We start from the raw sequence: 68039 nt of genomic DNA on the forward strand, positions 1-68039 counted from the left end.
TGTCATGCTCTTCCTTTTCAAACTGCCCCCTGATGCATTTTTCGGGAGATATTATTTGATATTTTTCGGTTCTCTAAAGTCGACCTGTACTCCAGTCTTAATGAAAAGCTACATCAATGGACTTGGCGAGATAATGGGTAATTGAAAGGCTGAAGTGCTTACCTTGGACAAAATGCTGTAAATTCCCTTCAGTGCTTAACAACAGTCCAACGCATTTAATTATAATGTTTCGCTTGGGGGGCTGGTGGGGGGATCAGCCAACCTGAACTCTAATCCTCAATAGGAATGAGCTCAGGTTTGGACTGAACCCGGTTTGAAGCTAAGCTCCCCCGAACCCAGAAGTACCATGGGCCACCCACCTATTTAGATGCGGTTCGTTGAGATGCTTGTGCTGACGTCATTGGCCGTATATGGCCATATTAGGTAAATGCCATTGACCAAATATAGCCATATACGACCAATGATATCACAGCATCCCTCCCCTTTGCTAACTTTTTGCTGCGGGTGGGGAATTCCCCAGCTGCAGCTGATTGGGTGACAGCGGAAGGAGTTTCCTTATGTGTTTTGAGGAGCTCTAGTTCAGACCGAGTCCTGAGCCCATCCCTAATCCTCTAATGTTCCCTGGGACAGGGAGTGAGGGAGGGTTACTCTGCCCAGAAGGGACACCAGTAAAAACTTGGCGGAGGTTCTTATCCTTACCTCTTTTATCCAAAAGATGAAAAACAAGTTTTGGCTTTGGATTTCCTTTAAATTACTTTTTAACTTTAGCTGCTGATACTGTCTGAAGTTTGGCTTACATATGAATTGGTTAAATGACAAGAAACTCAGGAGTTAAAAGAGAACTATGGGGTAAGTGTTTTTCCCCATAGTTCTCTTAAGGGTCACGGGAGGGCATATACTAGCGTCCTCCCGTGACCCAAAGCTCAGTATATCGCGAGCTACAACTCACGGTATACTGAGACCGCCGCAGCCGGGACGAATCCCGACAATACTGCGAAGATCCCCCCAGCTGCGTGAGTGACAGCGGGCTCTGTCTATCTAGAGCCAGAGCCAGCTGTACCTGCCCCCTCCCCATCTGTTCCTCCAGTCAGCGCTGGAGGATCGGAGCGGGGATCCTTGCAGGGAGCCGTGAGTGACAGTCACTGCTCTCTGAAGGGAGATGATCGAGAAGTGACCGAGCGACGTTATGTATTGGCTCACTTCCTGATCTATTGAGCTGACCTGTGACAGTTTAATTGTCACATGTTGGCTCGAACTATGAGGTTGAGTGATTTTCACTTACCTCATCGTTCTCCTTTAAATCTTAAAAATACAGTCAAGTACCTTACCTATTAACAACAATGTATGTTATTTGTGTATCACTCAGCTGTAGATCCTCCAATCATCTTTGAATTGGTGCTGACACTGTCCTGGAGGGGGGCTACTTTTGTTCCCCATGGTCCCTGCGTGTGTTCTAATGTAGTCACCGATTCAAGCTCGGTCCCGTGCTCAATATAAATGAGTAAACTAAACATGAGATTGTAGTCCATCCCGGGAGGGAGCTTGGAGGGGTGACTACTTTACAACACACACAGGGACCATGGGGGACAAAAGTAGACAAATAAGATACATTGTTGTTCATAGTTAAGGTTCTTGAATGTATTTTTAAGATTTAACTCCTGAGTTTTGTGTCACTTTAAATATCTAAAAAAAAAAAAAAAAATGATCTCCAACGCTGAATTGTGAAAGGAGGATTGTGTCCGTTCAGAGTGCGTCGGCAGGTTACTAATTGTAACAACTGAAACAAAACATGTATCTATGCAACCCTTCAAACCGTCACCACCTCTCATGGATATATATTGTATCATATTTCCATCACTATCCAAATATTATCCAGGTTCATAGATAAGACAAAACCTGTTTTTTATGACTATTACTCTTTATTACTCTTTTTTTTTTTATTACTGCTGTTTAAAACCAACCAATAAAACAATTTAATAAATGACTGTTAAAAGCAATGATAACCTCCATTCTGTGCACTTCATGGTCATAGACCTTTTGAAACTTGTTTACATGTGGATCCAAGGGGAAGAGATCATGACATGGCCTTATTGAGATTAGAAAGTAAATGGAAGTATATCGTCAGGATTAAAAACTGGATTTAGTATTTTTCTGTAAGTAGATATACAAAGGGATAGTTATTTCTAAACTTCCGTCATCCATGTGTGAACTGGTGTCCTCCTTTTATCTTTAGCGATATAAGCTTACCTGTGTTAACTTTGCTGCCTGGACCCCAACTTTTTGGCTTCTTTCTATCTTTCACCTCCTCAGGGGTGGTGCAGTCCTTGGGGGTGGGTCTTCTTTTCCCCTGCAGAGCAGCCAATGCCCCTTTTTTTACCCCCATCCCCATGATGTGCCCAACATCAGCATGCTAACTTCTCAGAATGCCTGTGCTGTTCAGAGGCTACAGAGACAAGTTCTACATCCAATCAAGGGTCTACAACAACAGGCTTTGTTTGTGTCTAATAGTTAAATGGGTTAATACTGTCATTTACCTTCCTCAGTCCGGCACCACCAGGCTTTCTCTCTCCCTTAGCCCATGGCAATTCTGGCTTTCCCAGCAGTGGACGTGACCATTGATGCCATCACTCCATGCCTCTTAAAGGGGTAAAGGCTTATCTGTCCCACCATCTGCCCCTGAGCAACATTCTTTCATCTGTGACTTTGCTTCTGACCCACTTTTCTTTCTGGACTGGCTTCTCGTGTGCCAACATAGCTTTCTCTTCCTGGATTGTCTGCCACCTGCTCTAACCTTCAGCCTGTCTTTACCACTACTTCCTATACACTTCTACCTTCTCTTTCTTCTGTGGGTAGTCTCCACCTTTAAGCAGGGGGAACTTGGGAGTTGCAATCTTGGGCCAGTACAAATTTCTGTGAGTGGCAGAACAGTGGCTGGCCAATAAACTCCTAGCACACGTGCCCACTTGTGAGCTCACAGCCTTTGGCCCCCTGACAACTATTTCAATACAACTAGCCTGCCTCCCTACTGGATGCAGTGCATCCAGGCTGGTGTAGGCACTAGCCTATATGTCGGAGGTTCCCAACCTTTTATTAGTCATGGCACTCTTTAGAAGTATGCAAAATCTCGACATAAAATGCAATAGATTTTAAGGGGGGGGGGGCACAACACTCTAAAAAGTAGGGTTCCTTTCACATGAAAGTCCCCTTTTAAATCCGGGGCATCTCCTTCTCTTTAGAGCCCCCCATTGTCCTATGGCAAGCGCCACAATTCACATCAGGAGCCCTCTCAACATCAGAAGCCCCCTTCACATCAGGATTCCCCTTTCACATGACAAGCCCCATCCTTCACATCAAAAGCCCCTGTTCACATCAGGATTCCCCCTTACACCGGAAGCCCCCTTCACAGCAGAAGCCCCCTCCACCTGACAAGCCCCACCCTTCACATCAGAATCCTCAGTCCTACCATCACAGAATTTTGAGGCACCCCTGTGGACACCAGGAGGCATCCCAGGGTGCAATGGTTGAGAAAGGCTGCTATACATTTCCTGTGCTGCCATGGCAGATGGGTTGGATAACGCTGCCAACCAACACGGAGTTCCAGTAAAAGTAGCAATTGAATTTCCTGCAATAAATGTGTCCATTTTCTTTGTCTTGTAACCTTCACGCTTAAACAGGACGAGTAAAACACACTCAGGGAAAAAGGAAGCCCGCTATAAAAGATTCATAGTGAAACGCTGCTTTCTCAATAATTCATGTTTTAGTGCTTAAAAGTATTCTTTCAATGTAAACTAAACTGCAAGTCATAAAACTCGACCAATTAGTATTGTTACTTTGTTGTCAGGACAAAAAAAAAAATCTGCTTTATGGGTTCATTTTTCATTATGCACCATTTTTATCTTTTTAAAAGGGATACTTTCTATATTTCCGGTAGGGATCGGTTTTTCGGTATCGAGTACCAATATTTTTTTTTTCCGGTACTCGCCGATACCGAATACCAATACTATAAGTCCCATTAAGGAAGCCGGGCGGAGTGTTATGACTTGCTGCCCGGCTTCCTGATTAGCCAGAAAGCTGGCTCCATGCTCCCCCGTCACCAGGTGAGGAGGAAGCATGGCGCCGGCTTTCTGGCCAATCAGGAAGCCGGGGGCCGGTAATGACTCGCCGCCCGACTTCCTGATTGCCCAGCTACCCGACCAATCTGGAAGCCGGGCGGCGAGTCATTACACACCGCCCGGCTTCCTGATTTACTGGGAAGCCGGCTCCACTCCTTCCTCACCAAGTGAGGAGGGAGCATGAAGCCGGCTTACCGGCCAATCAGGAAGCCGGGAGGTGAATCATTACCTGCCCCCGGCTTCTTGATTGGTTGGGAAGCAAGCTCCATGCTCCCTGTAATGACGTGCCTCCCGACTTCCTGATACCGGAAGTTCCAGTATCGGGATAGGCATCAGGAGCATTTGGGCTAGTGCGATTACTCTAATTTCCGGAATTCACATGTTTGGAGTTATTGTCGGAATGTTTACCGGAAACACATTTAGTATCTGCACCCTCTTTCCATCATTATATTACATATTCAGATTTATAGACTCTTTCTCTGGTGGGTATCTTTATTTCACCACAATCATCGTCATACCTGTTATACCAGTCATACCTGTTATAAACCAAATACTGCTGCCGAACAGCATTTCCAGGTCCTGTATTTCCACTCTCAATAGGTTTTTTTATTAGGTCATTTTCAGTAACAATAATAAAGTTACAGAAGTTCATACTGATGAAGGTATAACATGTAGCGGTATTACAGTCATACAATAATAACGTTAGCCATGGTGACAATAGCAGTGGGCATGGAAGGTGTGCTAACCCATGAAGTAATAGGTAATATCTATCTACTTATTCATGGGTTAGCTAACCGTCCACGCCCATTGCTATTGTCACCATGACTGGGTGATCTAAGCCAGCAAGATGGGATGTGGAAAGGAACTAATGGAGAACACTGCACTTCCTTCTCCAAACTATCATAATCCAGCACATCGTTTAGTTCGAGAGGTATGCATTTCGATGCTGGGGTTTGATTAAGGCTTATACATATATATATCAAAGACATGCTGGTAGGTTAATTGGCTCCTCTCTAAGTTGGCCCTCTATGTATGCATGTGAGATAGGGACCTTAGATTGTAAGCTCCTTGAGGGTAGGGACTGATGTGAATGTGCAACTATGTATATAGTGCTGCGTAAATTGTTGGTGCTATATAAATACCTGTAAGAAATAAATAAATATACCAGAGGAGACGGAAAAAAGTGTCCTACTTGAGAGAATTTCGGCAAAGAGTAGGAAAGAAGGCAAAGAAGGCAAAAGCAGGTCCTGCATTCCCTAAGACCTCCTTGCAGGCTTGACCATAGCGAACAATACAGACATCTGTGACTGGACAATGGAGGAGCAGTGGCACACTGTTGAGATGATCATTCTGCTCCCGTCTCCTGTCCGGAAGCCCCCAGTGTTAGATGGACAGCACATGTACAGTGCAGTGGATCATGACTGGTTTCATGTATTTTGGGTATCTAAAACAAAGAATATATAGGAAAAGAGTTCTAAGAGTAACCACCTCAGCAAAAACAGAGCATCTGTATCTGGTTTCCTTCCCCTTGTATGGTGGCTGTTACGCATTTCCATGTAAAGCAGCTGATAGGCTTGTAGTACAAAGCTTTAGATCGTTCCTTAAGGCAGAGCAGCTTCTTGATACAAACAGAAACAAAGAATCCTGGACGATGCCCCCAAAGGGTGATTATGACATCAGCAGATATACTTCAGAACACTTTATTGGGAAACGTTTCGCAACATTCTCCGCCTTCATCAGGGAAACTGTTACAATTCAGATGCTGTTGTTGTGACTCTTTTCCTGGTTTCTGGGGGCGACATCTTCTTCCTGCTATTGTTATCTTTGACTTCCTGTACTTTGAAGTCATTTTCTTTTTTTGTGCCATTTTTAGAACGTCGACGATTTGTTGAGTCTAAAAACGGACATTCTGCCAAAGCGCCGCGCGTGTGTTTATGAAATATGGGACGGGAAAAATAAACCTGATTAAGGAATCTCGCGTAGTTTATATTTCAGCGCCTCGGCTAAAAGGGCCGTTATGTAAACTGTTACTTCATTAATCTTCTTGTGATCCTTCTGGATTAATATGGAATGGAGGAAATATTAAAGGGAACCTGTCATTCATTTTAAAAGTTTAACCACTTGCTGCCCGGAGCAATTTCTTACATTTGCACACACATGATAAAATCTGCATTTTTGGCTAGAAAACAGCTTCAGAGCCCCCAAACAATGATATATTTTCTGAAAGCAGAGGCCCTGTAGAATAAAAAGATGCTAGTTGAAATTTTTTATGTCGCGCGGTAATTGCGCAAATGTTAGTCAAACAAGTAATTTTAGGATAAAATACACCAAAATGAAATTTAGTGCACAGAAACAGAATATAATACCCAATTGTTTGGTAAAATATAAAAGACAGGGTCACGCCGGGTATATAGATACCAAACATTTCAAGCCTTAAAATTGTGTGCATCCGTGAAACCGCAAAAAAACGACAATAAACAAAATTTCCCATATGCGACGCTTTAAATGCTTTTACTGCTCATTAGTTTAGTGCTAACAGTGATTGATGGCCCTAGAATTATTGCTCTCACTGCGACGCTCGCAACAATATGTAACATGTGTTGTGCAATTTTCGTTTTTGCACGTAGACGTATCCGACGCGTTTTTGCATTGTATGTGCCTGCACGTAGGGGGCGGGGGACTTTAAAAAAAAATTTGCATTTTTTTTTTTTATCTGTTACTTTGATTTTTACAAAAAAATGTTTTAACACTCAACTTTATTGCTATCACATAGAGGGCTAACAAGCCCTCTATGTAATAGCAAATATAATGTGACAGGTCCTCTTTATGGAGACATCATGGGTCTTTCAGACCCCTAATGTCATCTAGGGACCCCAAAGAAGCTGATGAAGCAGAGATCTGCTTCACCAGCTTCTTCTTCTGGCTGCAGGCGCAGGAGAATGTGCCCAGTGACACCGGAAGTGATGTAATACACATCACTCCCGGGTCTAGTGATCGGAGGAGAGGTCAGCGGCTGGAAGCCTGCTGATCTCCCTCTGATCCCTCATGGGAGACCCACCACGCTGGTTCCGGGCTGGTGCATGGGGGGCAGCAGACCCTGGGAAGCCAACGACGACACCAGTGGCGGCGGAGGGGGGGATGGAGACACGGCACGCCACTGTACAAGCGATCTGGCACCTGTATAGACGCCGGATCGCTTGTATTTAAACAGCAATCGCCGGCCGTTTAAAACGGTACCAAGAACACGGCTGCAGCAGCATCTGTGTTCTTGGTATAACCAATTCCAGCGGATGACGTGTATTTACGTGAGCCCGCTGGGAGTGGTTTAAGGAGTTGTAAAGTCCCAGCATATCCTCTCCTGTTATGACATCAGCATTGTAATAGGAATACATAGTAGAGTTGTTTGTGATAATACAATCAAAGCTTACTTGAAAAAAAATCTCCTTTCCCTGCAACTCATCCAGCTGGCTCCTGGTGCTGTTTCTTCCTCCTCCAGTCTGGGCTCTGCTGTACAGAGACTGATACCAGTACAGAGACTGACACCTTACACAGCTTGCTTTAAAACAATACATTTATTGATGTATTAATAATTACAGGGCTGCATTGATTTGTGTCTTTTGTGGTTCATCTTTAATTTTAGCACAGTAAAGTTTATTTTAAAGCCGTACGGATGTTTTTTTTTAGCCGCATTTCCCCCGCTGGTGAACAGGTAATAGGGGCGAGCCGTGTTATGGCACCTCGGTGAATCATCGGACGCCTTGTGCGTCGAGTTTAGTGTTTGGTGAAATGTTTTTGTATTTGTTGTCACGGGAGCTCTCACATGTCTCCGGTGTCACACAGAGAAGGTTATATGGGACCAGTGACACAGCAGGTCCGCCCTCCCCTCCCCTGTGACTATTTATATCTCAGCTTTGGCTTGACTTCCATATCAGCAACCAGCGGAGAGTGACCGATCCACTCCGGCCCCCCAAAAAGACGCCCTCTTCCCATGGTGACACAACAGGTAGATCCAGCTCAGCCTCTGCACATACATACAGCAAAACAATGCACACCTTACAGAAAGGCATGTACCGGCCAGACCGGGGGAACCGCTTAATAACCTGACACTAGAGCTATGACATAAGCAGGTTAATTTGGCATTCTGTGTCACCGCATTAAGTTTCACGCTGCATTTAATTAAGTGACTACTTGAAGTTTAATCTGCTTATATATTGCCTTACCTGGTTCCTCCCTTCCCACTTCATCAACATGCTAATGAGATAATTAAATAAAATATGTTTTCATTAACATTGGATCAGGTGATGTCATCACTGGGTCTTTATGCTACTCTATGCAATGCAGACAAGTCGTGGCTGGTGGGAGGGGATGGCAGGGTGCTCAGTACTCCTCTCAAGAGTCCTCAGCATTGATGCAAGCTGTGGGCTGACTCTTGGGAGGAGTTATGCAAATGTAAAAATGTCTTGATGGGTGGGTGTCAGTCTGGAGGAGTGGGTGTTCCTAGGCAGACAATATTTACATACAGACCATTCTAGGTAACGCCCACATGTAATGCTGAACTCCATGAGAACACAGAAGGAGCTCCTCTGAACAGCGAAGGAAACTCTTTCCACTGCTCTGCGCAATCATCTGGGGAATTTCCCACTTGCAGTAGCATTTAAGCACAGGGGTGAGATGCAGTTACATCAGTGACCTTATATGGCTACATGGCTATTTTTGGTCAACCACATTTAAATAATATGACTATGTGGCCATATACAGACAACAGCACAAGCATTCTGGCCTTTTGTTTATGTTTTGCTGCATCCACCTCACCACCCCCATGGCCCCATTGCACTTGCGGGTTTGGAGGAGCTAAGGTTCGGACCAGGTTCTGAAAAGCTCAGGTTTATACTGTGGTCATAGGAGCTCAGGTTCGGACAGAGTTTGGAGGACCTCAGGTTTGGAAAAGCTAAGGTTTAGACTGAGTACGAAGGAGCTCACGTTTGGAAGAGCTCAGGTTCAGACTGGGTTCAGAGGAGCGTAGGTTCAGACTAGGTTTGGAGGAGCTCAAGTTTGGAAGAGCTCACATTCATACCAGGTTTGGAGAAGCCCAGGTTGGGACTAGGTTTGGAGGAGCTCAGTTTAAGAAATGGTGTGGGAGAGCTCAGGTTCAGATTGGGTTTGGAGGAGTTCAGATTCAGATGGGGTTTGGAAGAGCTCAGGTTCAAACGGGCTTGGAGAAGCTCAGGTTTGGATTGGTTTTGGAGGAGCCCAGCTTCAGATCAGGTTCAGAAAAGCTCATGTTTGGACCATGTTAAGAGGAGCTTAGGTTTGGATCGGGTTCAGAGAAGCTCAGATTCAGATGGGGTTTGGAGGAGCTCAGGTTCAGACCTGGTTTGGAGGAGCTCAAGTTCGGACTGGGTTTGTAAGAGCTCAGAATCAGCCCGGGTTTGGAAGAACTCAGGTTCAGACAAGGCTTTGGGGGAGCTCAGGTTACAAATGGGTTCAGGGGAGCTCAAGTTTGGAGGAGCTCAGGTTTAGACCAGGTTTGCAGGAACTCAGGTTCAGACTAAGTTTAGAGGAGCTCAGGTTTGGACTAGGTTTGGAGGAGTTCAGGCTCGGATGAGGTTTGGAAGAGCTCAGGTTCAAACGGACTTGGAGAAGCTCAGGTTTGAATGGGCTTTGGAGGAGCTCAGGTTCAGAGGAGGTCAAGTTTAGACCAGGTTGAGAGAAGCTCAGGTTTGGACCGGGTTCAGAGGAGCTCAGATTCAGGCAGGGTTTGGAGGAGTTCAGGTTCAGACTGGGTTTGGACGAGCACAGGTTCGGACTTGGTTTGTAGGAGCTCAGAATCAGCACAGGTTTGGAAGAACTCAGGTTCAGACTAGGATTTGGAGCAGCTGAGATTCGGACCAGGTTTAGAAGAGCTCAAGTTCGGAGCTCAGGTTCAGACCAGGTTTGCAGGAGTTCAGGTTCAGACTGGGTTAGAAGGAGTTTAGGTTCAGACTAAGTTTAAAGGAGCTCGGGTTCAGACTGGGTTTGAAAAAGCTCAGGTTTGGACTCGTTTGAAAGGAGCTCAAGTTTGGACTGCGTTTGGAGGAGCTCAGGTTCAGACGAGTTTAGGATTGGACTGTGTTTGGAGGCTCTCAGAATTGGACCAGGTTTAGAGGAGCTCAGGATCGGACTGGGTTTGGAAGATTTCAGGACCGGTCCAAGTTTGAAGCAGCGCAGGTTTGCACTTGGTTTAATCTGAACCTGAGCTCATCCCTAATGGGTGATATAAAAAAGAATCATTGCAAAGCTTACTACAAAAGTTTCAATCCCAACTTGTTCACTGTGCCTCTCAGGGAGGATTTGTCATAAATTCCTCCCAACTCCAGCCAAAACTTTTTGTTCTTCACCTTCTCTAACATAATACAAAAAAAAAGTATGACTCCCAATGAAGTCCTGTAAATGAGATGAAATGTCCCCAACAGGCTTTTCATTGCAGACATCACTTAGTGAGACTTCGCTTGAAGAGACTGTATTTAATTGGCCTGCAATTAGAACTCGACTTGAGCTCCGGAACATAATTAGAGATGTAGTTATGGTGATTTAAGCATTGCACCGGGGGCACAGCCCTATCATATTTTATTAACTAATCTCTGTTATTTCAATTACAAAGAGACAAAGTGAAATGACTTCCCAGCCCGAAAAGTGCTGAGAGCTCGCCAATTCATGAGAGATTGTTAGAGATGTGCCAACTGAGCAGTCCTTCCTTACGCCCCCCGGGCACGGTAAATGTCGGCGTGACTGCTGTACAAAGAAGAATAATCAGGGCAAGAATTAAATCAAGCACCCGCGGGCCAGTGCCTAGGCCGGCAGGGCAAGAGGGGTCGCCGTGCCTCAACATATAGAAACTGTGATAACTTTTTCCTTATTTTATTTGGCTTGTTGAGGGAACCCATGCAGATAACATCCAGGCAAAACCTAGATTTGAACCTGGGGTCTCAGTGCTGCAAGGGTGATCTAATGGATAACGGAAAAAGCAAAATGCATCAACATAGTGTAGAAGCTTCTTTAATTATAAAATAAAAGTATTGCACTCACAATAAAAACTGCATATAGCTGGTGTAGAGGAAGAGTACCTGTACCCCTGTATGTTATGGTCTCTTAGTTCCACAATTAAACCACTCTGACTGAGAAGAAGCCCCTACGCCCTTTGTGATTAAATCTTGCCCATCACTCCGCATTGCTGCAGAAACTTTTATCCAGGGGAGGGCAGGAAGGCCCAGAGGGTTCATTAAACCGAACTTATGAGACGTACAATCGGCATTATAAGCGCTGATGACATGAAAGAAGAGAGAAAAACATTTTCTGCAGGATCCGCCCGGATGCACTTTAGAAAAGCAGAAACAAGAGGAGAAAATAATCAAGACTCCTGGGACTTAGTTAAGAGTTGAAAATTGTGTAAAAAAAAAAAAGAAGAAAACTGGTTATTAGCCTGTTTCCATATTAACGTTCTGGCAGCTTTTACTGAAAATGGGGAAAAGTAGTTCTTACTTGTAACCTGCAGGAGCTAAAATCTGGTTGAAACTGAAAACTGGATCTGTAGCCCTTAAAGTGGATATTTCATTAACTTCACAATTTTGTAAAAAAAAAAAAGAAAAGAATCCTGACATTCCAGAATACGCAGCAACAGTATCAATTTTCAGAGAAGCTTCACCATTTGTCAATCAAAAGCCATCCTTGAGGTCCAGTCCAGTGACTATGCCAAGGCTAAATGAAGTCATCAGTCTGCTGTAGGCAGGAGGAAGCTTTCCTCAGTCTCCCCTCCCCCAGTGATCAGACTGCAACATTGTAACTTTGTAGCAAGTCACAAGGTCAGAGGCCATAGCAGGGGCTGATGTGTGTCAGACTATTTTGATCACAGCCAAGAACTCCACACACACTAGAATTTACATGATTGTTTCATCTCTGAGCTGGCATCTCTGTCCAGGAAGTAGACACTTTACTTGTACATGTACTTGGCATCAGTAAATCTGATGGTAGGCCCACTTTAAATGGGATCTGATACTTTGCTCCAAATAGGCAAAGTCCTCTTTACATTGGATAATTGTGGGTAGGAGGCAATGGATCAAAAGCTTCTTCTGGTTTCAACATAAAGGGCTAGGCCTTACATTGCAAAGTACAGTGGCTTTGGCTAGGTGACTCAGATCCAAAAGGGTCCTCAGGTTGCATCCAGGAGATGTAGAAAATCATGACCACCATACCGATGGTTTTTCAAATAGGTAAAGTAACAGATCCGTTTCACACTGAAATATTGTGGGTAGGATAGTTTGTGGATCAAAAGCTTCTTCTGGATTCGATATGCAGAGTGAGGCCTTACATTTCAGAGTACAATGGCTTTTGTTAGGCGTCTCTCAGTCCCAAAAGGGCCTTACAGCCACATCAGAGGAGATCCAGGAGATATAGGAAACCTGGAGCACCACACCGATAATTCTTTGAATAGGCAAAGTGACAGATCCTCTTTAAATTGCATAATTGTGGGTAGGGGGTATTGGTTAAAATTCACCTTCTGGTTTTGACATTCAAAGTGAGGCCTTACATTGCAGAGTGCAATAGCCATAGGCGGCTCTCAGTACTTAAATGCCTTTACAGCCTCTGTAGGAAAACAGGAGCACCACACAGATGGCTCTCTGAATTGGCAAAGTGGTAGAACCTCTTGGATAATTGTGCGTAGAAGGCATTGGATCAAAAGCATCTTCTGGCTTCAACATGCAGAGTGAGGTCTTAGGTTTGGCAGCTCTAAGGCCTGAAAGACCCTTAGCCCTCGTTCACACCTGACCGTTTTGTAGCGCGTTCTACGCTCTGCGAACGCTCTACAAAACGGTCAAAAATATAAATTGCATTGTATTCAATGGCCTCGTTCCCACCTTGCCGTATTTCCGCCCGTCCCTAATGCGCTACAAAACGGCCCACGCCTGAAAAGGTCCAGGTACTACTTTGGGCTGTTTTGTAGGGCGTTTTCCATTGGGATACAGCCAAGTAGCCTTCGGAATCGCGCGACGGTCGCGCGGCTTTTCTACCGCGAACAGCGGTAAAAAAACCGCGCGACAGACGCGCATATTACAATACGCCTAGGTGTGAATGGGGCCTTACATGGACCTCGGATGGGATCCAGGAGATGTTGAAAAACAGGAGCACCACACTGAAGGTTCTCCAAATAGGCAAAGTGACAGATCCTCTTTAAATTGGGTAATTGTGGGTAGGAGGCACTGGTTCAAAAGCTTCTTCTAGCTTTTAAATGCAGAGTGAGGTCTTACATTGCAGAGCACAATAGCTATGGTTAGGCAGCTTCTAGGCCCGAAAGGGTGGGATCCAGGAGATGTAGGGAAACCTAGAGCACCACACCGATGGTTTCACCGTAAAAATCCATGTTAACAAGCCAACATATTTTGGGGGCTATAAAGTCTCCACAATAACCATATTTTACTTATCAGAATGCTGAGATGACAAAAGTGGTCTAGTAAGTAGATCAGTGAACTAGCTTCTTGTTAGGAGCCAAGCTACATAAGCTGGGTATAGAAGGCACTTTATAGCCCCTGAAATGTGTTGACTTGTTATCTTTAATTTTGGGGTGAAATAAATATCTGCAGTGAGGGGGGGGGGGGGGAGGGAGGAATAAAAGAAAAAGATATGGAATATTTGTTAAAAAAATAATGTATGTGCTTTTTTCCAGCTTGTTTCCAGGTCTTCCAATATTCGTGGGTCTGAAAAGTTACCTTTGGAAAGGTTCTAATATAGTGGAGGTGAGAAAAGCATCTCCAGCTCCCTATCATGGAGTCAGACTTGAACAATAGCAGGAAGCATCAACATGGCAGTAACCTTCTGGAACATATCAACAGGATGCGTGAGTCCTCTGAGCTCATTGACATTGTGCTGGTAGCAGAGGGACACAGATTTCCATGCCATCGGGTCGTGTTGGCTTCCTTCAGCCCTTATTTCAGGGTGATGTTCACCTGCGGCTTGGTGGAATGTAACCAGACAGAGGTCACCCTCCATGATGTCACTGCTGGCAGTGTCTCCATTATCTTAGAATACATGTATACCTCCCAACTCTACATAAACAATCTTACCGTCCAAGGGGTGGCCACTGCCGCCTACTTCATGCAGATGGATGACATTTTCAGAATGTGTCAGAACTACATGATGGACCACATGGATGCCTCAAACTGCATTGGGATTTATTACTTTGCTAAGCAGATAGCTGCGGATGACTTGGAGGCAAGGTCCAAGAAATATTTGTACCAGCACTTCAGTGAAGTAGGCCTACACGATGAGATTCTAGAGGTTGACTTTCATCAGCTGATGACCATGATCGCGTCCGATGACCTCAACGTTTCTAGGGAGGAGAGCATCTTGGATCTTGTTCTGCGATGGGTGAACCACGACAAAAACCTGCGATCTGAGCACCTTATAGATCTCCTGAAACAAGTTCGAATGCTTCTGGTCAACCCGTCTTTTCTCCGAGAAGCCCGAAAGAGGAACACCGTGCTCCTATGCAATGCTCAGTGCTACGACATGGTTGAACAAGCCTTAGAAACTATCGAAAAATCTACCCAGGTTTCACTGAGTCTTCGCTATGGAATGGAGACTACAAGCCTCCTTCTTTGTCTGGGCAACAATGGCACGGGCATCAGGTCAAAATATGGAAACTACGGGGAAGCCAGCTTCTGTTTTGCTCCAACGACAGGGAAAATCTGTTACATTTCTTCGCCGAAACAAGGAGAAGCTTTGGGCTTGGTCTCCGCTGGAGTGGTCACCGAAAACAATGATATCATTTTGGCCGGGGAAGCGACAGTTATTAGATTGGCCAGACAAAAGGAAAGGCGTGTTGAGCTTTGCAGGTCAGTCAGTTTTTGATCAGTTATAATAATATCAGAATACATAAAGGGTATCTAAAGCCAAATCCTTTTTTTGTTTTTGGATAGAGAAAGGAATAGTTAAAATCCCTATTCGATTTTTTGTTGTTGCTCTCTTTGTTCCATTGGGGATATTTTCTTCTGCCTTTCTGTCTCCAAAGAGTCACCAATTCAAGCAAGAGGAGATCTCTCCAAAGTGAGGGGAAATCTCAATGAACTTTCCCGTCACCTTCTGTTATGGTGACAATTGTAAAATGTTAGATTTCCTGTGACATGTTGCCCCCAATAGTCACCAATAGAGAAATAGGTAAAGTGACTCTGACAGTACAAAGGTTCCGACTCCCACAGCAATACAAACATTTGAAAGGTTTCCGACCCTCCTCCTCTCCATCGACTGAGCAGAAGTGACAGTCGATGCGGGTCGAACGGCCAGCCGAAGGTCGGCCGTTCACCCTGCAAATGACAGGTGGGTGGAGTGGCTGGCTCCACCCTGTTGTAATGACAGGTCAGCGTCCCCAAATGACCTGCGGATGCTGATCTATCATTAAACAATAACAACTGGGCGGAGCCGGCCGTGATGTCACGGCCGGCTCCGCCCCATTGTTATTCATTGACCGGGATCTGCTAGAAGACTCTAGCAGGTGACGGCCAATAGGAAACAGTTGGGGCGGAGCTAGCTGTCACTGCTAGCTCCGCCCAATTATTATTCTTTTTTCTATTTATTTATTTATTTTTTCATTTTACCATTTGTTTACATTTTAAAAATATTTTTTCAACCTTTTTTTTTATACTCCTTTTCCACTCCTTTTCTATTCTGCTCGGTACCACGGAGGTAGCGAGCAGAATAGCCGAGCCGAATGCCGCTATTCACTCACTGACATTTGGCCCCTATAAGAAGAGGGGCGAACAGCAGCGAGTGAGCTGCAGGAGCTTCGGCTCAGCCGATCCAGATGTTGGATCGGCTGAGACAATTTCCCTCTGCACTTCGGCTCAGCCGAACATGCAGAGCATATTCGGCTGACTGAAGGCAGCCGATGTACGGCTGATTTCAGCCGATGTACGGCTGTAATCAGCCGTACTGAGCCGGAGTGAATAGCTGAATGTCATTCACTCGGCTGCCTACGGTAAATTAATTGGTATCAAGGTGTGGCGATATTCCTTGACAGAAAATGGAATAGGAATTTTAATTGCTTTATCAGATTTCCACGTGTATGGCCAGCTATAGACCCGTATGAGGTGAGAAGTAGTACTGTAAAGAGAAGTAGTTCTTTATACATGAGGCCAATTTTCTTCCCATTGTACATATTGTAAACATCTGGATTGTCTAGTTATGTCTGGAATCCACCAACTTGAATTTTCCCGTTTGAGGTGACTTATTACATGGAAGATAATTCAAATAAGACATAAAACAGGTTCAAATATCAAGCTAAGAAGTTAAACTTCTCCCTGGTTGAAAATAATAAAGAGAATGGTTCTGTGTACTCTATGTAATATGTCGGCATTATATAAATACAGGGAATACATTATCTCTTAATTTAATTATATTTCTCTTCATTTCTTATCGCAAACATTACAGTTTTCATTTTTTTTTTTAAATGAATTGAGAATTCGGTCTAATATTTATTTAGCGATGAGTAAAGAGCCGTGGCACGCGGTAAACCAAACCAATTAAACCAGCTTTAGATTGAGTGTAACTTAATAAAGAAGATGAAGATCACCATCGCACCTACAGTATATCAGGAGAGGTACGCTTATCTTAGAATGTGGGCTGCACCGTCTCCGTCATGACCGGCAATTTTCAACATGTTTATCATTCATCTTCTAAAGCTGAACTCAGGGCACGAAAACTTGTATTCAGATATATTTCTCAATAACCACAAAGGATATAAATCTTTTTGTATAATATTTCTTTATTGTTTCTATATATAACAATACAGACATATAAGCATGTAAACATCCTGTTAAAAGACTCTCCCCAGGAGAAATCCAATCAAAAACAGAAGAGAAAGATATTCATAACTTCTTCCTAAAACAGCCACCATAAATTTCCCTTCCAATTGGTATTAAAAAAAAAAAGCAAGGAAAACGACAACCCAAAATCCTTCCCATTACTAAACCACCCAAAAAAAACCCAAGACAAATCGGAAAGAAGAAAAAAAAGGAAAGAAAAAAATCACAGTCTCATCTCCTCCTTCCCTCCTTCCTCTCCCCGCCCCCTTCTACGGCCATGCAAAGGAGCCTAACATTCCTGGTAAGCACAAGGTAGTGATGTCAGACTCTATCCATGGTTTCCATGTCACCATAAATTGTGGGTTCCTGTCCCGGGATCGTGCTACTAACTCTTCAACCCTTCTTAAAAAATTAATTTCTTTGACCCAATCTTTAATTTGCGGGCTATCTTGAGACCTCCAATATCTGGCTATTACAGTTCTAGCAGCAAATAAAAAAAATCTAAATACGCCTTTCTTAACTTCCTCAATTGGTCCTGGTATAATAGTCAATATCACGACCTCATGTGTAAACATTCCCTGGACCTTAATAAAATGTGCTCCTATTTTATAGACTATTTCCCAAAAAGGTTGAATCTCTTGACAGGACCACCATACATGTAGCATAGTACCCTTCTCTACTCCACATGTCCAGCATTGATCGGATATGTTTAGGAAGATCCTATGTAATAAAGTGGGGTATCTATACCATCTTGTCAATATCTTAAAGTTCCGTTCCTGGATATAGTTTGAAATACTCAATTTAAATGTTAACACAAAAGATTGTTTCCAATCATCTTGGGATAGTCTATAGCCCAATTCTGTTTCCCATCCCCTCACATAAAACGGTCTATCAGAGAAGGCTTGGATTGAGAGAATGTGGTATATCTCTGATAGTTTATGTTTGCTTTCCACAAGTCCTCAAAGGGGGTCATATGTCGCCTAAGATGTTTAAATCTCAAAAGAGCAGTAATGAAATGTTTAAGCTGAAAGTATGCATACCACTGTGTGGAACCACCTTCTGGGGTCAGAAGAGATAAAGGATATATACCATGATCTGAAAATGGCTTGAATAATAGGGGCTGGTTCCATACAAAGGATTTAAATCTACTTTGTGCTCAAGTAATATTTGTAATTGGTTAACAGTGATTTCAGGTCTGTGAGCTTAAACCCAAGTTAAAGTGACATTAAACCCTCAGATATTTTAACATGAACCAATACTGTAATGTGTACCTTACTGTAATCCATGGTTGTTTCCCTTCTCTTTGCTGCTCTTCCTTTTAAATCCTCATGTCTTCTCATGCTGGGGGAGAACTTCCCTTTGCAGCTGAGTGCCTCTTCCTGTAGTGCTGTCTCAGGTTGTGAACCTGCACACAGACACCATGTATCCATTTCAGAGACAAGGCAGTCTGCTGCAAAACAGAACTTCTGCCCAGCATGAGAACAGATACAGATTTAAAAGGAAGAGCAGCAAAGAGAATGGAAACTACCATGGATTACAGTAAGGCACACATTACAGTATTGTTTTATGTTAAAAAATCTGAGGGTTTAATGTCACTTTAAGTCTCCTGCCGCAGGCTTTTAAAGAAATGTCTGAGAAAATTAAACTGTCTCTGCCCCTGAGGAGCATACAGCCCCTGCCACGGCCATACACAACAGATACGCAGATATAATGCAAAAGGATAAAAGTCTCCTCTGCTACCAGGTTTGAGCTTAATGTTATATACCTGTATATACAAATATATCCATTCATGACCTGTTTATCATTGCTCAGATATCACAACCGAGGCAGCTACTGCTGGGAGAAGTTGTGCAGTGCGGAGTACAGAGAGCTGTATGCCCTGGGCAGCGTTCACAACGACCTCTATTTGATCGGAGGGCAAATGAAGCATAAAAAACGATACGTTGTCACGAACTGCGTGGACAAGTACTTGGCGGAGAATGAGAGCTGGAGGAGCGTGTCGCCGTTGCCTCTTCCTTTGGCGTGCCACGCCGTGGTGACCCTCAACAACAAGCTCTATGTCATGGGTGGCTGGACTCCACAGGTTGGTAGGAGGCAAACTCTTAGATAAATTAAATGTTTAATAGGTTTAAAGTGTGTTCTTTTTTAAAATGTTGATCAATATCACCCCCTCCCCCACTGCATGGGTTCATTTTTGTCTAGGGGGACTGCAATCAGTACACATAGCATCAAAATGTGCACTAAAAGCATGGATAACCTGCCTTTAGCACAATGTTTGAACCAGCCCTTAGAGTAATTGACCTGAGCCACTGAGAACTCCCTCTACTTAAAGTGCAAATCCTCTCTGGGTGATCAGTGTACACTGTAATAATGTCACCAAACTTTGTGTCCGAGTCTGACCTTTTCCTGTTCTGTAGAAAAAAGCTGTTTATCTAACCTGTGTCCTTTCCAGACTGATCCTTGAATAGGAGGGTTTGATTCCCGAATGGGAGCGTCTGATTGCTGAATGGGAGCGTCTGATTCCTGAATGGGAGGGTCTAATTCCTGAATGGGATGGTCTGATTATTGAATGGGAGTGTCTGATTTCTGAATGGGAGGGTTGGGTTCCTCAATAGAAGGGTCTGGTTCCTCAATGGGAGGGTCTGATACCTCAATGGGAGGGTCAACCAACTAATCGATTTTGAGAATAGTTGCCAGCTATTCTCATAATCGATTATTATCGATTTAGTCGATTAGTTGTTGCAGCTCTAGTCTGATTCCTGAATGGGAGGGTCTAATTCCATAATGGGAGGGACTGATTCCTGAATGGGCGGGTCAGGTTCATTATAAACACCTGGTGCACTTTCAGTGTTCTAATGAGGAAACTTGCAGTGTCAGCATTCCTTTAGTTATAATTCATCCTTAGAGAGTGTCCCACCATAAAGGACATTCCTAATGAAGGCAGATTCCGGAGTTTTCCTGTTCTGTAGGGAAAAAAAAGCTGTTTACCTCACCTGTGTCCTTTCTAGACTGATTCCTGAATTGGAGGGTCTGATTCCTAAATTGAAGGATTGGGTTCCAAAATGGGAGGGTCTGATTCCTGAATGGGAGGGTCTGATTCCTGAATGGGAAGGTCTGATTCCTGAATGGGAGGGTCTGATTCCTGAATGGGAGGGTCTGATTCCTGAATGGGAGGTTTGGGATCATTATAACCATCTGGCACACTTTCAGTGTTCTAATGAGGAAAGTTGCAGTGTCGGCATTCCTTTAGTAGTAAGTAACCCTCAGGGAGTATCCCACCATAAAGGAAACCCCTACTGAAGGAGATGCCTAAAATTTTACTTGTGTCTCCGTGCAGACTTCTGGAGAAATCTGTGAGCCAATCACAGAAGCAGGAAATTACATTTCTGGGGTTGTTCCGCCCACCAACATTGTACAGGACGCCTCCAGGTTTCCACATTGTGTCAAACTTTTTAAACAGTTTGACAAAATTGTATCAGCTGCAGACTGAAATGGAAATAAAACGTTTAATGACATTAAATTACAAAGTGGCTCCTGTTGCAGTTTTATTTGCTATATTATCTTTTTAACGAAAGTGGAGATTTCCTTTAACTTCAAGTTTCAAATGGCGTCCGGGCTCTTTTTAATGTTCTTCCTTCAGGGTTAGGGTTGTTCGCCTTGTCACAGTTACAGCATTGTGTTTATAGGGCAGTGCTGTGTTATACAACGGTAATGCTCAGGGTATGACCTCATCACATACCGCTTTTTGTTTTATATTTAGCATTCCGGTTTTACCTGTCCTGATTTACGGCAACAAGTTTGCGTATTTATCATAAATATTTTGTTTAACTTGAAGACGTTGTACCCGGCCGGTTCCATCTATACAGAGCCGTGTGAAACAGCTGCACCCTCTTTGTCGGGTGCACGTCGGCGACAGAGCCTATAAATGAAGCAGGTGTTGTATCAAAGTTTTTGACTGCGTTAGAATGTGTGAGCGGTGACGTGGTCACACATTTTAACCTAATCCCGCCCAGTTTTTCGGCAGTGGAATGTGTGACCGGTCACATGGTCACACATTTTAATGTAATCACGCCCACTTTTTCTGAGGTAAAATATGTGATCGCCAAAAGATGAAGAATTCCACCTCAACCTAACCACCCAACCATCACGTTCGCAAACAATTCATCCCCACACAGCTACCTCCTCATGTATCACTTGCCCCTTCTTTTTAGATTGTAAGCCCTCAGGGGCAGGGCCCTTCTTACCATCTTGTCTTGAATTGTATTGTGATTGTAATGTCCTCCTTATATTGTAAAGCGCTGAGCTAACTGTTGGCGCTATATAAATCCTGTATTATAATAATAATAATAGTATAGATAGTATAGGAATTCCTGGACATTATAGGAATTCCTATACTCATCAGTGCCATCTAGGGACGCTAGTGCCATGGGAATTGCATCCACATAGCATATAACTTTTATAAATGAACCCCTTGGAATCTAAGCCAAGACCACTTTATCAGAACATAGAGATTAGCAATGAGAGGGGAACAGGAGGATTCCAGTGAATATTTGTGTTCAGCAGCCATGCTGTATAAGTTCCGAGTTTGACCTGGCCCTGTACTAAGTGGAGGAAGGGGCAGCACCAGGGGCCAATCAGGTGCCCTGCATGCAAACATGCTGACAAGGAACACACTGGGAGGATAAGAGAACAGAGTGACAGAAGGATGAGCCGCTTCTGCATATATGACTGTCCAATCACAGACTGGGGGCGGGGAGGTGACCAGGCTTTATCGCTTAACTGTAGGGGAGAAAAGTCAGGTCACTGCCTTGGCAGAGCCAGGTAAAAGAGCTCCCACGCATGTATCTCAGCTGCGTTTTTTATTTGTTCGCCTGGAAATTGTTACTTTTTTATCATTCTCAAACAAAATACAGTTTTACTTTCTATTTTCGATATTTCACAATCCGTTTTTTTTTTTTCTCACACGTTCGCTGCGAAATTGCCGGCTCCGTTCCCTCTGCTGTCACGAGAGCGGCACTTAGCCGCTATTACCACAGTCATTTCTGTTTACCCCGATCTACGGCAAACAGCGAAAGGAGAAATAAGTTGCCCATTTCAGGCTCGGCTTTCCCTGGCAGTCGCTGATTCTGTGTTTTTGTTGCTTTCCTGAATCGTATCTCATAAAGAAGAGGATGTGGGAGGACGGGGATGAGACGGAATCGCTGAGCAGGCACACAGCTAATTACCTGCATGCCCCAGCCACTTGAGCGCAAGGCAATCCGCGCCACTCGGGGAACCTTCCTTCCAGGGCCGACACGGTTAAGGATTTATGATACCATGACAAGCCGTCAAGAAATGGATGGAGTTATTTATAGAGTGCCGAGGCTAGAAAATGACAAACACCACTCACTCTGTATGCTGAAGGGATGGGGGGAGCAGAAAACCAGCCATTTGGAGTGGCCCCGGGGTGGCAAACGGCCATCTGCCTGAGCGTGAATAGCGAGGGTAAAGGGAAATCCCTAAATGCTGCAAGATACCCATCCTTGGCAAATAAAAGCTGCCCGCCCGTATTATTAGGAGGACAGTTAAAGGAACCGTTCAAGAGCAGCGTGCATGTGCAGATGCAACCTCAGTCGTCACATATTTCAGCTGCCTTTTATTGGCCGTTCTCTACATATAATTGGCATCGGAGTGGGTAAGGCCACAAGTGCCGGTTTCTCAGGCTGATCAATGGCACCCAGAACCCAAAAGTAGACTGGAACACGTCAATACTTGCTGATGCATTTGACTAGGGATGCACCGATACTAGTATTGGTGCCGATACCGAGTATTTGGGCGAGTACTCGTACTTGCCGAAATGCTCCAATACCTTCCGGAACTTCCCCTACGGCACTTCTGACTGGCAGTGCCGTAGGGGAACATGGAGCCAGCTTCCCGTGCGATCAGGAAGCTGGGCAGCGAGTACTGACTAGTCTCCCGGCTTCCTGATTGTCAGGGAAGCCAGCTCCATGCTGATTGGCTGGGATGTCGGCTTCTCGGCCAATCAGCATTGAGCCGCCCGAACAGCAGTTTTTCCGCCCAAGCACAATCAAGCCGGCCAGACAACATGGAGCCAGCTTCTTGGGCAATCAGATTGCCCGGGAAGCCGGCTCCATGTCAGCAGAAGCGCAGCTATCGGTAGTCGGTATCGACGAGTACTGAAAGCAAAGTATCGGGACAAAAAATCGGTATCGGTGCATACCTACATTGGTCCTTTAAAAAAATTCTCCCTGTGCATAGGCATCCTTCAGTACCTTTCAGGACAATTCAAGTCTCACTTTTTACCTCCCGTACCCCCACATGTTACATATTGCATATTACAGAATCGATTTGCTCCACCAGCAACCGTAGCACTACAGCCGGCGGGATAGGCAGCTGGAAACGGCGAACATTTTAGCCAATCGGCGGGCAGGGTTCCTCCTCTGAGTCAGATTAAATGCAAACATTTTAATGCGTGACTCTCATGAACCTTTAATGCATGTTAGCGCTGCGGCGACATAATTACGAGACGCTTCCAAGGATTCCTCAGATCTCCAGTAAGTGGGCGTTTATTGATGAGCCGCGGCTGGCATTAGCAGGAGACATTTTGCATTTGTCAGCCAGAACTCCAAACAGGCGGCAAGCAGGAAAGAGATAGCTCCAGCGAGCGGGCATCGTCCTCCAGCGGCGGACTCCTGCGTCAGATCGTGTTTTGTTTGGAAGGCGGCGGGATGATTTGCGTTGTGCACATATGACAATTTTCTGTCGATCCCTCGCAAAAAGGTAACTGACAAATGCAAATCAGAATAACAATGAGAGCTGGCAGATGCAAACGCGTGGGCCTGGCTGGGGGGGGATCCTAACATTTGAGGAGCGTGAACATTTAAAAGGGCCGCAAAACCTTTACCGTGCGTCGGGTTTCAGTCTGATAAAAGGCGAGCTCCGAGCAGCGGTTTAATCCAGCGCTGTGTTCATTGAAGTCGACCCGATCACTCAAAATCTCTTTAACACGTTAATGGAACTTCAAAAGTCATTTGATATATCCTTAAATCTGCAGCTTTCTTTAAATAATACCCGGTGATCCTGCCATGAAGGGTCTTGTTCCTGTTATGCGGTGACAACACCCCTGTCGCTGTCCAAATTGTGCTCCTGCGTTATCACCCTGTCACATGATGAATAAAGGTGGTAATTTACAGGCACGTAACTACAGATCATAATGGGCCCCAAAGCAAAAACGTGATGGGGGTCCCTCTGATGACATCTCTCTGAGCTGCACAAGCTCCTTTTGTGCATCTGAAGTCGTCTCTACACTGTAGACTTTAGAGTTGTCATAAACTGCAACCATTAATGATACAGGACTGTATTATCTTCTGTTCTATGTTGAATTTGCCTCAACAACCAAATGGGGCCAACTTCCACTCCCAGGCCCATAGACCCGTCTGGACTGCTATGACTGTAGTTACCCCACTGTGTACAGCAGTTGTGAAGCACGGTTGACCCTACTTCTACTGGTGTCTATGTTTAATTTGCCTCAGCAACCTAATGGGGCCCTCTTCCACTCCCAGGCCCCATAGCACCCGCCTGGACTGCTATGACTGTAGTCCGAGGAGGTAATGTCGACTGAGCTCTCTTCTTCCTTTCTGGGCCCTCCAAAGTGGTGGAACTTCATGGTCTGGTCGCACATGCAACCGCTGTGCCCCTGGTAGTTTTGTCAGCGTTGAAATGGCATTGTTCAGCTGCAGAAAAATGCAAGTCACTGCTAATGGTGTGAATGAGCTCTGAGCACTGGCAGAACTACCAGGGTGTAGGGTTGCCACCTTTTCTTCCAGCGAAACCTGAACACTCTAGCGGCTCACGGAATTTTTTTGGGCGAATGAGTTGCGGCTTATTCATATGTAAATATCACAGTCGAGACTATTTTCAGTGGTGGGCCAGTAGCCCCTGTAGAATGTGCTCTGATTTGGGGGTGCCTTAAATTACGGATGAACAACTGAATCTTAAATAAATGTTGGGTTTATTTACAAATAGGGATATACATGCATTCTAAATACAATTAAGGGACTTTGAAAGGGGAATTGGGGATAGGAATTGAGGTTAAGGATCCTACAGCTAGCTACACCATTCTCTCTCTCTCTCATTCACACAAGCCATGGGTTTTTCTCTGTTCTCCGGACACGCCTCTCCAGCAGGTCTCAGCGAATCACATTCTTGATTGCAGAGTTCAGAAAGACTTGTCTTGTCCAAAGGTCTTGCTGGTCAGCTAGATTAGTGTCACACAGGAAGAAGGTTCCATCATATGCCCCTGCCCCCATCCCAGCATATATGCCTTGCTGACACAGGTGTGGGCAGTAAATACCAGCAGGGGGTCGGGCTTGCCCCAGGACATGACCGTCTTGGCAGATCTTCATTCCTCAGTGTCCAGCCCCAAGAACCCTTTGATGGTCCTCATTTACATATCAGCCACCTGCTGATTCCATTCAAGATATCAAGGAACCTTCCATCAAAGCTGTATCATAGATGTCAATGTTACCGATTCCAACAGACCCTATCTTAATTTTGGTTCCCCTGTCTGCCTGACATCATGTGTCTGGGTTTCAGCTGCCATGAAACACGGACACAGCATGCAAAACCCGGACTGTCCAGGTGAATCCTGGACAGGTGGCAGCCCTACCAGGGTCGTAGCGGCTGCATGCACGACCGGGTCCTTGAGTTCTGCCACCTGGAGGGGCCCGGAAAGGAAGAAGAGGGCCCAGCTGACATTGCCCCCTGGGACTACAGCTCTCAGCATGCAGCAGACTATTGCTCCGCAGCTCCCTCCCACAGTGGTGGTGGTGGGGGGCCGTTCATGGTTTCTTGCATCAGAGCCCGGAGGTTTCTAGTTACTCCTCTGGCTCTGGGGGCCCATTCACACCACAGCGTTCCACTAAAGGCACAAGAACCATGAGTTTAGCGCATGCCATCACACAGCGCAGCTAGGGCTGCCACTTGTCCCGGATTCACCTGAACAGTGCGGATTTTGAGTCCTGCATGTGCTGTGTCTGGGTTTCAGCTGGCCTGAAACCTGGAAACAGCACATACAGGACTCAAAACCCAGAATGCCCAGGTGAATCCAGGACAGGTGGCAACCCTAAACGTAGCGCACTGCATGCATTCTGAATGGGACCCCAGTGCAGATCCTGGGGGGGGGGCGCACATTGCGCAGTGTTTCAACGCACGGTACTGCAATAGCCTGTGTTGCGGTGCAGTAGTGCGCTGCTTTGCAATGCGCAATAGCGAGTGCTCAACGCATGAATACAGTGACCATGCTGTGATTGGGCCCCTAATACTCTGAACACCTTTTTTTTCCCTGAATGCACCTGGAATGTATTTTCCTAATTTAACCTAAAAACAGTTGGGATTTAATTACAAATCTTTTGGCAGGTAACAGAATTCGCATATATTATTCCAACTCCGTGTTTAGCCGTTTCCCTGGAGTCTGGTTTTAAAATAAAAGGTTGAAAATTAAAATGAAAGGGATCGGAGATCCCGTTTAGGTTTCGGTATCTATAAGTGCTAGCGGCTTAAATTCCATGTCATGCGTGGCCCGGAGGCGAAACAGTCAATCGCCTCTCCTCTTCAATGCCGGCTGACAAAGCAATATATCAGACGAGGATTTGCAGCCTAGGTGCCAATGACTGCAGCATCAATTGTTCTCCCAGCCTCGTCCCCACTCAGCCGGCCCGACGCTTTTCACAATGTGCACAGTCAGGACGGGCGGCGTTCACTGAAATGTAAGATAGCGGCGCTGCCAATCTTTATCTCTTCCATAATTGCGCTCGTCAGTAACTTCTTCTGTCTATTTGACAGTATTGTCCCAGCTACCCGTCCTGGGTGCCCGTGTTCTGTCGAAAGCTCCAACTCCTCGAGATCTCCAACTGCCTGACTTCCGGTTTAGTTAGAAGTAAGAGGTTTGGTGGAAAAAGCTGTACTGCACGTGCGCCACCCGCGGCAATTTCCTACACACATACTACACAGCAATAAAGTATTATAATGAACTAGGATCACATTAATTAGCATGTCTGAGCGGACGTCTAGAGACGCCCGCTCAGATCTAGAGAGCTCCTGGCCGGCCGTTTTTTTACTATGGCCGGCCCGGAGGCAGTTAATCTGAGTTGCCACACTCAATATGGCCGCCTCTTGCCGCCCTATTGAGTGGGGTCACTCAGATTAATAACGTGCTGGATTAGTCTGACCCTAGTTCATTATAATACTTTATTGCTGTGTGTAGGGAAATTCCGTGGGTGGCGCACGTGCAGTACAGCCTTCTCGGCCAAAACTCTTACTTCTAACTAAACCGGAAGTGAAGTCGTTGGAGATCTCGATGAGTTGGAACTTTCGATAGAACACCGGCAGCTGTTTCAATGGGGTGCATCTAAAAGCCGCATAGCACCGGCTCGGAATGGGATCTGTTAGGGGGCGTGGTGAAAGCACTGACTTCTGAGCAGAAAGTCAGCATTTGCATGTTGAGCGGAGACTGGGTGACACCCCGCAGTGACGTCATCGCGCACGGGTTGACATCTAAATGACACCTGCCGTCGGTTATCTTGGTGATGGACGCCGGCAGAGAGAGGAGGGGACGTTCACCCGGTGGGATGGGGTCCCCTCCCCTCTCCTGACACTGTCAGCCCTCGATCCGTGACCGAGTGCCCGACTTTTTAGAGGGGGTGACAACAAAATGGCTGTGTAATTTTGGTGTCCCCCCTCAAATGTTAAAACAGTAGAAAGGCATCATGGCACACTCACAAACCAGCATGTAAAACAACTTGTCTCACCACTAATGGTGTCACCCGTGTGCGGGCTGCACCCCCCTTGTGACGCCACTGCCAAATATGTTTATTACAAGCCTTGATGAAGGGGATGCCGAAATGTGTGGCCTCCCCCTAGACCTTCAATAAAACATTTCAATTTGATAAAGATTATCGTAGTACTTTTTTGGGGGAGGGGGAATTTTCGTCTCGCTTTAGTTGGAGGGAATGGTGCCAACAAGGCCACTCAGCAGGTTGAAATGCGAGCGAGCGATGGAATGGACCCGGATGGGTATTGATCCCTTCCTTAATCGTTTTGCTGTGTTGTTGTGCCTTAATATTAAATCTTCATACCCGGTGTAGTAATCTCCTGTTTATAAATTTCTGTTTCCAATCATATAGACTGACAACGCGTACGATGAGCCCGATCGTTTGAGCAATCGGCTTTTGCAGTATGACCCCACCGGTGATAAGTGGACTCAGTTGGCCTCCATGAAGTATTCGAAATATCGCTTCAGTGCGGCTGTCGTGAATGGGGAGATTTTCGTATTAGGTGAGTGTAGAAGAAAGAGAGTTATGTAAAGCTGGCAGTACAATGCTCCAATTTCGGGCGATTCTTGTTGAATTGACTGGAATGCGAGCTGTGGGTGGCCCTATTAGCACCACCCGCCTCAACAAAATTTCCCAATTGGCTTTTGTCAAAGGAGCCGGACAAAGGTGACTGCAACCAATTAGATACATGATCTGTTCGGGTATTCTGACAGCTGTGGGCGCTGGCTGCTGATTGCAATAGCTCTACTATGTGGGCTCTTCAAGGGGCATAACTAGAAATCACAGGGCCCCATACAAAATTTTGCCATGGGGCCCTGTGATTTCTAGTTACACCCCTGGCTCCAGTCCAGTGACTTCCCTAGATTGAGATGACATCATTAATCTGGCAGGTGGAAGCATTTTCTTTAGTCTCCCCTCCCCGGTGATCAGTCTGCTAAAGGCAAGAGGAAGCATTTCCTCAGTCTCCCCTCCCCCATTGATCCGTCTGCTGCAGGCAGGAGGAAGCATTTCCTGAGTCTCCACTCCCCCAGTGATCAGTCTGCTGCCAGCAGGAGGAAGCATTTCCTCAGTCTCCCCTCCCCCAGTGATCAGTCTGCTGCAGGCAGGAGGAAGCATTTCCTCAGTCTCCCCTCCCCCAGTGATCAATCTGCTGCAGGCAGGAGGAAGCATTTTCTCAGTCTCCCCTCCCCCAGTGATCAGACTGCTCCAGGCAGGAGGAAGCATTTCCTCAGTCTCCCCTTCCGCCGGTGATCAGACTGTTGCAGGAAGGAGAAAGCATTTTCTTAGTGTCCCCTCCTTCTGTGATCAGTCTGCTGCAGGCAGGAGGAAACATTTTCTCAGTCTCCCCTCCCACAGTGATCAGACTGTTGCAGGAAGGAGAAAGCATTTTCTTAGTCTCTCCTCCTCCTGTGATCAATCCGCTGCTGGCAGGAGGAAGCATTTCCTCAGTCTCCCCTCCCCCAGTGATCAGACTGAAACACTGTAACTTCGTAGGAAGTAACAAGATGAGAGTCTGTAGCAGGGGCTAATCTGTGTCAGCCATTTGTGCTCAGACACCAGGATATACATGATTGTGTCACCTCTGTGCCAGCATCTCAGTCCAGGGAGTATATGGTGACCTTGGATGATGCCTGAACAAAGATGGCTCCGTCATCTTTGTTTGAGTCAGGGGGAGTACTGTGATCTCTGTGAGAGGTAATAAATATCATGCGCCATGTCTGATGAAGGGATCATGAGTGGCCCCAAAACATTTCTATGTGACAAGATGTGCGCGCATCAATAAAATGATCACTTTCTGAAGATTTGACCATGGTGTGCTGGTGATATACTTTACTACTTGAATCTGAAGCGGCGCCATCCGCAGTCACCCACAGCACCCGCCGCAAGGGACATACCAGTGAGGAGTGCGGTAGGATTCTTCTACATTAGGTAATAAATACCCAACACAATACATAGTATGCATGCACCTGACAGTAATAAAAGCCTGCATCTCAGCCCAGTTAGAAGGAAGAAATACAGTGGTGTCACCTCCCCGTCCCCAGCCTCTTGGTTGTGCCTTTTTTATCTGCTGGAGTTAAAGTGACATTAAACCCTCAGATTTTTTAACATAAAACAATACTGTAATGTGCGCCTTACTGTAATCCATGGTAGTTTCCCTTCTCTTTGCTGCTCTTCCTTTTAAATTTGTATCTGTTCTCATGCTGGGCAGAACTTCTGTTTTGCAGCAGACTGCCTTGTCTCAGGAATGGATATACGGTGTCTGTGTGTACGTTTGTATAGGCTTGAAACCTGAGCCAGCACTACAGGAAGAGGCACTCAGCTGAAAAGGGAAGTTCTTCCCAAGCATGAGAAGACATGAGGATTTAAAAGGAAGAGCAGCAAAGAGAATGGAAACAACCATGGATTACAGTAAGGCGCACATTACAGTATTGGTTCATGTTAAAAAATCTGAGGGTTTAATGTCACTTTAAGCTTTAACATTGCAGAGTTTTGGTGGATCTGCTTTGGGTTCCAATCACACCACCTGAATCAGCCTACACAGTATAGAACATACGAAGAACCCCCCGACGATGCAGGCTTTTGCCATACACCAAAACGAACGGCGGCCTGTCCACCAAATAGTCCGGACGCAGATAATTCGCTATTCCTACATCTTATTATTATTTACTCCGTGATTACATGGCAGTTATCCTTTAAATTATTTACAAAAACCCAATTTGTGTCCGGCCCCCAGCAGCCGCTCCTCTAATTATGCGCTCTGCACCAAGCGTGTAGATATGGATCAGACTGTATATAAATAGCCGTCAAGTCATCTTTACATCTCTATTGCCATTAACACCAAGCGAGGCGCGCAGTCTGTGTGTCACGCATGGCTGAGCCGGAGAGAGTCAAGAGCACCGTCAAGGACGGCGTGCCAAGAGAAGCCCTAATGGAGCTGAATTTAACAGTTTCTGCCGGAACGAGAGATAAATACAAGAGATTTGTTTGACTAGCCTGCCAGAGGGGGGAGGGATCAGTCGTCAGGCCTCGCAGTTGACATCCCTCTTAATGATGAAATATGAGTTTACATTACCGCGAAAAGCCGGCCACACCGTGACATTTCCGCACAACCTGAAATCACCATAATGACATTTCCAAGGACGTCCAGCAAAAAAGCGGAGAACCAAAATGCACCTGACACTCATCATCGAAAAAACCTAGTAAACATCAGCCATATATAAAGAGGACTAACTCAGTTGTAGAGTGCACAGTGTCTCAGAAGTCCAATAATTCATTATATGGCCAAATGTTGGTGGACACCTGACCTGACCATCACAGCTATATGAGCTTGTTGGACATCCCATTACAAACACATGGGCAGTAATATGAAGGTGGCCCTCACTTTGCATCTATACCAGCATCCACTCTTCTCGGAAGGCTTTCCACAAGATTTTGCAGGGTATTGTTGTACATTCCAACATCCCCAGAGAGGATGAACATACCATGGCCTCCAGCACTTCTAAAACACAGCTGGCTTCTTTAATGACCCAAGTAATCTTAGTTAGGTTCAATATATGAAGGCACAGTAGATGTTTGGTAGATTTAGTATATGAAAAATGCTGTACATTAGAACAGGTATCTACGGCAATTCATGCCCATTCAGTCAAAAGAACATTTGTGAGGTCAGGTACTGACTCTGAATGAGAAGATCTGACTCAGAATTGACATTCCAATTCATCCCAAAGGTGTTGAGTAGAGTTGAGGTCAGGGCTTTGTGAAGGCCCACTCAAGTTCCTCCACACCACACCCATCAATCCATGTCCGTATGGGGTTACCTTTCTGCACAGGGCAACAGTCATGCTGGAACAAAAAAGAGCTTTCTCCAAACTGTGTTGCCACAAGGCTGGAAGGGCACAATTGTCTAAAATGTCTTTGTATGTTGCACCCTTCACTGTACACATGAACCTAATCCTTTGGAGAGGCATCAACAAACGTTTGGCCACAGTGTATTTATGGAGATAGTGCCATCAGTTTCATACCAAGGAAACTACTTCTACTTCTTCTGTCTACCACACCCACTATATAATTTGGACTGACAACACACTGCACACATAGCAAAGCACCTCTTAGCTTGTAATGCATCATTGGATCTGCGTTTTCCTGGTTCAGACCTGCTCAGTTATGATATGCTAAGTAGAAGGGTTGAGTTGAGCTGAGTCGAGGTATTAAACACATTTTCAAATTTCTTCACATTTTCTAAGTATTATAAAACTCAAGACTCTAAAATACCATAAAAGTACATTCTCCTGTATTTGTACTAGAAGTGTTAAGAAGTCAATTCCAATATAAATATCACCGTTATCATTAAAATGTCACTTTTATTATTAAAAAAACATCCTTGAGCTCCAGTCCAGAGACTTTGCCAAGGCTAAGATGATGTGATCAGTCTGCTGCAGGCAGGAGGATTCATTTCCTCAGTTGGTTTTCGCCCAGTGATCAGACTGGAACATTGCAACATTGTAGCAAGTGAGAGGCTGCAGCGGAGGCAGATCTGTGTCAGACATTTTGTGACGACAGCCAAGAACTTCACAGACACTAAGATATACTTGATTGTGTCATCTCTGAGCTGGCATCTCAGTCCAGGAAGTCAATGGCAAATATTAAATAAATAAACAGTGCTAATTAAAGTGAATCAAACAATGGATAATATTTATAACCACCAATTAACTGACATAAAGCAAAGTGCTGAACAAATCAAATCATTCATAAGTGAAAAAGGCCATTTATCATGAACAAAGTGTTATTCAACCTATGTTGGACAGCACTGAACTTGGAACAGGAGCGGTGCTGGTTCTCTGGATTGGAGAGTCTGGGGAAAGCAGCAGAGAGGAGGAGGAGGAGCTTTAATAGGATGTGGGGAATCCATTAATTTCATTTTTGCCTAAACTGAATTTGGGTTTTAACATCTTTTCAAAAGTCATTTTCATTAAAATATTACATGGTGATGTTGCCATGAAGGTCCTTGTTTAGGTTTTAGGTGACAACTCTCTGTCCCTGTCTTCCAACTGTTCTCCAGCGTTGTCATTCTGTCACATACTCTCTCAATGAAGACTAAAAGCAGTTGCCATGCATGTAATGCCAGCATGGTCCACTGTTGTCACCATTATGAAACCTGCTTTGAGAAATGCCATGCAGCCATCGTTGGAGTGCATGTAGACAAGAAATGGTTATAACAAGGCTACAGAAGATTAGCAACACCGAGATGCAACAGAGGATGGAAAAATTATGTGAATACAATTATATTGTATAAAAAAAGGATATATAGAACTGCGCAAACTGTTGGCGCTATATAAATCCTGTATAATAATAATAATATATTTATAAATGATGTATCATTATTTATTCTAACAACTTCACCAACCTCAAGAGTCATTCAGTGAGGGTTTACAGTACATCTCCTGTAAGTTTATGGCCAGCCACTGAAGTCCATGCATCCTGCAGGAGAATAAAGACCCCGTTCCTGTACAAATTATTATTGGTATTATTGGTCACTAAATGAGATACTTCCAGAGTCGTTAGGTCAAGAAGACGTTGTATCGCGCATCAAAGGTCTCTGCTTCAACCACAATCTGTTAAACAATCAATGTATCCCCTTGCGCTAGTTATTTATATAAAACGTCCGGTGCCTCTTCGAGAAAAGCTGTGCTAAAATAAGATCAGTTCCGTTTCCCCAGAAGATTTCTATCAAAACACCCAACACAAGAACACAAAGTTGATTTTTGCATAATTAAGACAATGGCGTTTTAATTGGGTCTATTTGAGTAAAGAAGTTTGATGAAAGACGAAAGAGATATAAAAAAACAAGCTTTTCTCGGCAAGTGCTTTTCCAGCTTAGGAGGAAGGAATTATACAGGGTGCAAACACAGATTCTTTCATCCGTTCTGCTTTATCTCAGGGGATTTCTTAATAAATTCTGGCCTTCTGCGGATTAGGAAATTGAAGACAAAGGGGGAATTATGTTGATTCAACAACAATGACATCAGAATCTGCATTTTACCTCTCCGTTTTGTGGAATTCTGAGTCTAAGAGGTCTTTAGAAATCTCAGAGAGTTTTGTTCCTACCAGCAGAGTAATTGGAGCCTCCACTAAGAACTTGGGGTCTATGGATTTCTTTATTGTGAACATTCCATTAAGATGCCTGCCCTGAGATGCAGCCTCTGCTTCTGGGGGCCTTCCAAGTTGCTGTGAATTGTCTCTCTCTTCGAGGGAACAATGGCAGTGTTTTAGCACAAGCTGCAAATAGAAATTTGGGCCTGGGAAAGAACACTGGAAAGGGACACACAGATGCTTGGCGGGGTGAACTTTTGGTATGGAACATCTATGATGGCATTAAGGCGTAATTGAAAGCAGAACTGCACTCAGGGAGCTCAAGAAACACTTTTAACATGTAGTGTGTTCCTTAACATCAGATACATCTTCCTGCATCCCCTGGGTGTTCTGAGTGCTAGTGCTTACAGACAAAAAGATTTTTCAGCAGTCAGATTGGGCCTACATGTCCAACCAGCCTTTGATGTCTATAGCAACTTTGGAATCCTGCTTAGGTCTTATATTAAGGACATTTCAAAGAGTCAGGAACCTCTATGGTCGAAGAGTCAAGACCCACTACAGCGGGAGAGTCGGGAACCACTAAGGTTGAAGAGTCAGGTCCCACTATAGTGGGAGAACAAGGACCCACTACAGTGGGAGAGTCAGGAACCACTTTTGTGGGAGAGTCAAGAACCTCTATGGGGGAAGAGTCAGGAACCTCTATGGTGGGAGAGTCAGGAACCTCTATGGTGGGAGAAACAGGAACCACTATTGTGGGAGAGTCAGGAACCTCTATGGTGGGAGAGTCAGGAGCATTACTGTGGGAGAGTCAGGAACCACTATGGTGGAAGAGTCAGAATCCACTATGGTGGGAGAGTCAGGACCCGCTATGTTGGGAGAGTCTGGAGCCGCTATGTTGGGAGAGTCAGGACCCGCTATGTTGGGAGAGTCAGGACCCGCTATGTTGGGAGAGTCAGGACCCGCTATGTTGGGAGATTCAGGACCCGCTATGTTCGGAGATTCAGGACCCGCTATGTTGGGAGAGTCAGGACCGCTATGTTGGGAGAGTCAGGACCCACTACAGTGGAGGAGTCAGGAACCGCTATGGTGGCAGAGTCAGGAACCGCTATGGTGGGAGAGTCAGGACCCACTACGGTGGAGGAGTCATGGCCAAATCTTGTAAGAACCTCTTACAAGCAGAAGTTGGCAACTCAGTGTTTAATTAATAAAAAAAAGCATTAGTACAGCTGTATTCTAAAGCTTCACAACTTACCATACACAGCTTCATATAAATGATACTTGATTTAGCTATACCCAGAGATCACAGTTGGGTACCTGCAACATACCTATGGTTCGAATATATTTTGCAAGTTTCAGACATGGTGCAAGTCTCCAAGTTGTACGGTGTCTTCCCTGCATGGAGCATGAAATAGACCAACCGTCCACACACCCTTTGAATGATACCACCCAAGATGAGGCTGAGCATGACTGACACTACCATTTATTTCACCCAGTTCTTGTTCTTTAGGTGGCATTGGTTGTACTGGTCCAGACAAAGGACAGACCCGCAAGTGTCTTGACGCTGTGGAAATTTACAATGTAGATGCAGATTTCTGGAGAGATGGTCCCCCGATGCCCCATCCTCTGCTCTCCCTTAGAAGCAACTCGAGCAGTGCAGGTGTGGTGGAAGGAAAGCTGTACCTTTGTGGTGGTTACCGAGGGGCAGGTAGGTGTCAACAGTATAACAAATTTTATTTTATTTTCTATTTTGTAATGAATATTACAGCTTTGTTACAGCTAAAAGAAATATTAGGGTTAAACATTACATTTTATATATACTATATACGACATGTGACACTGAAGCTGTCACACCTTGGCTCAATTGATGGAGAACTGATGATCTTCTCCCTGCAGGAAGCAGTGACTGTCTATCACCGCTCCCAGCAGGGATCCCCCCTCCCTGCTCTCTGTTCCTCTAGTGCTCATTGGAGGGACAGACAGGGGAAGGGGCGGGCACAGCTGGCTCTGGCTCCAGAGAGGCAGAGCCAAGCTGTCAATATTGTTGGGATCCTTCCTAGCTGCAGCGTGGCTTTGCGCCTTTAGCATATAGCGGGTAATAGCTCACTATGTGCTGAGTTTTGGGTCACAGGAGGACATTAGTAAATGTCCTCCTGTGACCCTAAAGAGAACTACGTCCAAAAAAGGGTTTAGTCATAGTTCTCTTTTAATGCTACAGCATACAAAGACATTATAGACAATTGTGCTCTTTCAACCTTGGCCCTTTTTCGTTCCAGTATGACTGTCCCCCATGCACAAAGCCAGCTCCATAAAGACATGGTTTGACCTGTTTGGTGTAGAGGAACCCATGTGGCCTTCACAAGCCAACTCCATATCCATGCCTGTGATTTTGGAATGGAATGCCCAAGTTAATTTAAATGTGATGGTCAGGTGTCCACAAACATTTGGCAATACAGTGTATTTTTAATCAGACCCATGCTAATTAGGATCATATTGATCATATACATTGGAAGATGCCAACATAAAACAAGCAAGAGTTTGGTAGAGTTTAGGCACCTGAAAATTATGTTTTTGGTGGCATTACTGTATAAAAAGCTCTGTGAATCAATGGGAAATCTGGGAAACTCCAGCTGGCTGAAGAACAATGATCACTTTATTAGTTTATGGCATAAAACATCATCAACCCATTTCAGGGAATTGTGGTTCCCCCATTCTTCAGGTTTGACTGTCCCTGGCCCACCCATTTTATTAATTGGGCTCTTTCAATCATAGAGGATCAGCAATGCATTGCATGTGACCATTACCTACAGCCTGCATAGGAAAACCCCCTCTCCTCCACCCATCAAGGCATTTTGATAATTGCATAACTCCTCCCAAGAGCCATCCCACTGATGCATCAGGACCAGTGGCGTAACAATCGCCATAGCGACCCAGGGCACAGGGGATTGAAAGAGGAGGCGGGGGTCTGGGGACGGAAGAGGAGAGGGGGGCCCAGCGACCACGGAGGCGGACCGTGCTGACAGGTAAGAGGTGTGCAGCCCACCTGAGACCCTGCAGAGCCCGCCATAGAGAGTCTATGGCAGGCTCTGCAGGGTCACTCTCAGGTGGGCTGTTTGGTATATCAGGTGGGCTCTGCAAGGGGCATAACTAGAAATCACAGGGCCCCATACTAAATGTTGCTATGGGGGCCCTGTGATTTCTAGTTATGCCCCTGATCAGGACTGAGGGCTCTTGCGAGGAGTACTGAGGCTGGGTGCTGTGATGTTTTCAGGAAGCTATGTACAGCACCCTCCTAAGAGTCATGATCTACCTGCACAGAGACCAAGTGATGACATCACTGCGTCTTAAATAAGGTATATAATGAACAGAAACATTTTATGTATAAATGTCATTATCATGTTGATAAGGATGGAGAAGGGAACCATGGAAGGCAAACTAGAACCAGTATAACTTTCAGCTTCAAGTCATCTGTTTAAGAGATGTATGCGTTGCTTGTTATATCATAACTGGGAGGGAGGAGTACGGTATGTCGTAGGAAAGGCCTGTTCCGAAAATTCTTCACGATAGTAAATAGATCTTTTCTTCTTCGGTTGTAAAGAATCCATCATAGATTTTAAAAAACGCCTTTCTTCCGCTGTGCGGGGGGTGAACTTTTAACCTTACATTGAAAGGATGATAAGAGTCCTTTTTGTATTGAAATTGTAATTATAGATTGTGTGTGTGTAGCAGAAATGAATAGTCCGGTGCAGAGTCCGCTACATTATGTGCTGTAAGCCACGGCAGTCAATAAACTTTACAACAGCTGAGAAGAGAACAAGTAAATATTGTTAAAGTATATTGAAGCCCAGGAAGAAACAAATAATATATTACCAGTCCTTAGATGTGGTGGCTGCATTAGTTTCAGGCTTTTTTTCCCCTTTATCTTCTGCAAATTACCCACTTCCTGTCCTAGGGTGACAACGCTCACCCACTGTACTGTATTTATGGAGGAGCAGCATTGTCTCTCTAGGATAGAAAGACTTTTGACACTACAAAACAGAAAAATAAAAAAATCTTCCAATGGGGACACCTGTTACAGTGACCACTCTCAGGGGTATTTCTCCTCAGTTTGGGAAGATTTCCATTAACTTCCTGTTATGTCTCCGGGACACAAAGTGTAGGAATTCTCCTTGATGGGGACACAGACGGGAATAGAAAATTAAAAAAGCTATAGAACTATTTAAAAAACAATGACATTGTAGTGATGATATCTGGAGGAGCCACTGGTAACTTTAGGTTTCCATACCTGTCCCGTGGCTACCTACCCGTCTTCTGGACCCAACAGCTTACCATCTTCTAGCAATAAACAGGCTCAAGTCTATGGGGTCATTTTACTATTTATTGCTGAACTCAATGTAGTTTAGTAGTAGACATGTGCGATTCGTTTCGTTACGAATCGAAATTCGTACGAATTTTCCTGAAATTCCGAATTTCGGAGCATCCGAAATCCGAATGGCAGTTTCCGAATTATATCTGAAATACGAAATTCCATTAACGAATTTCGGATCTGAATTTCTTTGAAACGGGAACTAATATTACCCCTGTAAATGAGGTTGAACAACATGACAAGATTTTTTTTTTTATCCGAAATACGGATCCGCTGCTGCTGAGAGTTGCATTACAATAGACAGGCAGGAAATACGAAATTCCGTTGACGTATTTTTGTTCCGTTACGAACATTCGCTATATTGAAGGTAAAAAGCAAAGTACATTTATATTGGAGTTGATGGTAGTTTTTTTTAAAGTCCGAAATACGGAATTCGGATACGGAATCCGTTAACGGAATTCGTATTTCGGATAAGAAAACAACTACCACATCGACTCCAATATTAACAAAGGTATTTTTGCTTTTTAACTTCATCATAACGAATGTTCGTAAAGTTACGAAAATGTGCCGAAACTAACAAATATACGTATTTCGTACGAATCCGAATTGAGTTTCTGGTTTCGGATACGAATTACGAAATACGAAATAATGGATATTACGAAACAGAACGAAACGAAACGGAACAAATTTTTTGATGGCGCACAAGTCTATTTAGTAGTGCAGGATACCATTGCACAAATATGGAGGACAGAAACACTCTATGAGTAGTAGGTCTTAGGAAAGCAACATCCAAAAGTAGCTGCTGATGGGCAGAGGACAGCCAGATGAATCTGTGACCCTGCCCATGTGACACCATAGTGTCACATAGTGTCACATAGTGTCATAGTGTTTCCTGGCCCTTGAATTTTACTTCTGGCCCTCTCTAAGTAGGCCTAAAATACCCTGTAAGTCCCTGAGCAATGATCCCTCTTCCAAGGTCCATACAGCAGCTTTTACCCAGTTCCTCTGCAAACCTTTATCGGCAATAGTATCTCAGCCCAGCACTTCAGCAAGAGGCTTGGTATATTATGCTTAGTCCAGTCCCAGAGAGCACACCTCCTACTAGCGAGAAGCCCCAGGGAAGAGGAATTTCTTCAAAGGCACTCCCAAACATTAATCATCTCAAAGCCATACCTCCGAGTCTGAGTCAGATAAATATTAACAACCTAAGGGTCGATTCTCCTACATTGCTTACCGGAGCATCCTCCAAGCAACAGGCGGAAGCAGGAAGGATGAGCTTCTGATAATCTTGGGGTGTTCTTTAGTGAAGCTGTCCTGTGGCTACCCGAGTTCTGGAAAGGTGCTCCCAAACATTATTCATCTCCCCAGTGATACCTCTGAGCCAGTTCCAAGGATTGCCTGGGTCAGATCAATATCCATAACCTAGTCATTGGTTCTCTATTTGCTGGAACCAATCAACCCACCATGATTGGCTCCATTTACATTTAAGCTTCTTCAAGCATTTTTTAAATCTTTTTTTATGCATGTTTTTTCATGTGGTTTCAAGCTCAAGCAATTTTGTGCAAGCCAATGGAAAGCAGGCTTTTGTGACGTTGATAGTCACCATCTTCCTGTTATCGACTTTCTGTTTTTTCCGTGGGTTGCTGTGATCTGTTGTTGTGTTATCAGAGCTATCCCATCTTACAAACATGTCTTCAGAGAAGAAACATATCACACAAAAAAGGTGAATTATATTTGTTTTCTTTTATTGAAGTTGAGTATAGCGTCCAATCTGGGATCAACGTACGTCCAGTCTCCTCCCGTGCCGGACAGGAGAGGGGTGGGGAATCCCTGTGGGGAGCCGTGAGTGACAGTCACGGCTCTCTGCAGGGATAGATCGAGAAGTGAGAGAGCGCCGGTATGTGTTCGTTCACTTCCCGATCTACTGAGCCGACCTGTGACAGTTTCATTGTCACGCGTCGGCTCAGATTATGAGGCTGAGTGAAAGTCACTCGCCTCATAATTCTCCTTTAACTGCTCCTGACACGCCTGTACAGCACATAAAGGTCAAGCGCACTATACGACACTATCAGAGCTGCAGATAGGACCTGGGCATTGACAAATAACTGTCACCTTTCACAGTGAAAAATAACCGTGCTCTTTCTTTTCTAGTTCAGCAGCCCGGGTGCATAAAGCATATGGTCTTTATTAAGACTATTAATAAACAAATGATCATTATTAAAGTAGATAGAAACCGACCCTCACTGATCGCCATTAGTTTGCTAAAAGAAACATGTATCATTAAAAAAACAGTAAAATACTAGTTTTCACTTTCTTTCATCCTTTGTTACATCTCAGTTCTGCTGATTTCATGCAGCCTCCTTGCAGCGACTTCCTGTCTACATGCACTCCACTCCAGTGATGGCTGCATGGCATTTCTCAGGGTGAGTTTCCTAATTGTGACAACAGTGGGCCATAACTGTGCAATCATTCCTCCCAACCTTCCCTCATTTGCAACCAAATCCCTGTTTCCCCCTTTCCTCCTCAGTTGTCCCCCTTCCCTCCTCAGTTGTTTCGCTTTCCTCCTCAGTTGTCCCTCTTTTCCTCATCAGTTGTCCCTCTTTCCTCCTCAGATGTCCCTCTTTCCTCCTCAGTTGTCCCTCTTTTCCTCCTCAGTTGTCCCTCTTTTCCTCCTCAGTTGTCCCTCTTTTCCTCCTCAGTTGTCCCTCTTTTCCTCCTCAGTTGTCCCTCTTTTCCTCCTCAGTTGTCCCTCTTTTCCTCCTCAGTTGTCCCTCTTTTCCTCCTCAGTTGTCCCTCTTTTCCTCCTCAGTTGTCCCTCTTTTCCTCCTCAGTTGTCCCTCTTTTCCTCCTCAGTTGTCCCTCTTTTCCTCCTCAGTTGTCCCTCTTTTCCTCCTCAGTTGTCCCTCTTTTCCTCCTCAGTTGTCCCTCTTTTCCTCCTCAGTTGTCCCTCTTTTCCTCCTCAGTTGTCCCTCTTTTCCTCCTCAGTTGTCCCTCTTTTCCTCCTCAGTTGTCCCTCTTTTCCTCCTCAGTTGTCCCTCTTTTCCTCCTCAGTTGTCCCTCTTTTCCTCCTCAGTTGTCCCTCTTTTCCTCCTCAGTTGTCCCTCTTTTCCTCCTCAGTTGTCCCTCTTTTCCTCCTCAGTTGTCCCTCTTTTCCTCCTCAGTTGTCCCTCTTTTCCTCCTCAGTTGTCCCTCTTTTCCTCCTCAGTTGTCCCTCTTTTCCTCCTCAGTTGTCCCTCTTTTCCTCCTCAGTTGTCCCTCTTTTCCTCCTCAGTTGTCCCTCTTTTCCTCCTCAGTTGTCCCTCTTTTCCTCCTCAGTTGTCCCTCTTTTCCTCCTCAGTTGTCCCTCTTTTCCTCCTCAGTTGTCCCTCTTTTCCTCCTCAGTTGTCCCTCTTTTCCTCCTCAGTTGTCCCTCTTTTCCTCCTCAGTTGTCCCTCTTTTCCTCCTCAGTTGTCCCTCTTTTCCTCCTCAGTTGTCCCTCTTTTCCTCCTCAGTTGTCCCTCTTTTCCTCCTCAGTTGTCCCTCTTTTCCTCCTCAGTTGTCCCTCTTTTCCTCCTCAGTTGTCCCTCTTTTCCTCCTCAGTTGTCCCTCTTTTCCTCCTCAGTTGTCCCTCTTTTCCTCCTCAGTTGTCCCTCTTTTCCTCCTCAGTTGTCCCTCTTTTCCTCCTCAGTTGTCCCTCTTTTCCTCCTCAGTTGTCCCTCTTTTCCTCCTCAGTTGTCCCTCTTTTCCTCCTCAGTTGTCCCTCTTTTCCTCCTCAGTTGTCCCTCTTTTCCTCCTCAGTTGTCCCTCTTTTCCTCCTCAGTTGTCCCTCTTTTCCTCCTCAGTTGTCCCTCTTTTCCTCCTCAGTTGTCCCTCTTTTCCTCCTCAGTTGTCCCTCTTTTCCTCCTCAGTTGTCCCTCTTTTCCTCCTCAGTTGTCCCTCTTTTCCTCCTCAGTTGTCCCTCTTTTCCTCCTCAGTTGTCCCTCTTTTCCTCCTCAGTTGTCCCTCTTTTCCTCCTCAGTTGTCCCTCTTTTCCTCCTCAGTTGTCCCTCTTTTCCTCCTCAGTTGTCCCTCTTTTCCTCCTCAGTTGTCCCTCTTTTCCTCCTCAGTTGTCCCTCTTTTCCTCCTCAGTTGTCCCTCTTTTCCTCCTCAGTTGTCCCTCTTTTCCTCCTCAGTTGTCCCTCTTTTCCTCCTCAGTTGTCCCTCTTTTCCTCCTCAGTTGTCCCTCTTTTCCTCCTCAGTTGTCCCTCTTTTCCTCCTCAGTTGTCCCTCTTTTCCTCCTCAGTTGTCCCTCTTTTCCTCCTCAGTTGTCCCTCTTTTCCTCCTCAGTTGTCCCTCTTTTCCTCCTCAGTTGTCCCTCTTTTCCTCCTCAGTTGTCCCTCTTTCCACCTCAGTTGTCCCTCTTTCCTCCTCAGATGGCCCTCTTTCCTCCTCAGATGTTCCTCTTTCCTCCCCCCTCACCATGGCAGGATCACCAGGGATTGTGTTAATAAAAGCTGCAGATTTCAAAATAAGAGATTCTATGAGATTTCAAGGATCGGGTCACATCGACTTCCTCAAGCCAAACACTTTCTTGTCTAGTTTTTTGGGAAGGGTGAGAACTCCGTGTTGTCGGTAATGTACTAATGGACTAATGTACTAAATGATACATTTATCTGGACGCAGTTCATGTTCTTTGGACCTCCGTCCAACATCGTTACATAAACAGTTCCCTGTAGTATTCGGCGGAGGATCTCCTGTGTTCCTGGAGGTCACTCTGCACTAATATACAATGTTTACACAAAGATTCCACATTGTATCCTCCGAATATACACAGACCGCCGATAATATAAACACATCAATGGCATTTTATAAGAGACGCAGCGCCAGCAGCTGCGGGCTCAGTGGAAGTAACTTCTTTTGAATAGTCGGATCGTGCAAATTATATCAAGTAATACATCAACTGTGCAGCTGCCATCTTTATTTAAAGTGGACCTGTCATCAGACATATAGTAAGTCATGTGTCATTGTGACACTTCCAGGTATCTAATAGTGCTCGCAGGGATCACATGACTCCCCCTGGCAATGCCTTCATCTGCTTTACTCTCCAGGAGGACGGTGCCATCTTTGTCCAGGCATCATTCAGGTCTACATCTACTTCCTAGATAGACGTGCAGAGATGACACAGTCATGTAAATCGTGGTGTCTGTTCAGTTCTTGTTCACATCTGACTTACAGTCCAGCTCTAGTTAGGGGGGAAGAATTAGGATCTCAGCTTTTATTACTGTCTGTGCATTCGCTATGGGGATTCGCCCTCTCCATATGTCCTGGTGACCGTTGTCACTGAGACAAAAAGTGATGGGAAATCCAGAATGTTACAGTTGTCTCCAGAACAGGAAATGAGGGGAAATATTCCAATGGGGGGTCACCTGAATGTTTTATATACATTATATTTAAGTTACATGATATATAATGTATATATAAAACCCATGCCTTAAGAATAATAATAATAATATCCAGATTTCCCCCGCAATACTTTTTTCTGCCACTAGGTTCCCCTTAGTCTGATTACCCTGCATCATTCAACCCTCTTCCTCTGAGCCCAGGTCATCCTAGACAATTCCCGCCCTCTAGCTGTTGTGGAACTACAAGTCCCATGAGTCATTGCAAGACTGACATTTACAGACATGACTCCCAGAGGCATGTTGGTATTTGTAGAAAAAAACCAGGGGTGTCCCGAGGCTGGGTGACACCCGGAGCGGAGACCGGGTGACACCCCGCCTTGATGTCATTGCGCACCCCCCTTGTAACGCCACTGGATAAAGCACAACTAGAGGGCCAGAGTTGCCCACCACCAAGCCTTTGGCTGGACTCTCTGTGTCACTCTGCTTTCTCTTCCTATCAGCATGCTCCTTGTCAGCACATTAACTGATTGGCTCCTTGTGCTGCTTCTTTCTCTCACACTGAGGCTGAGGCATTTAAAGGAGAACTATGAGGTGGGTGCATTTCTATATAAGTGAGGTGGGTGCATAGTTCTAGCCGACCTGTGACAATGAGACTGTCACAGGTCGGCTCAGTAGATCGGGAGGTGAGCGAACACATACCGGCGTTCGCTCACCTCAGGGGAGAGGCTGGATTCCCCCCTCCGATCCTCCAGCGCTGACTGGCGAAACGGACGGGGGAGGGGGCGGGTACAGCAGGCTCTGCCTCTAGATAGGCAGAGCCAGCTGTCAGTCACGCAGCTGGGCAGATCCAGACATAATTGTCGGGATCTGCTTCAGCTGCGGCGTCTCAGTATAGCAGCAGCTTGCGGTATACTGAGCTTAGGGTGACGGGAGGACGCTAGTTTGTGTCCTCCCGTTACCCTAAGGAGAACTATGGGGAAAAGACTTAACCCCATAGTTCTCCTTTAATGATGTATTGATAATTGCAGAGCTGCATTAAATGGTGTCTTATATATCTGTATATATCTTTATATACTATAATATTATATGGGACCGATGGTAAAAATGTTGAATTTTAGGATTAGATCAATTGGAATGCCCATGTGACCCACACCCCAAATTTCTGGTTTAGGAAAAGCGTAAAATGGAACCTCTGATTCTATTTATATGAAATGCGTTAAAACTGTTCAATGAATGATAGCGTCAAAAAGCTGCGAGCAAGCGAAGAGCATTTTTTGTTGTTGTTGTTCTCCTCGCTGGCGCCTCGCCCTGTAACACCCCTGACAGCTTTATGCCGAGCAAACTTTTTTAATATCTCCAACATCCTGCTGTGTCCGTAAATTGGCCCAGAATCCTTTGCAGCGGGGCCGCTTCTGCATTAATAAGTTCCATTTGTCAGTGTCAGGCGGCGGTCCGCTGGCTGGTATTATATACCGGTGACAGCGTCCTCTCCCAGGTATGTCATCCATCAAAGTGACGTGCGCGCACCTCCGCCGACTCTGCCGGGGCTAAAGGGCCACTCCAACCAAACGGGTCAATGCAACCGCAGAATAATAGAGATGAGTACGGAGAGTGTTTGACCCGCCAAAAGATGTGTATCAAATTGGGTAACCCCAAACGATTCTGTCTGCACAGCTTAAAGAGAACCTGTCACCAACTTATAAAAGGGCAGGGAGACATGAAAAATTCTAAAAACAAATCATTTTTAGAAGAATTCTAATTGCAATGTATTCCCGTTCTATTCGCTTGCAATGTGCATCTGAACTTGCTAGAAAATTTGACTGCTCCAGGAAGAGTCAATTCCCAAGCACAGCCCCCTCCCTCTTTGCACGTCATAGTCCTCTCCTATTCTGGGAGTGTCTAATTACTGTCTGTGCTGGCCCAGCTCCTACACCCCTCCCTTTACCTTCCTCCATAGCCTTTTATGTATGCATAGGAGAAAAGGAGAATACTATTAGAACAGGGGTGGGCAATCTCGGCACTCCTGCTGTGCTGAAACTACCAATTCCATCATGCCTCTGCCTCTGGGAGTCATGCTTGTGGCTGTCAGAGTCTTGCATGGCCTCATGGGACTTGTAGTTCCACAACGGCTGGAGCGCCGAGGTTGACTACCCCTGATATATAATGTCACTTCAGTCTGCTGGGGATGCTGACATCAGGGGCGTCCCGAGCCCTGGTGTCACCCGAAGCATGTGCGGGATGATGTCATCGTGCATGCGCGGCCATCTTATTGATACCTGCCGGCGACCATCTTGGTGATGGACGCTAACAGAAACAGGAGGGGAAGTTCACCCGACGGGATAAGGTATGCCGCCAGATCCCCTCCTCTCTTCTGCAACTGTCGGGCTGACCAGGTGCTCGACTTTTCAAAGGGGGTGACACCAAAATGTCAGTCATGATAATGGTGTCACCCCTCCATTGGTGTCACCCGGGTCCACACCCCCCTTGTGACGCCACTGCAAAAGAGTATACCATAGAACAGGGGTAGGCAACCTAGGCATGCCAGCTGTGCTGAAACTACCAATTCCATCGTGCCTCTGCCTCTGGGAGTCATGCTTGTGGCTGTCAGAGTCTTGCATGGCCTTATGGGACTTGTAGTTCCACAACAGCTGGAGTGCCAAGGTTGCCTACCCCTGATATATAATGTCACTACAGTCTCCTGGGGATGCTGACCAGTGGCATCACAAGGGGGATGCGGGGAGTGCGACCAGCACCCGTGTGCCACCAGCGAAGGGGTGACACCAAAATGACTGACGGTCATTTTGGTGTCACCCCCTATGAAAAGTCGGGAACTCGGTCGTGGACCGAGAGCCCGATAGTGCCAGAAGGGAGGAGGGGAACCGGGGGCATTCCTCATCCTGCCGCGTGAACGTCCCCTCCTCTCTCTGCCGGCGTCTATCGCCAAGATGGCCACCAGCAGTCGTCAAAAAGACAACCGCATATGCTTGAAGGTGTCATTGCGCACGTGCGTGGCAACGTCACGCTAATGCGCGATGACGTCGCGGCGGGGTGTCCCTCAGTCTCCGCTCCGGGTGAAACCCAGCCTCGGGACGCCCGTGATGCTGACATCACATCCAAGATGGCGGCACACAGCAGCAGTCTCAGGGCATTTGGATGTCTACACAAGGGAGGCTTTTACAGGTAAATAACTTGAATAAAATACATGAAATGCTCATAAAATCTAACCGGAAGTTGAAATAAAAACACACTCAGTGTAAGGACCTGAATGTGACCTGGTATCCCGTCCCCGAACAGCAGGGCTGGAGTGTGAAAGGAAGGAGCAGCTCATGTGCCGACAAGAAGCATGTCCATAGGAGGACAGAGTGATGAGCTCATCACGGTGCAGGAGGTGAATATTGCAGCAAAAGCTGGTTTTGTTTTTTGTTCTCTTATAGCGTGCTGGTTCTTTGTGTCTCGTTATCTTTGGCCGGAGTTCTGTTTTAAGTTACAAAAGTTCTAAGCAAACAATCTCTGTGGAGGAAGGCGGATGAGTTTATGAGAAACCATCACTATTTTTTTTTTTAACTTTAAGTTTTGATGAATGGACCCCTTAAAAAGTGAATCCAAATATTAGGCGGAGGCAGCTGAGTTTATGTAACCCGGGATTAGCATGCAAGTCAATGTTCCTGCGGCTGTGCATGAAAAGAAGCTTTGTGGTGGGGGGGGGAGGGGAGCGGGGCCCAGAGCTCGCACATATCGTGGACAGTTTACATGTGCAACCTTTTACCTACTTTCCTAGTCCCTGTCTGCGGCCCTGCGGGTGACAGAGCCACGCTGGTGACAGAGCAGAGATGTCTCAGGGCAAAGCAGAATTCCAGGGAACTAGCTAAGGCCCGCCCATTGGTTCAGCTAAAACAAAAAAAAGCATTAAATTTATTTTTCTGACTTCACCTTCCTGGAAAAAAATCACCGACATTGAAAGTTAACTCCGGGCACAAAAACTTTCATTGAAATATATTATCGTATTAAAGTAACAGTGACATCATCACTGTGCAGCACAACAGGCCCCACCCACTACTAGAAACTATAGGAGGGGGCGGAGACAAGACCAGTCATTCTGCACAAGGAGAGAGAGCAGCAGTGACCGGTCTTTATTACAGGAGGGGGCGGAGACAAGACCAGTCACCCTGCACAAGGAGAGAGAGCAGCAGTGGCCGGTCTTTATTACAGGAGGGGGCGGAGACAAGATCAGTCACCGTGCACAAGGAGAGAGTGAGCGGTCTTTATTACAGGAAGCTCCAAGTTTCACACTGGAATACTGCATTGATCAGCACTAATGCATTTGCTTTTATGGCACGCGACCATGCGCACTTCCAAGTTGCACCAAGAGTATCACAGACATGGCCCATTAGCATGGCATCTGGCTGTGGCCAATCAGTGATGAGCTTTCTTCTTGGTCAATCACCCGTGCATCTTCTGTATGACAAATGTCTGCAGCTTTCATTAAGAATACTTGGTGATCCCGCCATGAACATCCTTATTCAGGCAATTCCTGTTATTTGGGGACAACTGTCTCCCAATTGCACTTCTAGATTGTCACCCTGTCACATGCGCCCCCTAGGGGAGGCTACAAGTGACTGCGCTGACACACATTGCACAAGCATGATGCACTGTTGTCACCATCAGGAAGCCGGTCCATGATGTGCAGCTGATGTTGGAGTGGATGCATGTAGAGAGGAAGTGGCTGAAAGAGGCTGCAGGAGATCAGCAGCACTGAGATGGAATAACGGAAGAAAAAACAGTTAATGTGAAGATAAAAGCTGGCAGTTGTTTATGAGACGCGGCGCTTTATCATAGTAAATGGGCAGATAGGACGGGAGAAACATCTGTTCAGGGAAGGTGAGCCTTGCCCCGAATTTACCGCCAGGGATAGAAGTGACAAGTGCAGCCCATCCGTCCATTGCCGCAGACAGGAAAAAGCTTTATTTATAAACAGCCGGGAATTCCGCGAACATGGAACACAGCGGTTATCCCAGCACGAGAAGCATTGTGTGTTCATGTGAGCAGCGCACAGGAACAATGGAATGGGCTCGGATGCAGAAGGACGTGGAACAATTTGCGACGGCTTCCTGCAAGGAAAATGTGAGACGTGCTGCGAGTGCGAGGTGGTCGCCCGCAGGATCCCAATTACAGAGCGACTTCTAGAGACAAGGAATAACAGGCGTCCGGGAAACCTTGCAGCTGCGCTAAAGTAAAAAAAAAGGGATTCGTATCATCTAATGCAGCCTCGTATTTCGGGATTTTCAACCAGCTTCTGTCTACCCCTCTTGTCATGGTATTCTTTGAGATGAAGCCCCTCGATGATGCTTTATAGGGGGAAAGAAAATCTGATAAGGGTCAATTAATGTAGGGGGCACTCCGATGGTTGCAATTAATAAATAGTTGTCCCCATCAGAGTGCCCTCTTACATTGGTTGTACCCATCAGAGTGCCCCTTACATTGGTTGTCATCATCAGAGTGCCCCTTACATTGGTTGTCCCCATCAGAGTGCCCCCTTACATTGGTTGTCCCCATCAGAGTGTCCCTTACATTGGTTGTCCCCATCAGAGTGTCCCTTACATTGGTTGTCCCCATCAGAGTGTCCCTTACATTGGTTGTCCCCATCAGAGTGTCCCTTACATTGGTTGTCCCCATCAGAGTGTCCCTTACATTGGTTGTCCCCATCAGAGTGTCCCTTACATTGGTTGTCCCCATCAGAGTGTCCCTTACATTGGTTGTCCCCATCAGAGTGTCCCTTACATTGGTTGTCCCCATCAGAGTGTCCCTTACATTGGTTGTCCCCATCAGAGTGTCCCTTACATTGGTTGTCCCCATCAGAGTGTCCCTTACATTGGTTGTCCCCATCAGAGTGTCCCTTACATTGGTTGTCCCCATCAGAGTGTCCCTTACATTGGTTGTCCCCATCAGAGTGTCCCTTACATTGGTTGTCCCCATCAGAGTGTCCCTTACATTGGTTGTCCCCATCAGAGTGTCCCTTACATTGGTTGTCCCCATCAGAGTGTCCCTTACATTGGTTGTCCCCATCAGAGTGTCCCTTACATTGGTTGTCCCCATCAGAGTGTCCCTTACATTGGTTGTCCCCATCAGAGTGTCCCTTACATTGGTTGTCCCCATCAGAGTGTCCCTTACATTGGTTGTCCCCATCAGAGTGTCCCTTACATTGGTTGTCCCCATCAGAGTGTCCCTTACATTGGTTGTCCCCATCAGAGTGTCCCTTACATTGGTTGTCCCCATCAGAGTGTCCCTTACATTGGTTGTCCCCATCAGAGTGTCCCTTACATTGGTTGTCCCCATCAGAGTGTCCCTTACATTGGTTGTCCCCATCAGAGTGTCCCTTACATTGGTTGTCCCCATCAGAGTGTCCCTTACATTGGTTGTCCCCATCAGAGTGTCCCTTACATTGGTTGTCCCCATCAGAGTGTCCCTTACATTGGTTGTCCCCATCAGAGTGTCCCTTACATTGGTTGTCCCCATCAGAGTGTCCCTTACATTGGTTGTCCCCATCAGAGTGTCCCTTACATTGGTTGTCCCCATCAGAGTGTCCCTTACATTGGTTGTCCCCATCAGAGTGTCCCTTACATTGGTTGTCCCCATCAGAGTGTCCCTTACATTGGTTGTCCCCATCAGAGTGTCCCTTACATTGGTTGTCCCCATCAGAGTGTCCCTTACATTGGTTGTCCCCATCAGAGTGTCCCTTACATTGGTTGTCCCCATCAGAGTGTCCCTTACATTGGTTGTCCCCATCAGAGTGTCCCTTACATTGGTTGTCCCCATCAGAGTGTCCCTTACATTGGTTGTCCCCATCAGAGTGTCCCTTACATTGGTTGTCCCCATCAGAGTGTCCCTTACATTGGTTGTCCCCATCAGAGTGTCCCTTACATTGGTTGTCCCCATCAGAGTGTCCCTTACATTGGTTGTCCCCATCAGAGTGTCCCTTACATTGGTTGTCCCCATCAGAGTGTCCCTTACATTGGTTGTCCCCATCAGAGTGTCCCTTACATTGGTTGTCCCCATCAGAGTGTCCCTTACATTGGTTGTCCCCATCAGAGTGTCCCTTACATTGGTTGTCCCCATCAGAGTGTCCCTTACATTGGTTGTCCCCATCAGAGTGTCCCTTACATTGGTTGTCCCCATCAGAGTGTCCCTTACATTGGTTGTCCCCATCAGAGTGTCCCTTACATTGGTTGTCCCCATCAGAGTGTCCCTTACATTGGTTGTCCCCATCAGAGTGTCCCTTACATTGGTTGTCCCCATCAGAGTGTCCCTTACATTGGTTGTCCCCATCAGAGTGTCCCTTACATTGGTTGTCCCCATCAGAGTGTCCCTTACATTGGTTGTCCCCATCAGAGTGTCCCTTACATTGGTTGTCCCCATCAGAGTGTCCCTTACATTGGTTGTCCCCATCAGAGTGTCCCTTACATTGGTTGTCCCCATCAGAGTGTCCCTTACATTGGTTGTCCCCATCAGAGTGTCCCTTACATTGGTTGTCCCCATCAGAGTGTCCCTTACATTGGTTGTCCCCATCAGAGTGTCCCTTACATTGGTTGTCCCCATCAGAGTGTCCCTTACATTGGTTGTCCCCATCAGAGTGTCCCTTACATTGGTTGTCCCCATCAGAGTGTCCCTTACATTGGTTGTCCCCATCAGAGTGTCCCTTACATTGGTTGTCCCCATCAGAGTGTCCCTTACATTGGTTGTCCCCATCAGAGTGTCCCTTACATTGGTTGTCCCCATCAGAGTGTCCCTTACATTGGTTGTCCCCATCAGAGTGTCCCTTACATTGGTTGTCCCCATCAGAGTGTCCCTTACATTGGTTGTCCCCATCAGAGTGTCCCTTACATTGGTTGTCCCCATCAGAGTGTCCCTTACATTGGTTGTCCCCATCAGAGTGTCCCTTACATTGGTTGTCCCCATCAGAGTGTCCCTTACATTGGTTGTCCCCATCAGAGTGTCCCTTACATTGGTTGTCCCCATCAGAGTGTCCCTTACATTGGTTGTCCCCATCAGAGTGTCCCTTACATTGGTTGTCCCCATCAGAGTGTCCCTTACATTGGTTGTCCCCATCAGAGTGTCCCTTACATTGGTTGTCCCCATCAGAGTGTCCCTTACATTGGTTGTCCCCATCAGAGTGTCCCTTACATTGGTTGTCCCCATCAGAGTGTCCCTTACATTGGTTGTCCCCATCAGAGTGTCCCTTACATTGGTTGTCCCCATCAGAGTGTCCCTTACATTGGTTGTCCCCATCAGAGTGTCCCTTACATTGGTTGTCCCCATCAGAGTGTCCCTTACATTGGTTGTCCCCATCAGAGTGTCCCTTACATTGGTTGTCCCCATCAGGGTGCCTCCTTACATTGGTTGTACAAATCAGGGTGCCCCCTTACATTGGTTGTCCCCATCAGAGTGCCCCCTTACAATGGTTGTCACCATCAGAGTGTCCCTTACATTGGTTGTCCCCATCAGAGTGCCCCCTTACAATTGTTGTCCCCATCAGAGTGCCCCCTTACATTGGTTGTCCCCATCAGAGTGCCCCCTTACATTGGTTGTCCCCATCAGGGTGCCTCCTTACATTGGTTGTCCCCATCAGAGTCTCTTCACTGGTCTCCCAAGATCAAGTCCTTGGGAGACCCTTATTTCCACCCTCCAGTCATGCCTTCCCCCATCCAATGTTTTTCTTTCGCCAGGACTTTTCTTTTTGGGTTGTTTTAATGAATAAGCCCGATGGACTAACTGTGTTGTAAACATTGGAGGATCACTAACACGGCCAGGCAACCAGCATATTCAGAAGGACATTGGGAACTGATGGACACACTCACAACAAGGTTCCCCATTGATTTTACTTGTTCCTAGAAGATTCCTTCCTCCTTGGAAAACGTCCCCATCCTCCGGCATGGTAGCATTGTATATCTGCTTGTATATGGTAGCTGCTGTTTATGCTTATTTAGCTAGAGAAGGGTTACTTAGCCGGCGCTGGGTTCTGCTATTTGCATCACAATCCAGGCGTGGTAATAGCAGCTCAGGTAATTAGACGCTTGCCTCAGTGCACAATTATATTCCCTGTAGACCTTTCGAGTTACACGCTTCACCTCTGGAGGCAAATCGATGTCAGCCTGGACCTAAAATGAGGAATCGATGAGGCAACGGACCTCGAGCAACAGACAGAATACCGGGCCAGTCATGTGACTGCGCAAATATAAATATATTCATTTTGCAAAGAGACCCATGAATCATTTTTTAAGTCAATGTTTAGCTGTTTTGTTTATATTGTATGGTCAGGACTAAAAAAAAAACAGCTTTGGGAATGTTTTCTGAACAAACAGAACTTTCTTGTTTACGGCTATAAAAACATCTGGTGATAGTTTGTGAAAAGTCTGACTGTTCCTGGTTGTCAGGCCCGGCGCTACCGCAAGGCAAGGCAAGCGGCCGCCTGAGGGCGCTGAGGCTGTCCATAGCCAGCTCCACCATTCTCTTGCTTTTCCAGTTCCAAACATCTGGATCACATGATCAGATTCCAAGGCGTTAGCCATGTGGTCTGGGGAGTGCAGGAGAATCATTGGTTGGATTGCTGACTTTGGCTGGTGAAAAGTGAGGAGCACCTTTACGTAATGAGACATATGATTTGGTTAAGATACCATTTTTATTTGGTAAGCTACAGCCAATGTGTTTCAAGGGAAAAATGCACCACCTTCCTCAGGGTTCTTACTCAGGGCTGGATTTCCCACAAGGCCAACCAAGGCTCGGCCTCAGGGCAGCAGGGAGTAGAGGGGCAGCAGGGGTGTGGAATTCCTATCTTCCGATGCTCGGGACATGCAGTTCCGGGCGCCGGGCGGGTAGTTGTTTTCGACATTTAGCCCTGCTTTGGGCAAGCAGAACTATATGTACAGCGGGGAAGCCGCCGCTTGTTTTATACAAGTGATCTCGGCGATAATGATGAGATCATTTGTATGCAGCCTGCAGGTCTGCCATTCTCCATGGGGGGGTGGTTGGCGCATTGAGGAACCTGGCCTTGGGGCTGCAGGGAGAGTAAATCCGGCCCTGTTCTTACTGATGGGTATTGCAAACGTCTGTGGTTGAGCTGGAATTGGAACTTGAGCTTAAAGTTCTTTAAAATGGAACTATACTCACTTCGACTCCAGTGAGTTCTCTCTTGCCGGTACCAACATCTTCTTTCTGGCTTCCTCCAGCCATCTTGATTAGCCTAACTAGGATAAACACGGGAGTTAATTCATCCCCCTCCCCCCATGTGCAGCTTAGTGTGCAAACAACTGGCAAGGAGGGAGGTAAGAATTCTTTATTGCAGAAGAAAAATAGGATGTGAAAAAACCTTCCCTGCTCTCAAATTTTGGATTTTTTTTTTCACATCTGAATTTTTATTATGGATGATAGTAAATAACAGCAGTACAGGAATGTACATCATGAAGGTATGCGTCAGGTATATGAATTCGAGTTGTACAAAGTTGTTCATTACTGTTTTGTTTTTAACATATATGGTGAATTATCACAGGCTCTATAACGGTACAAATGATATGCAAACCTGGGCGTCTCTAAGCACACACATGGAATGGATTGTCTAGGTTGTGGTTGCGTTCTTGTTTCTTCTGAGAACATATGGTCCATTGTCTAGAGGGAGTCCGTTTTTCCCCATGCGTGTGTCTAGGTGAAGCCACGTCGGTAAGGCTAGCCGCTGTGCATCTCGAAATTGCTTTGATAAGATGCGACTAAAAGGCAAGAGGGGTGAGAGGGTAAGTAAGAAAAGAAAAGAGTGCAGACAGAGAAGGAGGGGGGCAAATTTTGGATTTTTACCTAAAGTTCCACTTTAATTCTCCACATCTACCTTCAGTTGTCCTCCGGTGACAAGGCCTTTGTCCCTGGTTACTGATTTGACATTGGTCTTCCAAATATATATATATATATATATATATATATATACAGTATATACAAATATTTTGTAAGAAGGAAAGGCTTAAAAGAGAACTATGGGGTAAGTGTTTTCCCCCATAGTTCTCTTAAGGGTCACGGGAGGACATATACTAGCGTCCACCCATGACCCAAAGCTCAGTATATAGTGAGCTAGAGCTTGCGGTATACTGGGAGCGCCGCAGCCGGGATGGATCCCGACATTACTTTCGAGATCCACCCAGTTGTGTGAGTGACAGCTGGCTCTGCCTATCTAGAGGCAGAGCCCGCTGTACCTGTACCTTCCCGTTCCTCCAGTCAGCCCTGGAGGATCGGAGCGGTGGAGGGGGGGAGTCCCTGCAGGGAGCCGTGACTGACAGTCACCGCTCTGTGCAGGGACATGATGGAGAAGTGAGCAAGCGACGGCATGTGTTCGTTCACTTCCCGATCTATTGAGCCGATTTTCACCCAGCAGCAGGCTCTTACAGCAGTGACAGCAAGAGCCCTGAGCATCAGTCCACTCACTTCTATATAAAGTCCTGTGAATGGCTGAAACTAATAATGAGGTCTGAGTACCAGGTGGTAGGATTTGGACCTAGTAATGGAGGCTTTATCCTTCCCAATGCTCTACAAAGCCTCTGGTCTCCAGGACCCAGAACAGGTCTTTAGAAGTTTGTTTTAACCTCATCAGCCATAAACTCTGAAGTCTCCCAGCATGTGAATGTGAGAAACCTAGGTGATGCATATACACCGTCCACAATGCTACCAGCAGTACCTCACTATAGATGTCTGTCTTAGTTTTGTCCATTATCGCTGAAGGTGGCAAATATAATGAAGGCATATTGTCAAGTCAACGTAGGCCTCCTTTACTTCCTATGTTTTAATCCGTGCTACATTGTTTTTGCATTTTATTTGAACTGTGGACTTTCTTTTCTGTACAATGCGCCTCCTTTCACTCTTTGTGTCTTTTTGTATTAACGTGTTTTTTTTTTAAATTACGTGCCACTGGGAAAGTATCTCATACAGGTCGTTCCTTGTTACAGTATTATGAAATGTTGGCTCTCTCAATGAGGTCACTTCTCTCCATTGTAGCGTTCACATTTCTGGTGAATAAACTGGCTCCTTCTGAAAAGGACTTCGCTGGATGAACGAAGAACAAACGAAGCCTAAGATATGCTGAGAAAACAATAGCAATAATGGTCGTACTTAGTTGCTCCCAGCATGCCCTGCTTCCGTGGTCCTCCGTGACTCATAAAGTGATAAAGGAGGCAGCGGGATGCCGGCTGACTTTCAGCATAATACGAGGAAGCTTTTACAAAGGTCTAACAAAGAGATAAAACATTTAGGACTTTACAAAGAGTAGTATAAGCAGATTCACATTGGCTTTTGACAGATAGAGAAGGATGCCTGCGAGTTCCAATGCCTTGTGTTCTGGCCAAGTGCTGAGATAACGTCTAGTAACTGCAAAGAAAGCAATACAGTATGTTCGGACAATGAGATGGAAGAGCAGAGTTAAAGGTCCAGTAAACCTGTATTCAGGGCTGGATTTCCCACAAGGCCAACCGTGGCCCGGCCTCGGGGCAGCAGGGAGTAGAGGGGCAGCAGGGGTGTGGAATTCCTATCTCCCAATGCCCGGGACATGCAGTTCCGGTCGGGTAGTTGTTTTCTACATTTAATGGGCACAAATTACCACAGGCACCCTCCAATATCTTATGGAAAGTCTTCTAAGAAGAGTGAAGGCTGTAATTTTCATTACGGTTGGGGGGCAACTCCATATTATTGCCCACGGTTATGTAATGGGATATCCAACAAACTCATATAGCTGTGATGATCAGGTGTGCAGGTTTAACATGTATATGTATATATGTGTCGCCATCTTGTTCTTGGGTTCACTCCAGTGCCCCCAGAACTGTGACCAAGCTATCACCAACTGCTCACAGTCAACTACCAATGACTGGGATCCTGATCCTGTAACAAAGGCTCCAGACTATATCATCATTGTGCAGCCAGTGAATGAATGACATTCAGTACATTTGGTTGTGAATCTTTAATATCAATGCATTGAGAAATATCAACATTGTGATTGTAGATGACTATAAACCTCCATTTTACCCAGATTATGCCTGGTGAGTGCTGCATTTATTCCAGTCACTTGTGTACCTTTCAAGATGATGAAAACACAAGGACCGCACACGATCTGGGATCAGTGGGACATTACCACTCCTTAGATGAAATTAAACTGACATCATATGCAGATGGAATCTCGTCCCTTTGATCTGCAGATGAATGAAACATTGTTAGATTCTTTACTATCTACTCATTACATAATTAGGTATAAAGGTAACAATGTTATTTTGTATCTCTCTATCTCCCTCTGTACAATGGTTTTATACAATGTTACTTTGCATCTCCCTATCTCCCTCTGATCAATGTTTATTTACAATGTTACTTTGTATCTCTCTATCTCCCTCTGATCAATGTTTATTTACAATGTTACTTTGTATCTCTCTCTATCTCCCTCTGATCAATGTTTATAAACAATGTTACTTTGTATCTCTCTCTATCTCCCTCTGATCAATGTTTATAAACAATGTTACTTTGTATCTCTCTATCTCCTTTTGATCAATGTTAAAGGAGAACTATGAGATGAGTGATTTCCACTCAGTTCTAGCCGACCTGTGACAGTGAGACTGTCACAAGTCGGCTCAGTAGATCGGGAGGTGAGTGAACAGATGCTCTCTGCCGTGACAGGGGAGGGGCTGGATTCCCCCCTCCCCGCTCCGATCCGCCAGCGCTGACTGGCGGAACGGACGGGGGAGGGTACAGCTGGCTCTGCCTCTAGATAGGCAGAGACAGCTGTCAATCCCGCAGCTGGGCGGATCTCAACATCGATGTCGGGATCCGCTCCGGCTGCGGCGTCTCAGTATACCGTGAGCTGTAGCTCGCGGTATACTGAGCTTAGGGTAACGGGAGGACGCTAGTTTGTGTCCTCCCGTTACCCTAAGGAGAACTATGGGGAAAAACACTGACCCCATAGTTCTCCTTTAATAAACAATGTTACTTTGTATCTCTCTATCTCCTGTCTGAAGTCTGCAAGACTGACAGTTACAGACATGATTGGATTTGTAGTTAAAGCACAGCTGGAGGGCTGGAGTTGCCCACCCCTGTGTTAGGGTTTAGATATACTCTATGAATATGATTTGCAAAAAAATAATTGATGGGAAATGTATTGGTGCCAATATATTTGGCATCCTTCGTTCTGTACAAGAGACAACAAGGTCTCAGTAGAGGTGAGACACACCACCTATGAGTCTAACACTAACTGCTGATTGAAGAGCTCAAGCTCTGACTCAGCAGGGGGCGTGCCTGACCTCGGCAGAGAGCCCACTGCTTCCACACAGACAGCAAGGGTCCTTCTCTGCAGTATGCTGGCAGAGACAGGCTTTCCTAGTTTGCCTTGATATACCTGGAATGTATTTAGCTGATTTAAACTGAACATTCAGTTGAGCTTTAGAGACATCCCTACAGCGGTCTTCAAAATACCATCAGCATTCAATAACTCCAGCCTGAATGGGTTCACCTAAACGATCGCTCCAACCAGCACTGAGAATTTTGGTGTGTTATTGACCTCTGCAGTGTCAGGCTGGTGTTCCATCACTGCCATCTCAGCCACTGTCAATACATTTTGTTCAATCACGTGACACAGAACAGCCCACCGACAATCAGTTCCGTCCAGTCGTTCCAATGAAAGCTGGTTTTTGATTGGTTGTTATCAGTTACCTCGCACGTTGCTTCTTTTCTAAGTATTTTTTTATGGTCTGAGCAATGTGGCAGATGCAGCCGCGTAGTCACCGAGCTTTCCATATGCCGATAACACGGAACTAGGCAAATAATTAGGAGACAACGTTTAGATAAATGAAGATGGAGTGTTCTAATCTTAGCACAATTAAAATGTTATTTCTGCTTTTTAACAAGCTCAACAAACACACCTGGCTCCACACATCTGCCTACACACTGCCGGGGAAAGAACGGCGTCTTCTTTCCAAGCCAGGCTCCGACTCTGCTACTTAAAGAGGAAAGACCGGTCATTAGAAAAGAACATTTCCTGTGACCTCCTCAGAAGTCTATATACATTAACCAGATTAAAAATAATTTATAAAGTTAATGCATTGGGCTAAAAGCATGCTATCCATGAGTCTAGTGCATGCTAGGTGCACAATGCAATGTAGTGTGTGCTAGGGGCATTGGAGTGCTGCATTGCCATTTATTCTGAATGAATTATTTGTAACACCGCACGGCAACGCAATGCACAGTATAGCGGTATTGCACGTTGCTGCACACTGCCTGCCCGCCGGGAGGGCGGGGGGCTATTGGGGGCTATTTAGAATTAATGGCAATGCAGCACATCTAACAAGTAATACATTGCAATGTGTGATAGCGTGAGCATACACACTTAAAGGAGAACTATGAGGTGAGTGCTTTTCACTCACCTCATGGTTCTAGCCAACCTGTGATAATGAGACTGTCACAGGTCAGCTCAGTAGATCGGGAAGTAAACTATGGGGAAAAGCCTTGACCCCATAGTTCTCCTTTAAGAGAAACAAACATGTCTGCCATTTGTTTTAACCACCAACGGAATTTTACATCTATTCAGCAGGTCTTGTGATCATCCCCTTCCCCCCAACCTTGCCAGATACAATACACAGGCAGTGGCGTCATGCTGGGGGTGCGGCCTGCACCCGTGTAACACCATTGAAGCGGTGACACCAAAATGACTGATGTCACCCCCTCTAAAAAGTCGGGCACTCGGTCATGGCATACCCCATCCCGCTGGGTGGACTTCCCCTTCTCCCCCTGCCGGCGTCCATCACAAAGATGGCCGCCAGCAGGCATCAACTAGATGGCCGCGCATGCGCGATGACGTCACGGCGGGATGTCACCCGGTCTCCGCTCCAGGTGACACCCGGCCTCGGAACGCCCCCGTACACAGACCCTGAATCTCACTACAACCTCCAGTTAAAGCTGAACTCCAGGCCAACAGCTACATGCACATATGAAATACATATAAGGGAGCCGATTTACCTGACAAGGGATTTGTATTTCTGTCTACCCAGTACTGAGATTTACACAGCTGTGCCACACAGCACAGCCCTGTCTAGAAGGGAGGGGCTCTGCTTCAGTTTTACTTTCTCTTATAGGTCTCCCTGCCCCTACCCTTTGAGTGGAGAATGAAAGGAGAAGCAGCAGAGTGAGCTGTCCTCCTGTCAGCATGGCTGCTTGCACTGCAGAACACCTGATCGGCTCCTCGTGCTGCTTCTCCCTATCCCCGCCTGAGCCCTGCTGTACAGGGACTGCAAGCGGATCATATCAGGTCAAATTGAAGTACTTGCGCTGCTTACATTTAACAAAATACATCTAAAGAAGTATTCATGAATACTGAACTGGAATAATTTGTGTCTTTTGCACCTGCCTAGAGTTCAGCTTTTAGGACTCCGGCCCGTTTCAGGACCTGTGATTGGACAATAAAGGAGTTGCCGCATACCGCTGAGACATCACTCTGCTCTCAGCAAGCTCTCAGTGTTAGGATTGGCAGCACCGTGCACTGGCAGCAGAGGTCACTTAGAACCCTGTGCTGGCGTCTCTTCTCCCTGTGTAAGGTCCACTGCTTTTTGAATGGCACAAAGCTCATATAAAAACACATTTCGGCACTCCAGATATACGGGGCATGCTGTGCTTCCTGTTTAGCAGTGCAGTACGGTGGTTGTGCTTTGCTGCTCTGCTTGTCTTTTTTTTTCAATTTGGCAATGTCTTAAAAAAACATGACGATGAGTGTATTTGTATGTTTCAGATCGCCATGAAGTGATCACGAAGGAGATTCTGGAGCTGGACCCGTGGGAGAACCAATGGAACGTGGTTTGCACCAGGGCTCCCATGCACGATTCCTATGACGTCTGCCTTGTGGCCCTTCTAAACCCGCGAGACCTCCTCCCGCCTCCCCGGGACCTAATGGAGAGGTGACCTCTCATCAGATCAATGCATCATGGCAATTTACAGGCATCGCCCCCGGTGGTCCTCATTATCAAAGTGACTGAAAAGGGGATGTTATTGCCTATAGCACAGCCACAGTGGCGCTGAGGTCCTGGGTTTAAATCTCAGCCTATCACTACACTATCTGCATGGAGTTTGCATGATCCCCCTGTGCTTGTGTGGGTTGGCCCTGCATGTAAGATTAGATTGTAAGCTCCTCGGGGGCAGGGACTGATGTGAATGTGTAGTGTGTAAAATGTCAGCGCTATATAAATAGCTGGAATAATATTATATAGCAAGAAAGCATTCTCTGGGCAATACAGACAGTTCCCCTTTCAGGCATTTGGATCAGTGGGGTCATGTGTGAGGCTTACTGGCGTGTTCTTTAGATGTCATGAAGTATTAGAGCAGATGGTTTGCAGGGAGAATTTTTCACTACAGAGGAGTTATGGAGATGTAAATTGCTAACGTGCAATGCAAATACCGCTGCGATCAAAGCGCACCTGTCGTTCCCAGTACACAGATTTGTCCCCGTCATAGTCTGGGGGCTGCAGTGCTATAGGAGGAAAGGATGACTTCCCTAGGCTTAGGAAACAATAGAGAACCAGGTACAGCAACAGGGGATTATGGGTAAGGACGGATTGGTGGCAGTCATCATGGTCGTGGAATAGTGACAATACTTGCTGATATTCTCTATGAAGAATGAACTTGCCAAGTCTTGGCAATCTGTTCTTATTTAATAAAGGGCAAGGCTGGTTCCTCCTTTTCCTGATCCCCCACTGACTCCTCCCCTCCTTTTCCTGATCCCCCACTGACTCCTCCCCTCCTTTTCCTGATTCCCCCACTGACTCCTCCCCTCCTTTTCCTGATCCCCCACTGACTCCTTCCCTCCTTTTCCTGATCCCCCACTTTATGCTTCCCTCCTTGTCCTGATCCCCCACTGACTCCTTCCCTCCTTTTCCTGATCCCCCACTGACTCCTCCCCTCCTTTTCCTGATCCCCCACTGACTTCTTCCCTCCTTTTCCTGATCCACCACTGTCTTCTTCCCTCCTTGTCCTGATCTACCACTGTCTCCTCCCCTCCTTGTCCTGATACCCCACTGACTCATCCCCTCCTTTTCCTGATCCCCCACTGACTCCTCCCCTCCTTGTCCTGATCCCCCACTGTCTCCTCCCCTCCTTGTCCTGATCTACCACTGTCTCCTAGGTCCCCACTGGCTCCTCCCTTCCTTTTTTTCTTCCCCCACTCCTTTTTTTGTTCCCCCATTGGCTCCTCCTCTCCTTTTTTTGTTCCCCCACTGGCTCCTCCCCTCCTTTTCTTGGTCCCCTATTGACTACTCCTCTCCTTTTCTTGATTCCCCATCTGGCTTTTCCCTCCTTTTCTCAGTCCCCCACTGTCTCCTCCTTTCTTTTTTTGGTCCCCCACTAGCTCCTCTCTCCTTTTTTTGTTCCCCCACTGTCATGTTGCTCCCTCACTGCCCCACCCTCTCCCCCTACTGACTCCTCCCTGCCTCCTGATCTCCTACTGGCTCCTCCCCCCAATAATATATTAATTGCATTTTTACCTGGACCCCCTCAAGCTACGCTTCTTGCTTGTCACATATGCCTACTATGCTCCTTCAACCTTCACATACAAATAAAGAAGTTGGACTGTTGGGGTCCATTTTCTTTTCCTGTTCAATGTTGATTGTAAGTTACAGATGCCATCCTGTGCTACATTTCTGTTCGCCGTGTTTTTCTTGTAGCACCAAGTACAGCTGGATGTCATGTTAGGGTTGCCACCTTTTCTTCAAGCGAAACCCGAACACTTTTTTTTGGATGAATAAGTTGTGGCTTATTCATATGTAAATAGCGGTGCCCATTCATATGTAAACATCACAGTTGACGTAGCCCCTATCTTAATTTTGGTTGCCCCCGTCTGCCTGACATCTTGTGTCCGGGTTTCTGCTGCCATGAAACCCGGACACCGCATTCAAAACCTGGACTGTGCGGGGGAATCCTGGACAGGTGGCAACCCTATGTCATATGTTCTTGTCACTTCCTGAAATAAACTCAAAGTATAAAACAATATTATGTTCCTTCTGTAAACTAATAATCTCCCCCTCCCCTACAAATGGAGATAAACAAAGGCCGACATGTTTGATGCCCAGCCTGGGTGACAACCATGGCTCCCTCCACTGATACAGTGGATGAGTGAGGACAGCCACCCAGCAACAGGTAGAGTGTTATTTGCAGGAGGTTTACCAAGTGAAAATTAAAGGCCAAGGGACCTTCCAACCCTCTGAGTTCTGGAGTCAACACTATTCCAAATTATCACATTTTTTTTTACACTATTTGGTATTTGGGACAGAAATAAATTGCATACATAAAATTGTTGTGAGCCAATCAGGGGCGTAACTAGAAATCACAGGGCCTCTTAGCAAAATTTGGTATGGGGCCCTGTGATTTCTAGCTATGCCCTTGCAGAGCCCACCTGATATCACAAACAGCCCACCTGAGAGTGACCCTGCAGAGCCCGCCATATACTCTCTATGGTGGGCGCTGCAGGGTCTCAGGTGTGCTGCACATCTCTTACCTGTCAGCCCCGATCCACGGGCCCCCCTGTGCCCCAGGCCCCATAGCGGCCGCCTGGGTCGCTATGGTGATTGTTACCCCACTGGAGCCAATACTGTTGCAGTGAGTTCACTGTATTTGTTAGCAACATTTTTATGATAATTTTGCATGCTGTGGACTCCAGAACTCAGAGGGTTGGAAGGTCCCCTGGCCTTTTTTGTGATATACACCAATCAGCCATAACATTATGACCACCCGCCTAATATTGAGTAGGTCCCCCTTTTGCCACCATAACAGCCCTGACCCGTCGAGCCATGGATTCCACTAGACTTCTGAAGTTATGCCGTGGTATCTGGAATCAAGCCGTCAGTAGCAGATCCTATAAGTTGCGAGGTGGGGCCTGCTTCATTCCCCACATGCATCAATGAGCCTTGGCCACCCATGACCCTGTTGCAGATTCACCGGTTTTCCTTCCTTGGACCACTTTTGGTAGTTCCTGACCACTGTGTTTATATCACCTAGTGCGGTGAATATGTGGTAGCAGAACACCTCTTGTTCCAGGTACAAGCAGTACCTACCGTAATCCACGGAGGTATATAAGAGGTCAATTGACGATAAACGTATTTTATATCAGCAACGTATATAAAGAAATGAGTCTGGAAACACACATTTCTATCACGGTGACCACATTCCTATAGGCTGCATCTCTGCACAGCTGTGAGGAGACTCTATGATCAGACCGGAGTATTTCCCACGGGAAGAATACATTTAGGAAGTGAGCTACAGAAGTGGCAATATTCCCGGCCTGTCCACTGTGTTCATATCACCTAGTGCGGTGATTATGCAGGAGCAGAGCGCCTCGTGTTCCAGGGACCGGCGGCAAAATGAAGGTTTATTCCGGATGGATCAGAGCTGACATTTCTCATTTGGCCTCCAGAACATTAATTTACTGTTCCCATTTCACCAGCGAAAACCCTTGTCAGGTTAGGGATGTACGTATCGCCGCCTTCACAGAGCCGAGGGCAGCACGGTGCAATCTGATTGTGCAATATCTGTAATATCCTCGTTTTTTATATTTACCGACAACTTTGGAGCGCCAGAGTCATTTCGAAGAATCCTATTTGTATCTGAAGCTTGACGATAAATCTAAAGGAGTCTAAGATCTGTACAATCCAGCTGTAAAGCATGCAGCCAGATTTACTGTGAGACGGAGGCAAGACCTAAATCAGACAAAAATATCAAAATAAAAATGAATAACCAATGAACAGATAGAATAACAAAAGCAGCTGAAATATTTATCTGCAGTCCAGAGAATTCCCCCCTCAGTACCTTTTTCTGCCACTGGATGTCCTCAGTCTGATGGTCAGCATCATTCAACCCACTTTGTTGGAGCCCCAGTTATCCCGGACGAGCCCCCAGCCTGTGACTGGACAGTGAAAGGAGAAGCAGCACAGTGATGTGCTCATCAACTCTTGGGGATATTATGCTGACCCTATGCTGACCACATTCATGGCAATCTCAACCACCGGGAGGCACACAGCAAATGAGTTCAAAAGGTTGTTATTTACACAGCTCTGGTTGATGAATAGCCCATGAACAGGTAGAATAATACAACCAGCTGAAATATTTATCTTCAGTCCAGAGAATCCCCAACCCCCCTGAGTACCTTTTTATGCCACTGGATGTCTATTTACACCAAAAGCAGTCTGATGGCCAGCATCATTCAACTCACTTTCTCTGATTCCAGGTCATCCCGGACCAACTCCCAGCCTGTAACTGGACAATGAAAGGAGAAGCAGCCAAGTAATGTGCTCATCATCTCTTGGGGATATTATGCTGACCACATTCATGGCAATCTCAACCACCGTGAGGCCCACAGCAAATGAGTTCAAAAGGTTGTTATTAACGGGGCTATGGTTGATGAGTAGCCCATGAACAGATAGAACAACAAAAACAGCTGAAAAATTTATCTTCAGTCCAGAGAATCCCCCCTCAGTACCTTTTTATGTCACTAGGTGTCCACAGTCTGATGGACAGCATCATTCTACCCACTTCATCTGAGTCCAGTTCATCCCAGACGAGCCCCCCAGCCTTGTGACTGGACAGTGAAAGGAGAAGCAGCCCAGTGATGTGCTCATCACCTCTTGGAGATATTATGCTGAACTTATCCTGACCACAATTATGGAAATCTCATTGCGATTTCACTACGAGGCACACAGCCAATGAGTTCCAAAGCTTGTTATTTATAGGGCTATGGTTGATGACAGGTGCCCTTCATGGGTGACCTCAAAACGGGAGCCGAGTATGAAGGACAGGATACCTGCAGTAAAGGAATTTCTGGATGATTGCCGTGATATTTCTGGGAATAAGCCAGTGGCGGGGAGGAAAAAAAATTAAGTGTGAAGATTCACAGGAGGAGCATCCTCCGTCCCTGCAATATCTCCTCAGGCTGCATCCGCCTCACCAGTTTTATGAAAGAACAAAAACAATATTATCTTCTCCTAATTACATAGCAGCAGTATAGAAAGACATCTCCACAATCAGCTCGTGTCACCCTTATAGGAAGCAGAGAGATCGTGATTCGCAATTGCACATTGTATTATGTCAAAGGAACGTGCAGCATTCTATTCTTGTAAGCCCTTAAAGTGACAGTGTCCGGGAATAAAATCATGCCTATGTAAATATTGACTACTGCAGCACTGAAAGGGTTAAGGGCTCGTTTATAACAAAGCTATACTCACCCGATCCGACGAGGCGGCTGGCTGTGACTGCGCTCCCTCCAGCCTGTCCCCTTCCCCGCTGCAACGATGGTATGTCCCTGGGGGGTCCTCACATCCTATACACCGTGTATAGAGCGTGCTGATTCAAGGACCTTAGACCACAGGAGCGGAGGGGGAGAAGAGGCTCCAGGGACCGGTTTAAGAGCAAGAAAGAGGAAGAAAGGAGAGGAAGGGAGGAATGGAAGGGAGGAAGAAAAGAAGGAAGGAAGAAAGGACAGAACGGAAGTAGAGGATGGACAGAAAAAAAGGATGGAATGGAAGGAAGGAAGAGTATGAGAGGAAGGATGGAAAGGGAGTTAGGCAAAGAAGGACGGAGAGAGGAAAGGAGAAAATGGAATAAGGAGGGACGGAGAGAGGAAAGGAGAAAATGGAATAAGGAAGGAAGGAAGGAGAGGAAGGATGGAAAGGGAGGAAGGAGGGGGAGGAAGGTTGGAAAGGAAGGAGGGAATGGAGGAAGGAAAGAGAAAGAAAGAAAGGGATAGAAAGGCAGGAGAGGAGGGGTGGAAAGAAAGAAGGACAGATGGAATAGAAGGGAGAAAGAAAGGACAGAACGGAAGGAGAGGATGGAAAGGAAGGAAGGATGGAATGGAAGGAAGGCGGGAGGAAAGGAGAAAAGGGAAGAATAACGTAGGAAGGAGAGGAAGGATCAAAATGAAGGAAGGATGGAAAGGGAGTAAAGAAGGGGAGGAAGGTTGGGAAGAAAGGATAAAAAAGGAAGAAAGGAAGGGATAGAAAGAAAGGAGAGGAAGGGTGTAAAGAAAGAAGGAAGGATGGAATGGAAGGGAGGAAGAAAACAGGGAAGGAAGGAAGGACAGAACGGAAGGAGAGTATGAAAAGAAAGAAAGGCAGGATGGAAGGGAAGGAGAAGAAGAAAACAATTTTTTTTTTTGTATTCATTGGATTTCCCTTCTTTCAGTCACTGCGGCTCAGCATCAGATGTGGGCTTTGTAGGGCAAAACACGTAGAAGCCCATCGCACTCCTGACCGGCAAAAGAACCCAGAAAATGTGTGTGGGTGCTATAATGACAGTGCATTGAATCCAGGTAAAGAGAAGTCGCTAGCACTCCAGCGTGAATACAAGTCGATATTGATTGACTACAAAGTGTCACATAATCACAGGCGACGTTTCGGAACCGCAAGGTTCCTTCCTCAGGCAAAACATAAGCAGATATAAGTTCAGCTTTATCATTTATTATACTTTATATGGAATATACGCACACACATATTTCTGCAGAAAGTCTGATCCCTCGATGGAATTAAACTATCAGGATTCAGATACGTCTCTCTCGTTCCCTTTCCAATTTTCATTCACACCATCGCAGCACCCGGCAGATGTTTCTCTTTTTTCATACAGCAAGGAGTGAAGCCAATGCCTAATTACAATGGCCACAGGCAGAGGCACAGGCTGACCGCGGCCCCCACATCTGCAAGACATCGGGGACATCACAGATGAATTATGTATGACAGCTGAATGTCAGGCTGGCAGAGATGCGGCTGGCAACTTGAAAGAACTCCTGTCCATCATCGGGATTGCAGATGTCAGGGCTCAGCCCGCCATCTCTCGCGCTCATGGTGCGCCAAAACCTAAAACTGAAGAGACAGAAGACAGGTTACGGGTGAACGAACACATTCTAACGTCTCCACTTGAAGCCTGCCAATGAGCTCCACAATTGGCTCTCGCTGGACTCCAAATTCAGCCGCCGTTGAAATCCATGCAGGAAATGTCCTCCTCGGAGCCCAAATTACAGAAGCCGTCGGAAGCCGGAGAGTTGGTGGATTTGGAATAACAGTCTAAGATGCAATGATTTGGTTATTTAAAAAGTATTTCCAGAACATTATAGCTTTTGTCTCCATTGAAAGCTGCGGCAAAATTAGGTTCGGCTCGGTTCGTATACTTTTTTATTTCGGGATTCGGATCCGAAATTCTATTCGGTTCGGGTTTCGGATTCAGACTAAATCCGAATGTTCGTTAGTTTTCGGATGAGTTTACGAATATTTGATGCGAATACCACAGGAAACCATATACAGATATTAATACTAAAGCTGAACCTCCTAGACCCGAATGGCATGCGGGATCCGAATTTCCGAATTCCATTCGGGAGCTCCCGAATGGCATGCGGGAGCTCCCGAATGGCATGCGGGAGCTCCCCACTGGCATGGGGG

General features: G+C 46.0%; 1 protein-coding gene across 1 annotated transcript; it reads left to right on the forward strand.

Moving 5' to 3' along the window:
- The first annotated feature begins 13907 nt into the window (after window positions 1–13907).
- Window positions 13908–60534, forward strand: KBTBD12 (kelch repeat and BTB domain containing 12). The gene is made up of 5 exons (XM_018553918.1): window positions 13908–14977; window positions 18755–19025; window positions 28126–28276; window positions 35369–35566; window positions 60365–60534. Exons 1-5 carry the CDS (start codon window positions 13908–13910, stop codon window positions 60532–60534), a joined length of 1860 nt encoding a protein of 619 aa, XP_018409420.1.
- Window positions 60535–68039: the final 7505 nt, after the last annotated feature.

Source organism: Nanorana parkeri, unplaced genomic scaffold, assembly GCF_000935625.1.
Source record: "Nanorana parkeri isolate BGI_ZX_2015 unplaced genomic scaffold, ASM93562v1 scaffold135, whole genome shotgun sequence".
NCBI classification, from domain to species: Eukaryota; Metazoa; Chordata; class Amphibia; order Anura; family Dicroglossidae; genus Nanorana; species Nanorana parkeri.

What these genes read in the sequence shown, in the direction of transcription:
- KBTBD12 (XM_018553918.1), top strand. Translation starts at nt 13,908, where the DNA reads ATGGAGTCAGACTTGAACAATAGCAGGAAGCATCAACATGGCAGTAAC. An exon ending in TGGGTGGCTGGACTCCACAG is followed by an intron (nt 19,026 to 28,125) that starts GTTGGTAGGAGG and finishes CCAATCATATAG; the next exon opens with ACTGACAACGCGTACGATGA. An exon ending in TGGGGAGATTTTCGTATTAG is followed by an intron (nt 28,277 to 35,368) that starts GTGAGTGTAGAA and finishes CTTGTTCTTTAG; the next exon opens with GTGGCATTGGTTGTACTGGT.